The sequence below is a fragment of the Lissotriton helveticus genome, chromosome 6, assembly GCF_964261635.1.
Source record: "Lissotriton helveticus chromosome 6, aLisHel1.1, whole genome shotgun sequence".
Lineage (NCBI taxonomy): Eukaryota > Metazoa > Chordata > Amphibia > Caudata > Salamandridae > Lissotriton > Lissotriton helveticus.
In genome coordinates, this window is record NC_136067.1 from 2,114,592,706 (window position 1) to 2,114,664,794 (window position 72,089).

A 72,089-nucleotide genomic window follows, 5' to 3' on the forward strand; every position below is an offset into this window, starting at 1 on the left:
TCCCTCTAATTTCCTCAACTACACATTTACTGCCATTCACAGCAACTTCAAGAAGTAACTAGGCCCCAAAGAACTCACTAAATACCTCCTGATCTTAATCAAAGAACCAATGCCGCCCACATTTCCCATCATCACCCAAGACGAAACCGCAGCTACCATGAATTCAATCAACCCAGGGACTCCATATGCCCCCTGCCCCACAACTCCTACTATATAGGTCTGCAAACATATGCACCATGCCCACACCCATTCTGTATGCCTCCTTCACTTCCGTGACCTTCCCGGACAGTTGGAAACATGTAACTGTCCTTCCATTGCACGAGAAACTCACTGCAGAGCCTTGAACTCTCGCCATCTACAGACCGATCTTCCTACTATCATTCCCGGTCAAGGTCTTAGAGAAAATCATCAACAGAAGTCTCAGCAAATACCTCAAAGACCAGCAACTCCTTGACACCACTCAGTCTGGCTCCAATGCTCCCAGTAAACCATTTCATGCATTTACTCCAGTTTCTTTGTGGTAGATCAAATTAAAAGGAGGATGATGTCATCATTAGACCTGCTCCTCAACACTACTCAGTCTGGTTCCAACATCTACACAACTTTGAAATCCAAAGACACACACTCCGATGGATGTTCTCCTTCCTGACTGGAATGAGCCAGAGTATCAGCCTGGCACTATACATCTTGGGCGTCCATGACCTCATCTGCAGGGTTCCACAAGGATCCTCCCTGAGCCAGACTGTTTTTAACGCATACTTGATCCCTCTAGTCAACATCCTCTCCTACTTCCAACTCATTCCCTCCCATATGGACAAGACGCCCAGTCCCCCGATCAAGTTCAATGCCTGCATGATTGAAATTGTCCACTGCATAGAGACCATCTGTCTAAAGCCGAACACTGACAAGACCGAAATTGTGATCTTCAGGGAGAGCATTTCCCTGTGGGATTCTACCTGGTAGTCAACAGAGCTAGGACCGACAACGCCAAGCACCTCAGGATCATCAGACTAGACATGACTGACCAAGTCAATGCCGTCAACCCCTCATGCTTCCGTACACCGATGATGCTGGGGAAGATTTTCAAATGGCTCCCAATCAGCACCTGGAAAACTATCATGCACGCCCTCGTCACAGCAAGCTGGACCACAGAAATACCCTCTATGACGGGGTCAACAAACACCTCCATAGAAGGCTCCAGACCATTCAAAACTTAGTGGCCAAAATCATTCTAAACCTCCCATGTTGAACTTGCATCACACAACACCTGAAGGAGTTTTACTGGGTCTCCATACACAAAACAATTCAGTTAACCTCCTCACCCACACTTTCTAGGCACAGCATACCTCCCAAACTTTCCAGACACCTCTGCTTGTATGGACTCCTACTCGTCCACATCCCATGCATATAGAAAACCAGATCCAGTAGTAGAGCATTCTCCTACATCCCTCCTGAAGAGTGGAATGCCCTGCCACTACACATAAGAGCCTCCTCACCTCTTGTATTCTGCAAGAAGCTGAGAACTTTGCCTTTTAAGTAGTTCCACCAGCCTTAGATTAAGCTACACTCGCACCTGCTCAGCACCAGGATATCCTCCTGGGTGATAGTGCACTGTACAATTCTGCATAACATAACAGGGTAAGTTACCAGGTGACACTGTCACCAAGTATACAGTCCTTCAGTTCCTGGCTTTTCATTTAAAAATCATTTTATTTAGGAGTGTTTAAAATAAACAGGACTAGAACTCACAGAATGCATCCCATTGTTAAAATAAACCCCAGAATACAGCACCATGTAATTGGGAAATGAAGTCCCTTGAAATTCATGCCCAATTAGCAAACATTCTTCGGGATTGGCCCACATTTTGTTATCAGATGTAATAGCTGCAGTGCGGTTATTATTGTACTTGTGAGCTGCGGCACGCATGAGCTGTGGCACTTGTGACCATTAACATAAGTGAGCTGTTGTGCCTGTTATTGCAGTCTGCAGTTGTTTTCCACTTTGTGAGTTTAATCTTCTATTGTATTGTATTGCAACATTTATATAGCGGTTATTATCCAGATGTGCCGTGCTGGAGCGCTTTTCTAACTGGGTACCACACTACACCATGTAGGGTGTGTTCTCTCAAATGTTTTGTGTTTGTTTTGATCTACGTGGGAAGACCACTGAGGTGCAGTTATCGTTTTATAGGACTCACCACTTAGCAGTGTGATGGATGAAGAAGTGTGAGAGACAGGCGCACAGTTTATGGTTTTCAATAAGCTCAAAGCTTTGAGCAGCTCTTCAAGTCCCTTTATAGTGTTTCTTCCGATCGTTGTTTACTTTGATGGTTACTTCTGGGTTGTGCATTGTGAACTATTGTGTTTAAATGTTATGGTCCTGAGCAGCTTAAGTAGGAGGGAGAAATGGTGAGAGATCTGTTGGGATAATCTTTGCCAATATCATCCCATATCTAATTATCATTGTGAGATGTCGTGAAGTGGTCACATTATGTAGCTCGTCCGGACCTGCAGAGTTTAACTAAATTAAAGTCCTCCCTTGGCCAGCGGCAGGTGATAGATCTCAATCAGTTATACCATGCCTGTTCGGATGGAGATGGGTGGTTTGATGCTGTTGACTGGTAATCTACTGCACGGTGGACGAGACCTATAGCAGTTTTGTCTTATGTGGATGTAAGAGCACACAATAAAAAAGTTAAGACCAGGGTATGATCTCACTAAGGGATAATAAATGGTGAAGAAGTGAAGAGATGGACAAGACACTTTAGAAACCAGTGTACAATAGGACACTTAAACAATTAGGGTTGGTCAGGCAGTCACAGCAGGGCATGGGAAACAATGAAGTGTAAGACTTCAGATGGTGATGGGGGGGAGGTCAATGTGTTTTTCTGTACACCATTCCTCAATATTTTTCTCGAGAGGCAAGCGTATGATGGAGGGACACCTAGCTGCCAAGATGACATTACAGACTTCGAAAGGAAGGTCAAAAGCTGTCAACTGTCATCCCTCAATTTACATGCAAGAAGGAGGAGAGTGGAAAGGTTCGGGTGAAGAACCATCCCCTGCTGCTGCAACAGAAGATCCTTCCCGAAGGGGCAGCCTGATCGGAGGATTAATGGCCATGCTCAACAGCTCAGGTTATCAAACTCTCTGTGCTCAGTTTAGAGGTACGAGGATGACTCGGGTGTAACTGAACTTCTTGAGAACTCTGGGCAGGAGTGGTATGGGCGGAAAGGTGTACAGGAGGCCCCCTTGCATACTCTAGAGTGCAAAACTGCTGACATTGCACATTTTCCTTGGAGGCAAACAGATATAACCATGGCTTTCCTCATTGCTAAAAGAGATCTTGTGCCACCTACGGATGGAGATGCCATTTGCGATCCACTGGGCATAAGCAGCTGAGTTTGTCTGCCCTGGCGTTCCGATAGCCTACCAGGTGTTGAACCACCAGGGTAATTTCCTGCTGTTCCAGCCATGTCCAGGATCGACAATCCTACACCACCTTGTTTGTTGTAGTACCACATGGTGGTGGTGTTGTCTGTCAACATCTGCACTAGTAATCCCTTGATGCAGGTATTTCAGTGCCAGTTGGATTGCACGGAGCTCCAATATATTGATGTGGAGTCTGTATTCCGACAGAGACCAGAGTTTTCTGATCTTCACCTACTCGAGATGGCTTCTCCATCCCAGAAGTGACGCATCTGTCACTATCGACAGATCTGGTTGGGGAAGGGAGAGTGGTCTGCCTCTAACCCAATCACAGTTCATTATCCACCCCTGCAGATCTTTAGCAGTTCCGTCCAACATCTGGACCATGCCAGAGAGATTCCCCTGATGCTGCGCCAACTAGAACTTCTGGTCCCACTGCAAAGCCTGCATATGCCAACGGGCATGTCACAAGAAGGATGCAGGAGGCCATTGTTGTAAACTTATCTAGGACCCTAATTTAATATTCCTGATTTATGCTCTTATATGGCTATATTAAACCATATCCTTATATAGGCATACTAATCATACCCATATTAAGACATAGCCAATGCAGTCCAAATACGGCAAGGCTACTTCCACAGACTCCTAGAAGGTACAACGCGTTCTTAGAGAAACCAAAACATCCAGCAGCCCGGGACTTTCCCTGCCTCTGCTTCTGTATTGATTTGCCCCAGAACTCCTAGAGTCCTGAAAGAACTGCGAGTTCTTAATGACGTCTTATGTCCAACCTTACGTCAAACTCGGCACCTACCAGGTATAATTATACCAACATCTGCCCTAGCTAAACACACGGTGGTTTGGAGCAGATCGACTATCTACTTGCTTGACGCCCTGCTGATGCAAGCGCCTGAGGAAGCCGACCCCTCCTGCTGACGCACTGGGAAAGACGCTGTCTTTTCTCCTGCCAAGAAATCCAGCTCCAGTGTTTCCCGGCTACCCTTGCGGGTTACTGGAAGATCGAGTCCTGAGAGAGAGATACAAGACCTCCCACATTCTATCACAAGGTACGGAGCTGATTAGAACCTTAGAGAATTCTTGGATAAGATTCTTGGCAAAAACTATTTAACTTTAAACTACTTCTCAGTCACTTCTTCCCTGTACTAGCCTTAGGTTAGGTACACCGGGGTAGGCGTAACTTAGAAGCACCAGTTGAGTACGTTTAGTCATTATTTTATCATTGTATATATTTTAACCGTTTTAATGCATCTTACGGCATAGAAACTATATCATGCTTTTACAGTATTATTTCATAATACTCTTTTTACTGTACGCACTTTATTTTATGACGGTATTGCGATTGTAGCAATTCACTTCTCATCTTTGAGAAAGAGGACTGTTCAATAAATAACATCTTTTATTGAAAACGCCCGTCTCTCTGTTTCTCTGCATTCTCTGGTGAAACTAAGCATGCACGAATGACTGAGTAAAATAGCCATCTATTGTTTCCGCGACTCTGGAGATTCCCTCCTCATTCTTGGAGAAGCAAAATTGTCATGTTTATGCGGTTGTCAGAAACTAATCTCTTCTTGTCTATTCAGGAAGATTAATCTCTTCATGTATATTCGAGAAAGTTTCTAGTGACCTCTGAGGTAGCTGGCATTCATAATTAAGTCTAACATAGTCAATAGAGACCTAGTCGACCTCAGTCCTTCGTCTAAACTATTGTTTGTTATTCCAATGCGCAGAGCCTATTGGGAATATAGGAACTACACTACATGGCGCCCAATGGTTTGGTAAGGCGATCATTTAACGCTAGATACTAGAGTAACTCAGTCGTGCTTTTCACACAGACCCCTTTTCCGTAAACCTCCAATAGACGTCTGGAGTGGGTGAAAGGTTAATATCTGACAGAACTAAGTAGGATGAGAATCCTATGTGGAAGTTTTTGGTTTATTCAACGTTGAAGGATACAGTGTTCCAAAATGTTGTACACCTAATCTTGGTTTCCTTGAAACTTGCCCTGCAAACTTTCAGTCGACAAAATGACAAATAGTGAAGACGAAAGAGAAGAGGAAACAAATGCTCTGGCAGCTCGGCTGCAAGCTGCAGACGCAAGTCTTCAACAAGATGACCTGGAAGCTATAATCATCCTGGTCAATGTAAGAAAGAGTGTAACTTACAAACTTATACATAGCGGAGTATCATCGAGAGGTGGTACAGTTATATTTGTGATAGAGGCACATGAATATCGGCAGACGGAGGTATTCTACTCGTGGTTAACTTTTTCAGCAGCAAATGCTGTAACACACAAATTTCACTACTACAAAGTAGAGGAACATCCAGAGGAATACGTTCCTTTCGAGGAAGTTGAAATTCCATTAACTTACCAGCAGCATCAGCTCTGGTTCAATGGCGCCCTAAAACATCATAATCACATTTCCAGGCTCGGTCCACTAGGTAGACCAGGAGCCACATGGTCGGTATTAGCTGGCTATACACCACATCCTGACATAGAAGATATGTCAGACAGAGATCTGTTAATCCAGCTAAAACAGTTAATTAAAATACATAGGCAACTAGTCCAATATGTCATGAGGACTTTAACAGTCCAACCAACAATAAGAATTCCACGGGAAACATCACTTACAACGAAACTTTTACAACGCAGTACCATTACAACGCAACCATTACAACGCAAACCATTACAACGCATTGCGCTGGGGGGCGCTCTAGGATAGGGAATATATTTAATTTACTATCCAACACCTTCCCTACTATCCACGGGGACTGGAGTTGGAATAGTAAATTAAATAATTCACTATCCAGCGCCTAAAAGCACTATGCGTTGTAATGGTATGCGATGTAAAAACCGCGTTGTAAAGGCAGGCGTAGTAAAAGCCTGCGTTGTAACGTCATACATCTGAATTCCACAGCACACCCCTCACCAGGGGAACACAAACAAAATTACACCACAGACTATACAGCCAGTCATTGGTAAATTACCTGCAAAACGGGAACAAATTCCATTCTGGTTAGCTCAAAAGATTAATCAAATAGAGGCAGTATTCCCTGATACTACACCTCATGAAAAACATAGAAATCTGACAATCTGTTTACCAATGGGGATCGCACTACATGTGGAGGACTGTGACACTTGTGGAACGGTCTTTGCTTCAATCTACACAAAAACACATGGTGTTCCGTCTATTGCGGTAATACCAGACGTTCTGAAACAGATTAAAAATGAATATGGTCCAGAACCTGCTTTAAATCTAGGTATGAAATTACTGAAAGACTTTAAGCAAGTCTCTGCTATACTATTAGCAAACATAAGAGGAGAAGGAGCATCTGTGGCGATCCACCAGAAATTAAAAGAAACAGATATAGCAGACCAACCTTTTGAACTTGCCAGAATAATGGAAAAGTGCTATGAATAATTAGGTAGAGACAGCTTGGGTGGTAAACCACTGAAGCCGCAACTACCTGAAAATTCAGATAAATCTTTTCTCAAAAGTAATATCACTACTCCAAAAAAGAAGTGGGAGGGTAATAAACAGACTACTCCCAGAGAAAAACAGTTTAAGTCTAGAGGAAGGTCTCCCCAAAGGAGAGATAGATCTCCAGAACCGGGGATAGGTCTCCCCAACGAGAGCCCTCTGAAAAAAGATATAACTTAAGGAATAGGGATAATTTGAAGAAACCTGACAGATATCAAGATAATGATACACGTCCCTCTCGATCTTTTCAGACTTCCTCACAGAAATCGGAAAGAAGAGGACAGTCAGAACATAAAGAAGAGCGCGTCCAGTCCAAAGACAAGGAACCTGCTCAACAAACTAAAAAATTAAGATTTTCCAAAAAGAAGGTAGCCAGATTAAAAACAAAACATGCCGAAGATCCTGAGGACACAACTCAAGAACGGAGAATGGGCTCAGACAATGCTAGACAGCGCAGCAGAAGTGAGCATAGCTCGCAAGATCCTGATGAATCTTCTGGAGACAATGGACACGAATGAGTACAACGCGTTCTTAGAGAAACCAAAACATCCAGCAGCCCGGGACTTTCCCCGCCTCTGCTTCTGTATTGATTTGCCCCAGAACTCCTAGAGTCCTGAAAGAACTGCGAGTTCTTAATGACGTCTTATGTCCAACCTTACGACAAACTCGGCACCTACCAGGTATAAATATACCAGCATCTGCCCTAGCTAAACACACAGTGGTTTGGAGCAGATCGACTATCTACTTGCTCGACGCCCTGCTGATGCAAGCGCCTGATGAAGCCGAACCCTCCAGCTGACGCACTGGGAAAGACGCTGTCTTTTCTCCTGCCGAGAAATCCAGCTCCAGTGTTTCCCGGCTACCCTTGCGGGTTTCTGGGAGATCGAGTCCTGAGAGAGAGATACAAGACCTCCCACATTCTATCACAAGGTACAGAGCTGATTAGAACCGTAGAGAATTCTTGGATAAGATTCTTGGCAAAAACTATTTAACTTTAAACTACTTCTCAGTCACTTCTTCCCTGCACTAGCCTTAGGTTAGGTACACCGGGGTAGGCGTAACTTAGAAGCACCAGTTGAGTACGTTTAGTCATTATTTTATCATTGTATATTCTTTAACCGTTTTAATGCATCTTATGGCTTAGAAACTATATCATGCTTTTACAGTATTATTTCATAATACTTTTTTTACTTTACGCACTTTATTTTATGACGGTATTGCGATTGTAGCAATTCACTTCTCATGTTTGAGAAAGAGGACTGTTCAATAAATAACATCTTTTATTGAAAACGCCCGTCTCTCTGTTTCTCTGCATTCTCTGGTGAAACTAAGCATGCACGAATGACTGAGTAAAATAGCAATCTATTTTTTCCGCGACTCAGGAGATTCCCTCCTCATTCTTGGAGAAGCAAAGTTGTCATGTTTATGCGGTTGTCAAAAACTAATCCCTTCTTGTTTATTCAGGAAGATTAATCTCTTCATGTATATTCGAGAAATTTTCTAGTGACCTCTGAGCTAGCTGGCATTCATAATTAAGTCTAACATAGTCAATAGAGACCTAGTGGACCTCAGTCCTTCGTCTAAACTATTGTTTATGTTATTCCAATGCGTAGAGCCTATTGGGAATATAGGAACTACACTACATGGCGCCCAATGGTTTGGTAAGGCGATAATTTAACACTAGATACTAGAGTAACTCAGTCGTGCTTTTCACACAGACCCCTTTTCCGTAAACCTCCAATAGACGTCTGGAGTGGGTGAAAGGTTAATATCTGCCAGAACTAAGTAGGATGAGAATCCTATGTGGAAGTTTTTGGTTTATTCAACGTTGAAGGATACAGTGTTCCAAAATATTGTACACCTAATCTTGGTTTCCTTGAAACTTGCTGTGCAAATTTTCAGTCGACAAAATGACAAATAGTGAAGATGAAAAAGAAGAGGAAACAAATGCACTGGCAGCTCAGCTGCAAGCTGCAGACGCAAGTCTTCAACAAGATGACCCGGAAGCTATAATCATCCTGGTCAATGTAAGAAAGAGTGTAACTTACAAACTTATACATAGCGAAGTATCATCGAGAGGTGGTACAGTTATATTTGTGATAGAGGCACACGAATGTCGGCAGACGGAGGTATTCTACTCGTGGATAACTTTTCCAGCAGCAAATGCTGTAACACACGAATTCCACTACTACAAAGTAGAGGAACATCCAGAGGAATACGTTCCTTTCGAGGAAGTTGAAATTCCATTAACTTACCAGCAGCATCAGCTCTGGTTCAATGGTGCCCTAAAACATAAAAAATCTCATTTCCAGGCTCGGTCCACTAGGTAGACCAGGAGCCACATGGCCGGTATTAACTGGCTATACACCACATCCTGACATAGAAGATATGTCAGACAGAGATCTGTTAATCCAGCTAAAACAGTTAATTAAAATACATAGGCAACTAGTCCAATATGTAATGAGAACATTAACAGTCCAACCAACAATAAGAATTCCCCAGCACACCCCTCACCAGGGGAACACAAACAAAATTACACCACAGACTATACAGTCAGTCATTGGTAAATTACCCGCAAAACGGGAACAAATTCCATTCTGGTTAGCTCAAAAGATTACTCAAATAGATGCAGTATTCCCTGATACTACACCTCACGAAAAACATAGAATTCTGACAATCTGTTTACCAATGGGGATCGCACCACATGTGGAGGACTGTGACACTTGGGGAACGGTCTTTGCTTCAATCTACACAAAAACACATGGTGTTCCATCTATTGCGGTAATACCAGACGTTCTGAAACAGATTCAAAATGAATATGGTCCAGAACCTGCTTTAAATCTAGGTATGAAATTACTGAAAGACTTTAAGCAAGTCTCTGCTATACTATTAGCAAACGTAAGAGGGGAAGCAGCATCTGTGGCGATCCGCCAGAAATTAAAAGAAACAGATATAGCTGACCAACCTTTTGAACTTGCCAGAATAATGGAAAAGTGCTATGAAGAATTAGGTAGAGACAGCTTGGGTGGGAAACCACTGAAGCCGCAACTACCTGAAAATTCAGATAAATCTTTTCTCAAAAGCAATATCACTGCTCCAAAAAAGAAGTGGGAGGGTAATAAACAGACTACTTCCAGAGAAAAACAGTTTAAGTCTAGAGGAAGGTCTCCCCAAAGGAGAGATAGATCTCCAGAAAGGGGGGATAGGTCTCCCCAACGAGAGCCCTCTGAAAAAATATATAACTTAAGCAATAGGGATAATTTGAAGAAACCTGACAGATATCAAGATAATGATACACGTCCCTCTCGATCTTTTCAGAGTTCCTCACAGAAATCGGAAAGAAGAGGACGGTCAGAACATAAAGAAGAGCGCGTCCAGTAAAAAGACAAGGAACCTGCTCAACAAACTAAAAAATTAAAATTTTCGAAAAAGAAGGTAGCCAGCTTAAAAATAAAACATGCCGAAGATCCTGAGGACACAACTCAAGAACGGAGAATGGGCTCAGACAATGCTAGACAGCGCAGCAGAAGTGAGCATAGCTCGCAAGATCCTGATGAATCTTCTGGAGACAGTGGACACGAATGAGTACAACGCGTTCTTAGAGAAACCAAAACATCCAGCAGCCCGGGACTTTCCCCGCCTCTGCTTCTGTATTGATTTGTCCCAGAACTCCTAGAGTCCTGAAAGAACTGCGAGTTCTTAATGACGTCTTATGTCCAACCTTACGTCAAACTAAGCACCTACCAGGTATAAATATACCAGCATCTGCCCTAGCTAAACACACGGTGGTTTGGAGCAGATCGACTATCTACTTGCTCGACGCCCTGCTGATGCAAGCGCCTGAGGAAGCCGACCCCTCCAGCTGACGCACTGGGAAAGACGCTGTCTTTTCTCCTGCCGAGAAATCCAGCTCCAGTGTTTCCCAGCTACCCTTGCGGGTTACTGGGAGATCGAGTCCTGACAGAGAGATACAAGACCTCCCACATTCTATCACAATGTACGGAGCTGATTAGAACCTTACAGAATTCGTGGCAAAAACTATTTAACTTTAAACTACTTCTCAGTCACTTCTTCCCTGTACTAGACCTAGGTTAGGTACACCGGGGTAGGCTTAACTTAGAAGCACCAGTTGAGTACGTTTAGTAATTATTTTATCATTGTATATATTTTAACCGTTTTAATGCATCTTATGGCTTAGAAACTGTATTATGCTTTTACAGTATTATCTCATAATACTCTTTTTACTGTACGCACTTTATTTTATGACAAGTATTGCGATTGTAGCAATTCACTTCTCATGTTTGAGAAAGAGGACTGTTCAATAAATAACATCTTTTATTGAAAACGCCCGTCTCTCTGTTTCTCTGCATTCTCTGGTGAAACTAAGCATGCACGAATGACTGAATAAAATAGTAAAATAGCCATCTATTGTTTCCGCGACTCTGGAGATTCCCTCCTCATTCTTGGAGAAGCAAAGTTGTCATGTTTATGCGGTTGTCAGAAACTAATCCCTTCTTGTCTATTCAGGAAGATTAATCTCTTCATGTATATTCGAGAAAGTTTCTAGTGACCTCTGAGCTAGCTGCCATTCATAATTAAGTCTAACATAGTCAATAGAGACCTAGTCGACCTCAGTCCTTCGTCTAAACTATTGTTTATGTTATTCCAATGCGCAGAGCCTATTGGGAATATAGGAACTACACTACACCATGAGGCCAAGCAGCCTCAGAGTCCGTCTCACCAAAACCCAGGATAGGGGCTGAAACATCAGTGTCATAGCCTGAATATCCTAGCCAGTACCAACTCCACTCAGACAATAGACTATGATGTTTCTGTAACCCATCTTCCTTTGGTTTGTTTACCTGATGGAGTTTCTCCTCATGATCCGGCACAATTCACAATAATATCATAGACTGTCGCTGCGCTTACTAAAAACCTTTTCAGAGTAGGGGCCGTCCATCTTGCTCACCTCCTTCTCATGTCAAGCATCCTAGGACCAGTTTCAGATTTTCAGCACTGTTTTCTTTAGTAAGATGTTCAGTGCGGTCACTTTCCAATAGAGTGTAAGAAAGCAGTCATTCTACTATTGATTAAAAAAACCAAACTGGATCAAAACAGATTCAACAACTATCGGTGGATATCATGGCTCCCATTCCCTGCAAAGATAGTTGAAAAACCATCAATCTAGAACTTACCTCTTATATCAATAAAATAACCTTTTGGAAGCTACCCAGTTTGGCTTTAGGAACTACCATAGTACAGAACTAGCCCTCATTTCGGCCTTTGAGCGAATAAGGCAGATCCTTGATGCTGGAGGAAATGCAGCCCTGATTTTATTAGACCTCTCGGCAGCCTTTGACATGGTCATCCATACTCTGCTTCTGGACCGTCCGGCTTTGTTAGATATCAGGGACGAAGCACTCTCCCTTCTTAAATCGTTTTTACCTGCACAAGTGCAGTTTATGGCATTAGATGGGTTTAGCTCACCCCCTTTCTCTCTGTCATGCGGCGTCCCACAGAGCTCAGCTCTTAGACCTACCTTATTCAATCGTTATGTAACTCCACTGATTGAATTATTTGGTTTTGAGCTGGTGACCTATAGAGACGACACCAAAATTGCGGTGTCGGTCACCAGAGGTGGCTGCTGTCAGATTCCATGACTGTATTCTGCAAACAGGGACATGGATGAGCAAGAACTGTCCAAAATTAAACTCATCCCAAACTGAGGTCTTACTGTTCGGGAGGAACTCGTCCTTCTGGTCTCCGTGTTGGTGGCCTCAGGAGTTTGGCACCCTCCCTATTCCAGGCACTAAAGTTAAAAAAAACATGGAACAATTTTTTATTGCAAAGTGTCCTTCAAGGGCCATATCAATCACATTACACCCGCCTCTTTCTTTATCCTGAAATTACTCCAGAAGGTTCTTCCCTTCATTCCATCAGATTTGCAGAAAACCGTGGTGTCCACACTCTTTGTATCAAACCTAGATTACTGCAATCCCATGTTTATTAACATCCAGAAATGATTTCGTAAAAACCTGCAGACCTTAGAGAATGCGGCACCCTGGCTACTGCTGGGCATTCCTAGAAAGAAATCTGTGTCACAGTCCTTAGCTCAGCTGCGCTGGCTTCCTATTAGGAAACGCATTGACTACAAAGCTTTGTGTATCACCTTCAAGTCTGTGCACAAAATAGGCCTGGAATATCTTTAAAAAAAATGTTTGCGCTAAAATACCAGCTAGGCCTCTCTTATCTGCTGCAGCAAATAATGTAGAGATTCCTAGATTTAAGAGATCTACATAGGGAGGCAGCAGTTCTGTGGTCTGTACTGCTCGACTGTGGAACTCCCTCAGCAATAAAAGAAACACTGATTTGCTGACCTTCAGAAAGTCACTGGAAACATGGCTCTTTAATCAGTAATCTGCACCCGATTCCACTCAGAGAAGCTCCCACTTTCCCTTCCAGGCTCAGCACCTAGACACCTCTGGTTATTAGAGCACTTTATCTTCATTTCATGTGTGTGCAGGGAGTTGATGTTGGCCCTGCACTGCAGTACAGCGCATCTTGGAAGTGGGAGCGTGTTCAGGCAGATGGCACAGATCCTGCACTACCGAACCTCTTGGAAGGTGGGGTGCATAGCGCTATAGTACTTCATGAAAGGTGTGGGAGTGCCTGCACTGCTATCCAGTACCTCTTGGAAGGGTGTGTGTGCACAACGCTATAGTACTTCATGAAACGAGTGCGAGTGCCTGCACTGCTGTCTAGTACCTCTTGGAGGGGGGGTGCACAACTGTTAGAAATGGGTTCCCTGGCTGGCCAGGGCTCGCGCCAAAACCAGTCAGAGATCACCACTCTAAGTTAGGGCAAGGGAGTTACACGCCAAGATAACCCCTGCTCACCCCCTTGGTAACGTGACACGAGCAGTAAGGCTAAGCGTTTGCGCGCGCACCCAGCAACAACACCCAAGGCCCACCACAAAGGAAACTCCAGACAAGGTTATATGTAAAAATAGCCTCTGTATTATACCAAACACATTAGATAAAAACACACACTTTAGAATGTGCCAGAGGAACGGGCAGAATTTACAGGGGATTATATGTACATGGGACAGGGCCACATGGACCACTGCCAGGAATCAGCACTTTTAGAACTAGCACTTACAATATCACTTAGAACATAGCACATATAGGAACTTGTAGCACAAAATAGAAAATGTAGCACACAACCAGTAATCACTGGTAACAGGTAAGTACCACCTACGCAACCCTAACCACCTTAGGAGAATATTACGCAGGGAACCAGGACCTCACTAGCAACACCTGTACTAGGAAGAACAACCACCTAAGTATCACAATACATGCAGGGGTATAGGCATGAAAACGTTACACATGATGCATCACAACATTCAGAGGTGTAGGGAAGGAAAACACATGATGCATAAACATACATTCAGCGGTGTAAGAACACAATTGCGCAGAAATCACCTTAGTCACCACCTGTGACTGTACCCAGGCCAACCGGCCTCTCTGGGGCTAGGATGCCCTGTGTCCCAATGTCGCGGGGGTCTAAACGTAGCAGCTGCCCACTAAGTGCTGGGCAGCTGTAACAACAATGATGGGGCCAACGTGGGAGCCTCCCAGGCTCTGAACAAATGACTGGGCCAGCGTTGGAGCCGCGCAGGCTCTGAACAAATGACTGTCCCCTTGGAGCCTCGCTGGTCTCTGAACAAAGGTAATGTCCCTGAGCCCCCGTGGCTCTGACAACAATGTCGGGCAAGGTGGGAGCAGCCCGCTGCCTTCTGGGGCTGCTCTACCAACTTAAGGAAGGTGCCCCCTGAGCCTCGCTGGGCTATGCAGAATATCGTACCTCGGGTGAGGGGGAGCGGCCCGCTGCTAGCTGGGGCCGCTCGACCCTCCCCTGTGCCTGTGACTCGGTGGGGTCCCTCCCGGGGGACCCGTGAACAATGCGGCACCGCTTGGAGCCTCTCAGGGCTCCTCAACACTTGGGGCGCCTTGAGCCTTTCGGGGCTCCAAAAACAAATGGCCCCACCTTGAGCCTTACTGGGCCCGGAAGCTAACAAATGCCCCTTTAGCTGAAGTCCCTCGTGGACTCGGGGTCAAGGGGGCCAGTGGAGTCCCTCCCTGGGGGACTCAGAATTATGGAAGGCCCTCGCACTGGAAGGGCGGGCACCGGCAATGTGCCCCGACGCCCCCCCTCGTGGGAAACACTCACTGCGTCTCATCTCTGGCTCTGCTCTGGAGCGCGGGGCGGCTCCTGGGTGCTTCCAGCTCCTCCTCTTGGCGGCGGTAGGGGAAGCCTTCTCTCCACACGCAGGAACGCGGGGTAGGTTCCCGCGGCTCCTGCTTCCTGGTCCGCATCCCGTTGCCCCGCCCCTGGCCTGCCTGACTTCCGGCCGGGCGGCGGTTGAGATTCCTTCTTTCTTTGGACACGGGGTGGGCTCCGTGATGCAGTGATCTCGCGGGGCAATGCCGGGTGGGCACCGGCAGTGGACAGTAAGCGCTCCCCAGCGCTAGTGAAAAATAAAGCGCTTCGAAGCGCTAGCAGAGATTACATCGCTCCCAGGCGCTAGCAGGAAATAAAGCGCACCCAAGCGCTAGTAGACAATAAAGCACTCCCAGGCGCTATAAGGCCCACAAGTCCCACCAAAAAGTCCTTCTAGGAATGCAGCAAGATGGAGGGGGGCAAAGGCTGGGCCCAGGGGCCAGCTCACTGGGCCCTCCAGGCAGGAAGGCAGTCCCAAGTGGTGGTTCCTCCTGGCGCCCAGCAGCAGCAGCCCCCCTCAAGTAGGATCAGGAAGAGAACAGAACAACTTGTAAGGGGACACAGCCCCTTTTTATACACCACATTCCGTTGTCTTGGTTCAGGGTGAGGGGAAAAACCAGTCGCAGCTGGTTTGTGAGCACTCTTGATGTGCTCAGCCCCTCACTCTATTCACTGGCAGGGCTAGGGACATTAGACGCACCACAGGGGTGGAGCCAGCATTGTGTGGGGAACGCCCAGCCCTATTCAGGTCCCAGGTGTACTCCTCCCTCACATCAGCATGCTAATCTCACCACTCACCACCGGGGCAGACCCATCCAGATTCCTGGAGCCAGGCTCACCAGCCAGCTCCAGCCAATCACAAGCCAGACACAATTTACACAAATATGCCAACTTCTAGAAGTGGCACTTCCACACTAGACACAATCATGCTGCATACATCATTGCGCAGCATTTGATCACACGAGTCCGCACATACCAAACTCGAGCCAGCACTCCCCACGCATCAGGAACATGGACACATACATTCCCCATGCATTCCTATCGGAGGGCAGGCCATTCTAACACACGCACTCAGAGAGCGCACGCACTTTACACTGCACCACAGTGCTAAAGTGCGCAAAGACCAGAAATCACTACTACTGTGTCAACAATAAAAAGCAAAAAGTTTAAGGGTGAACCTGCCAGAAGGGCCAAGTCCAACAACAGCGCTATAGCATTTCATGAAAGGGGTGCGAGTGCCTGCACTGCTATCCAGTACCTCTTGGAAGGGGGGTGAACAGCGCTATAGCACTTCATGAATGGGGTGCGAGTGCCTGCACTGCTATCCAGTACCTCTGGGAGGGGGGGTGCACAGCGCTATAGCATTTCATGAAAGGGGTGCGAGTGCCTGCACTGCTATCCAGTACCTCTTGGAAGGGGGGTGAACAGCGCTATAGCACTTCATGAAAGTGGTGTGAGTGCCTGCACTGCTATCCAGTACCACTTGAAGGGGGGGTGCACAGCGCTATAGTATTTATTTATTTGTCATTTCTAGAGCACATGAATCACCCCAACCGGGGTATCTCCGCGCTATGATGGCTGTAGACAACTAAGCCCAGTAATTAGAACAGTAAGGTTTTTAATTGCCCTCTGAAAGATAAGTAGCAGGGGGAGAGACAAATGTGTATGGGGAGTTCATTCCAGAGAGATGGTGCAACATAGGAGAAGGATGCACCCCCCAGCTGGATTTGTTTTATGCGAGGTACACAGAGAAGCTCTTTGGACCCAGAGCGTAGGGTCCTGGAGGGGTTGCAGTGGGTCAATTTATCTGTGATATAGTTGGGTCCTAGGTTATTCAGGGCTTTGTATACCATGCTGCAGATCTTAAAATTGATCCTTTTCTGAATCGGTAACCAGTGAAGTTTGCGGAGTAGAGGGAGTGAGGGTGTTCTGGGGGGAGCATTGGTCAGCAGTCGAGCAGCTGTGTTCTGGACCACTTGCAATCTATTAAGGGAGAATTCTTTAGCGGAGATCAGCAGAGCATTGCAGTAGTCCAGACGGCTAGTGACCAATGCTTGAGTCAGAGTTTTCCTAGTGGATAACAGGAGTAAGGGGGAAAACTCTGCGAAGTAAACTTAGTACGTGGAAGCAGGTCTTGGAGGTTGTGGTGGCATGTTCCTCGAGGTTAGGTTTCTGGTAAATTTTTACCCCTAGGTTCTTTACCACCGGTTTAGGGAAGGGAGCTGGGCCCAAGTCTCCCGGCCACCAGTTTGGAGACCAACTTTTTACTGCATCTCTTAAAGGCATTATTTTTTCTGTTTTCTCAACATTCAGATGGAGAAAGTTATTGCTCATCCATTCTGTGATGGATCTCATTCCCTCTGCAAAGGTGTTCTGAACGTTGGTGCAGTTTTTGTCAAACGAGAAGAGCACTTGTGTGTCATCGGCGTAGGAAATTGGGACGAACCCTAAGTTTCTTATTAAGTTAGCAAGTAGGGTGACATATATATTGAACAGGGTACGGCTCAGGCAAGAGCCCTGGGGAACCCCCTTGGTGACCATGGTAGTTTGTGATGTGAAGGGGCCTGGGTTGACTGTTTGTTTTCTTTCAGCTAGAAAGTTTGTCATCCACTTTAAAGCTTTTCCCTCAATGCCTATGTCTCTGAGCCTGCCTAGCAAAATCTGGTGGGAAATGGTGTTGAATGCAGCAGACAGGTCAAGCAGTATGAGGAGTACTGCCTTACTCCTGTCTGCTAGCATTCTGATGTTATCTATGACTGTCACTAGTGCTGATTCCGTATTGTGTCTGGGTCGGATTCCTGACTGTGAAGGATTGAGGCTATTGGAGGATTCAAGGAAACTGGTCAGCTGTTTATTTATGTGTTTCTCCAGTAATTTACTTCGTAGCGGCAGTAGATAGATGGGTCGGTAGTTAGTGACGTCTTTAGGGGGGAGTTTGGCATTTTTCCTGATGGCCAGTATCTGAGCTGCTTTCCATTCCTTCGGGAGTTTGCCTTCCCTTAGTGAGCTGTTAAGGATAGGGCAGATTGGGTCAGCAAGCTGGTCTGCTAGTAGGGTGGAGGTTTTGGCAGGGATTAGGGCTGCAGGAGAGCCGGATTTGGTCATTTTTAACAGGGTATTTGTTTCTTCGGTGGAAAGCAGAGGAAATTCCTCTAGCTTGTGCAAGCAGGGCATGGTGGAGGGGGGTGTGCGGTTTTCGTTTAATTGAGTGCCTTTAGTTCTCATGATCTTATTGTAGATATTGTCAATTTTGGAAGTGAGGTGACTTGCTATGCTATCACATAGTATCTGGGAGGGTTCTTCTTATGCATTGTATACTTTTGGGTTGATGAATGTGTTGAGGACCTGAAATAGTGCTTTGGAGGAGTTGTCTACCTGATCAAGCAGGTTAGTTATATGCATTTTCCTAGCTTTCTTTATGCTGCAATGGTATTTGGAGAGGGCGGATTTGAATCTTTCTCTATCGTGATGGTCGTGAGTGTGCCCCCAGTGTCCTTCTAGTTTCTTGCATTTGCTTTTTTCGGTCCTGAGGTTGGTAGTGTACCAGGGTGCATGTGGGCGTTTAGGGGTCCCCTCTGTGTTTTCAGGGGTACAAGCGTATTTATTGTGGATATTATGGTATCTTGGAATTTACTAAGGCAGGATTCAACACTGTCTAAGTTGGTGTACTGTGGAGAGACAAAAGTGTCTTGGAATAGAGTGGGGGACAGTTTATGCCACTGTCTATTTTTCTTTAGGTTATGACACTTCCGGATATTTTGCTCTCTGGGTCCTGTGATGCAAAATTCCATTTTCAAGTGGTCTGACCAAGTTAGAGGGTAGGTTCTTCCACAGAGGATGTTAGGTGAATGTGAGAGGACTAAGTCTAGTGTATGCCCTGCTATGTGAGTTGCTTCTTTCTTAATGTGGGTCAGTTCAAGCATCTCGAGTTCTGTTAGAAGGGAGGAAGCGTCGGGATCATTGGGGCTTTCACTATGGATGTTTAAGTCTCCAAGGAGCAGGAAGTTTTGAGATGCTATAACATATGGAGTGATTAGGTCCATGAGTTTAGTGACGGAGTCAAGGAGAGGTTCTGGAGGGCGGTATACAAGGGCACCTTTCCAACTGAGTTGTCCGTGTAGATCAATTCTGAAGACAAGGGTTTCCATATTGTCATTACTTAGTTGGTCTAAGATGGTAACCTTAATGGGATCTTTATAAATGATCGCTACCCCGCCCCCTTGTTTTTAGTGGTCTATCAAGTTTTTGGATGTGGTAGCCATTGGGTAGGGCAATGGCTATCGCTAGATTAGAGGTGGGCTTAATCCATGTTTCTGTCAGAAACCCTATGTCTGGGAGGGAGGTGGAAAGCATGTCCCATATATTAATGGCGTGCTTAAGAAGCAACCTCACATTGGCTAGGAAGCAATACCAGCTGCCCATTTTTATGGTAGCATGTGCCTGACATGGTTGGTTATTGTTGGACTTATGCGGGGTGTCATTTATGATGTTCAGACCTCTGGAGTTGCTTTTACGTTGTGATGGTAGCCCACACTGGTGGCCACATTTTATGCAGGAAAAAGGGCCTTCCGCTAAAATAGGAGGTACAGTGGTTAGTTACTTGTAAATCGCTCCCGCAGCTATTATCCCTGATATTTTGTAGGTTGCATCTAGTGTAAGTGTAGTGTTTGCCCGAGCTGGTTACCTGGTTTCCAGCGGGACCGGCAGGGGTTCTGGCTCCTGGCGACGTCCAGGCGCGGACGGGCGCAGACAGGCTTGCCTTAGGCGCGCCTTCGGCGCGGCCGCTGGGCGCCGGTCTACCCTTGCGTTTTATACTCCAGGAAAGGGGAGATGCCAGATAACATGAGAGGTGAGTGAAAAAAGGTCGCACTGTGAGGTTTTTTAAAATGTGACTTTTTTAAAAACAGTAGTGCACATTAACAACTTTCAATTCTTTAAAAGCGGTCGAGAGATTTTTCTCGAGTGTATTGAGTTAAGCAGGCAAGTGCATCTGCATATCACAGGGTATCAGAGGAGCCCTTATCCAGGCTCTCCTTATTCAGCAATAGGTAGACTTACTGAGATTTTTACCGGGTAGGTTCCTTCAAGCGCGTCGTACTTCATGAATGGGGTGTGAGTGCCTGCACTACTATCCAGTACCTCTTGGAAGGGGGGGATGCAGAGCGCTATAGCACTTCATGAAGGGGGTGTGAGTGCCTGCACTGGTATCCAGTACCACTTGGAAGGGGGGGTGCACAGCGCTATAGTACTTCATGAATGGGGTGTGAGTGCCTGCACTGCTATCCAGTACCTCTTGGAAGGGGGGGGTGCACAGTGCTATAGTACTTCATGAAAGGGGTGCGAGTGCCTGCACTGCTATCCAGTACCTCTTGCAAGGGGGGGGTGCACAGCGCTATAGCACTTCATGAATGGGGTGCGAGTGCCTGCACTGCTATCCAGTACCTCTTGGAGGGGGGGTGCACAGCGCTATAGCACTTCATGAATGGAGCGAGTGCCTGCACTGCTATCCAGTACCTCCTGGAAGGGGGGTGCACAGCACTATAGTACTTCATGAATGGGGTGCCAGTGTCTGCACTGCTATCCAGTACCTCTTGGAAGGGAGTGTGCACAGCGCTATAGCACTTCATGAATGGAGCGAGTGCCTGCACTGCTATCCAGTACCTCTTGGAAGGGGTTGTGCACAGCGCTATAGCACTTCATGAATGGGGAGCGAGTGCCTGCACTACTATCCAGTACCTCTTGGAAGGGGGGGATGCAGAGCGCTATAGCACTTCATGAATGGGGTGCCAGTGTCTGCACTGCTATCCAGTACCTCTTGGAAGGGGGGTGCACAGCGCTATAGCACTTCATGAATGGGGTGCGAGTGCCTGCACTGCTATCCAGTACCTCTTGGAGGGGGGGTGCACAGCGCTATAGCACTTCATGAATGGAGCGAGTGCCTGCACTGCTATCCAGTACCTCCTGGAAGGGGGGTGCACAGCACTATAGTACTTCATGAATGGGGTGCCAGTGTCTGCACTGCTATCCAGTACCTCTTGGAAGGGAGTGTGCACAGCGCTATAGCACTTCATGAATGGAGCGAGTGCCTGCACTGCTATCCAGTACCTCTTGGAAGGGGGGTGCACTACATACAGTGCCAGGGGGTCTCATGCATGCACTGCGCTACAGCACCTTATGGAAGGTAGTGCTACAATACGATCCTACTGAGAGTTGGATTAAGTTATGCGCAACGAGTACAGAAAATTATTTTTACCATGTTCCGTGCATTTCAGATGCATCGTTAGCGGACGTCGCTCACTGTAGTCCAATCTCCTTCCATAGGGAGTGACACAAAGTCTTTAAAAGGCCACAAAGCCCTTCCTTCGGAAGTAGACGCTCTCTCACTTTGGTGTAAACCTCTCACATTTCCTTTTGAAGAATTCTGTTTATTCTCCGTCCACCCTCGTTTTGCCCCCTCTGTGCACTTCAGTTTCCCTCCCCTTCACCTCAGCATGCCGAGTAAACATTGACTATTTACAGCAGCGGCTCTTCCGCAAAGGCAGAGGAGCGCCGCCCCACTGCTCTTTGAGCTGTGGAAAAAGGAAAAATAAAATCATAATAATGCAACAGTATTATAATATTTTTCCTTACTGAGGTAGGTTTACTGGGTGGGGTGGCACTGTAGTCCTAATAGCCAGCTGGGGAGGAGGGGTTGGGCATTCAAGTGCGCATGATGATGTAGCCGGCCGTCTTAGGTGACAGATGCATTGTGATTGGCTTAGGGAGTTTGACTGAGGTGGCGGCCGGTAGCCAGATAAGTATTGTTATAGATTTTTCTACACGCGCCTCACCCATACTTTTTGGTGGCAGCTGCCACTACATTTTTACATTAAAAAATCTTTCCCTCTCAAATGCATTATGAATAAAGCTAGATGTGCATTGAGCATGTATACAAGGAGGGGAAGCGTGCATGGGTCGTTCCAGGATGTAAAACAAGAAACAGAACTACTACAAGCATACATACAAAGCGAACATATCCTTTCAAATATAAAAGAGAGAAGAGAGCAAACCCTGTGCCTGTCTGACCTACAGGGAGAGTGGGAGGTCCGCGCCAGGGTTCCTTTACCACAGTGGTGTCAGGACAATGACGTGACCCATGACCATGGAGGCCATAATCACCCAGCTGGCGGGAGAGCAGCGGCATCTGCAGCTTGTCTTGGAGCAGCAGGCCAAACAGGCCCTACAGACAGCCCTAAAAGACCAAGCTGCTCTCATAACCACAAACCAGCAGGTTCAAGATACCGCAGTTTTATGCCTCACAGACGCTATATCAAGCGCCCGAGTTCATCCGAACGTGCCGGGATCCGTCCTTCAAAAATTACAACGGGGGAATGACCCGGACTACTTCTTCGTGAACTCTGAAAGGGGTGCATCCACAGCTACTTGGCCTCCGGAAAGGTGGTGAGAATACATAGCCCCTTTGTTGTTAGGGGAATGCAGGCTGCCTTCCAAGCTGCCAACCCAGCGGGAGTCACCAGCTCTGCAGATATAAAGAAGGCTATATTGGAACGCCTGGGTTGTGACCGAGGGTACTATCGTGCTTGCTTCCGAAGGAGACAATCCAAGGGCACTCTATTACTGAATTCGGGACTTGGGAAACCGTTGGTTGCAACCCACCTCCTCATCGGTCGATGAGCTCACTGAAAAGGTGTGCCTAGAGCAGTATTTGGAGGCATTACCGTTCAATACGAGGGCATGGATTCAACAACACCCCAACCTGGCGGGCACGACGGCGGTGGACCTAGCATGTGCCTACCACCGATCACCCGAGTTCCAGGCCCCTTCTCCTAGGGTTCCGATAGGTCCTCCAAAAACCTTGAGCAAGCCACCCCCAAACCTCGAGGAACACAAAGGCCCAGTCATCCCTCGACCCCAACTCAAACCACTTCCGTCTGGACCACCCCCACAGGGACCACAGTGCTACCATTGTGCGGAGTGGGGCCATATAGCCCGTCACTGTCCTTCCGGCCTTCCCCAGCAGTAACCCATGGAGGTGGGGTACACCCGTGGGCGTATAATGGTAACAGGAACAACCCCAGAGAGAAACAAGAATTTTTGTTTATGTGAATGTGTTCGAGGGAGGTTTTAGGGAGCGTTTTCCTGGGGGGCAGGGGGGCACTTCACTGAGTGATCCAAGGATTGATTTAGGTGCATAAGGGGTACCTTAATTTGAGGCAGGGTGTCTGGGAACGCTTGCACTAAAGATGAAGGAAACAAATGTGTGAGTCATGGAAACCAAGCCAAGAGTTTAACAGATTTATTTAAGAGGCACAGTGTTGAGAAAAAGGCATTATTAATGCAAATACAGAATATTTGTGACTTCACATTTTCTGATAGTCACTTGAACCAGTATGTATTTCTGCATGAACACAGTGAACTGTTTGAGAGAGAGAGACACTAAACCTCAGACACATTACAAATGTACCATGGGAACGATATAACTGAAGGAAATCGTTAACAAAATGCAAATCACATTTGATCCAAAATACTGAGAATACTCACATACCTACCTAAAACCTAAAAGAAAGCAGCCTTGCAGGTGTAATATAAGCTTTAAATTCTCAATAAGAAAACACCAATTTAGAGACAAAATAGCATACATGGTATATACAGCAAATATATTGGCAAGTTAAATTGTATCTTTAAAACAAAAAACAAGAGCTCTTGGGAAGCACCCACACCCGCCTGCCATCGACTAACAGACGGGTGGGGTAGTCCGACGAGAGGCTATGAGAAGCGCCTACCGTAACGTCATCTCACGCCACTTCTACCTACGTCACTTATAGCATGGTTTGCACATTTATCAGCACGTAGACTAGGTGAAAGGTTATATTCACAGGCCAAGCACTTGTCTTAAATTGCATAGGGCAAGCAGAAATATATACATGTATGGATGTCCTGGTTATTCATCACCCCAGCTTGACGTGGCTGCGGTGGGAAACTTCCCTTATTCTCATGAACAGACCCAGGATGTGACGAGCCATATTTCAACACAAAAGTGAGACATTGAACTCTGCGCCAGTGAACTTCGCACACGGGTAGGGTGGGGGCTCTTTAGTTTGGAGCAGGAGGCCTCGCTAAGAGATGCTGGCTGTGATTCTTGGTCAGACAAGCTCAGAGCCTGCTGCTCAGTAAAGATGGGTGCAGAAGTTTGGTCAACTTAACAAAAGGCCTACAAATTAGGCTGGCAGGGCCTTCGTAGGAGCTCATACTTCAGGTGTGGGCAGAACGGGCCTGGGGTACCCCATGATAAAAAATAGACCCTCTGGGCCCGATTCACAGAACTAACTTAAGACAAAATCCTAAATTTACTACCATTTTCAATTCACAGAAGGCACTTAATCATTTCGGTATTCACAGAAGTTAGGAATCCTAACTTTAGGACTCCTAAATGCCTTCTGTAAATACCGAAAGTCGTAAAATTAGTATTTTTCTCAATTTAGTAGTAGTAAAGTTGGGACTCCTAACTTTAGGAGTCCTAAATGCCTTCTGTGAATACCGAAAGTCTTAAAATTAGTATTTTTCTCAATTTAGTAGTAGTAAAGTTGGGACTCCTAACTTTAGGAGTCCTAAATGCCTTCTGTGAATACCGAAAGTCTTAAAATTAGGATTTTTCTCAGTTTAGGAGTAGTAAAGTTAGGACTCCTAACTTTAGGAGTCCTAAATGCCTTCTGTGAATACCGAAAGTCTTAAAATTAGGATTTTTCTCAATTTACTAGTAGTAAAGTTAGGACTCCTAACTTTAGGACGCCTAAATGCCTTCTATGAATACCGAAAGTCTTAAAATTAGGATTGTTCTCAATTTATTAGTAGTAAAGTTAGGACTCCTGTGCATAGGACACAGTGCATAGTAGTTCCTGGCGAATGCTCTGCATAATGCATTTTAGCACATTCGACCTACACTCTATAATGTTACAACAATATTCTTCTAAACTCTGAAGAACCTAGGAACAAAAAACATTAACATACATACACATTATTTCTTTTAGATACACATAACACAACACTTCTCCTTGCGCCATTAAAAATAGTCAAAACCCTTCAAGAACGCAATACACCTAGTGCTATATACATATACATCTGCTTGTGAAGATGGCGGTGTTCCTGTTGCGGCTGCTCACCTGTCCTCTTCCTCTTTGGACTCAGGAATGACTGGGCCCGTCTCCTTCTGCCTGAACACCTGAGTAGAAAGAAATTTCACAGCGCGTGTTAACTTATACAATTACATGTCTTCTTTCATAATTTCAATGCCACTGTGAGGTCTAGTTGTGACTTGTACATATATTAATTGTTCAGGGCAAAGTATATGGGGTGTTAAGTTGTGAGTGAAAACAGAGTGATCCATGGGCAATAAACTATTTTTGCTTTCTTTAAATTATATATATATTTTTTCCTCAATTTTGGCGCTTATTTTGCGCTTATTTACTTCTAGGCATTTCTGTTCTGGCATTGCTGAAAGTTATTGCTGCTTTAATATCATAATGGACACATTGTCTAGCTGTCATCCAAACGTGTGGGAAAATGTAGTAGGCCTGAGCCTGTGGCATGATAAATCTTTCCTATTTGCATTTTATTTCTAACCAGACACGAAGTGATGCATTGAGCCTATGTAAGCAAACATCCCAAACGAAGGAAATCCAATACACTTCTTGGAGACGCAGGGAAAACCCGAATAACAGTAATGTTGCGAAACCTCTAATCATTTATTAAGTAAGAAAGCAAAAGAAGTACCCAAACATTGTACTCTAATAGTTCCCAGGATATAGAAACTTTTAGGGGAGATTAAAAAACTCGCAGTGGTCAAACTGCAATATATATGCAACCACCTCTAAAGTCTGCAGCTCTACTTTTAAAAGGCCTCTTTAAAACCACACATTTTTATTCTGACAATATTGTAATACTGAGCATTGGTTACTCCATGCATACGTCCTTTAACACTGAAATCTACTTTATATCGCACGTATTATGTATTCTTTTGTATTTTCCTAGATCTGGGGCCTGTGTGCCTATGTAATATTGGTGTGGTGTCTACCTGTAGTAATCTATTCCTACGAATCTCTGGTTGTCACATATTTTGAAGGCTGCACACAGCTGTGCATATCCGAAAACGTATTCCTTACCACCTCTCACCCATCTGCACATAAACACATACATATCCCTTCACTAACTGCACAATGTGAAACCTGAAACACTGTATTCAATCTCGGCTTCCCCCGTTACCAAATTGTGTGATCCTAGGCAACTCATTTCTCTTGTTCACTTCCACAGACCAACATATTTTTACACATACATATTTCCTTTCTTCTCAATCTCATTGTTCGCTGCCAACCACAGGAAGTCTGTTTCCTGTCTTGCTCTATGCCCAGAATCTGTGGTAGGTCAGGAATGCTACTGAAGGCAGTCCAAGAAAAAATCTATGCATTTTTCAGCGCCACTTAATATCTAAAAAACATGTGCTGTCTCTAATTGTAATATGCAAAATATATGTATCTTATTATAAAATAAAAATGGCTCTCTTGTAAAGTGCATGGGATGTAACTAGTGTGCATTCCATTCCATCGTTTTATCTCTTGCTACTGCCTGCCTCGGCTGCTACTGAATTCGGGAGGCAGGAGTAAATTATTCTGTACTTAGTTGCTCAGTACTGCAATATTTGGTGTGATCTACAGTGTGAATTATAATTGGTCATCCAAATAGAGAGCTATTCATATGCATTTGAAACTGAAAGTATCGTCCTTTTATGCCAGGAAACTAGATTACTTATATTGATGGCATTTTTAGTCTTTTAACATTGTGGGCCACAGAAAATTGTATGCACAATGTTAAGCCTATGATCCAAAAATATCAAAGGGAATAGCTCCATTTTACCTGGTATTACATCTTCTATCATTGTGCTCTGGGCGGTAAGGGACTGCAGTCCTTGACCTCACCTTATTTTGTCATTTTTTCCTTTATGTGGCTGGTCTATCATTTAACACTGGGCCAAGTCTAGGGTGTAATAGCAACCAGAAAAGGTAAAACAGGTGTCTGTGTGTTGTGGCGAGAAATGCATGCGAAAGCCTTCTCCCCCCTGTTCTTGCCACTTGACTGAATATTGAAGTGGGAGAATCTCATTACTAATAGTCCGAGCATGCCAGAAAGGCGAGGTGTGAAGCGTGAGGTGTGACTGTCAAGGAACGGAATGTACTTCATTCAGGGTATAATGAGTTAAAGTAGGGGAGTCTATTTAAAACAGTGATAAAAAAAGGCGTAATTAAAAGTTGTGAAGGCAGCTACTTGGAAGCTAGACACAGTATTCACTGGATGCACAGCGCACCAATTGCGTGGTCTCTAATTGAACCTGTCTCAGTTAAAGTCTTTGTGCTTGGCACGTACCCAGAAGGCAAACCCTTAAATAAGAAAATTAACCATGCAAGAATTTACTGGGGCACTGCGCCAAGGCAGCTTAATCTAGCCACATGGATGCTGAAGGTCTTCTTGTCCAGTGCTGGGCCATAATGTTAATGGGTGTACTCATGACGATCTCAGCTCGTCATGAGCACAGCTCAACCGTGCCTCTTGACGAGCTGAGCTCGTCATGAGCATCGAAGGTGTTAAGTGGGTGCGGTCTGCAAAATTATGACAAAATAGACGTGTAAACGATAGAGAAAAACAGCTTTCTAATTCATATGAAAGAAGAACCCCTTTTTCTTAAATTCAATATATAGTCTGGGAGTCTTAGCAAAGTCTTGGCATTTAAAGACACATTTCTTGAGTGAAAAACAAACTCATGCAATGCAAATATATTTTAAATCAATGGAAATTCTTCCAAAATGCAACATACATGTGACTGAAATGCTATGAATGCACATGTTAAGTTAGGAGGAACAACCAATATTGCTTTGCAATAATGTTTTAGAATAAGGGCAATGCAGAGGAGAGAGAAAGGGACCATTCCAAAGCACAATAAGAAATCAGAGCTTCAGCCAAAGATGCTTAGATAGAGGGCTGAAGGAGACCACAGAGGCGTCAGCGACAAAGGGGTCACTGCAGCGGGGTAGTCCGTCGAATGGACTGAGGAGCAGATCTTTATACTCTTTCAATGATGAACCATTGACCACAAAAGGACAACAATATCAGGTGCCTCTGACCTATAGGACATGACGCATTTTGGTCACTTCTGGGAAATATTTAAGAAAATAGACGTGCCACCCACGCTACAAAAAGTTTCTCATAAAGGTCACAGGATGTTTGACCATGAATCATGATCAAATTGAACATCTATTGAACAGTATTTGCATCATTTGAGGGGGAAAGGCTTATAAGCCAGGTAAGAGAGGGAGAAACGCTAAATGCAAATTGAGAGAAGGTGACAGACAATATTTCTACTAAAGTACACCGCATGTAGTTAAAAGAGGCGGAGAACAAAGGACACTTTTTACCATGAAGAGAAAGAGGTTGAAAGGCGTTGGCTGCTGCCAGGCCCGAGATAGGAACCCACAAGGTGATGTGATGAAGGTAAAATAGTCCCCCTTTTGAAAGCACGCAGTTAAAAAAAAGACACTGTGAATCTCAATGCGATCAGATGCCGCCCATTCCTTGCAGAAATAAGTGTTCAAACAATACAATTTACACCAAATAGTTAATCAAATTCAGAACAAATGTGAGCTGCCAGACGCAGTCCCATAAACACGTATTTGTGGCACAAAGTGGGAGACGCCAAAAGCAACCTCCTGTCACCAAGTGCATACGTCAAAATATAAATGTGAATAACTAATTCAACAAATCAGTGTTAATTGTTGTGCATTACGTGGTCAGTTATCTGAAAGTGACTTGTGCTGATGAAATGTGGTGCTGCGCCACATGGGTCAAACAGGGGCTGGGCGGGGGCAAGGGGTAACTATATAATACTATTTATTCATAAAAAGGCAAAACCTTTCCTATACAGTTACAAGTCTAGTTATTGTTGGTCTCACTAAATACATGAAAGGTCGGTGCGCCAGGCGTAGACGCTTAAAAAGAAAACCACAATGCATGCTAAAAGGCCACAATAAAAAGATATTTGACCATGAAATATTCGCACTACAATTATACAAAATGTGAAGCATGTTATGTACACGTCTATCTATATATATATAAACCCACAGAACTATTTGCGCATTCTCTTCTGTTGGCCTATATGCGTACAGAAGGATGTCTTAAAATAACATAGAAAAATAAATAAACGTCTTTAAGTTTCATTTTAACACAGGAAGAGAACAGAAAACCACATTGGAAAGCCTTTTGTTCACAAACCATAATCACACAATACTTATGTTGACTGTCTTTGGAAATAAAAATATATACCGACAGTCCCTTGCAAAAGCCAAGGAAGTCTGATAATTGTTTATCATAAATCCTCATGTGCCAGTCACAAGACCTAGAGTGGCACATCTTATCTGGGACTCGGAACCGCTCCTGAGCCCGCAAGGAGCTGATATTTGCCTTAAGCAAAATCCTTGCCTTTCTGCACAGAGTAAACTCTTAAACACAAGAGGAAATCATGAACCTGTTGGCCAGACAGATACGGTATTCCTAATTCTTCCTCAGGACTACTGACTGAGAGATATCCCTTCCCTATCAAACCTTCTAAGTAGACAGAGGTATACCTTAAATAAATGTTATAACCAACCCAAAATTGAACACTGAAAGACGCCAGACGCAATCTTCCCTTTCCTGTCAGTCCCTACAAGTATACAGAGGCCCCTCCCTTACTCTCAGAGAGGCACCGAAACAGCAGTTATAACAATAATGAAACAAAATGATCACTGAAAGACGCCAGACGCAATCTTCCCTTTCCTGTCAGTCCCTACAAGTATACGGAGGCCCCTCCCTGACTCTCAGAGAGGCACTGAAACAGCAGTTATAACAATAATGAAACAAAATGATCACTGAAAGACGCCAGGCGCAATCTTTCCTTTCCTGTCAGTCCCTACAAGTATACGGAGGCCCCTCCCTGACTCTCAGAGAGGCACCAAAACAGCAGTTATAACAATAATGAAACAAAATGATCACTGAAAGACGCCAGGCGCAATCTTTCCTTTCCTGTCAGTCCCTACAAGTATACGGAGGCCCCTCCCTGACTCTCAGAGAGGCACTGAAACAGCAGTTATAACAATAATGAAACAAAATGATCACTGAAAGACGCCAGGCGCAATCTTTCCTTTCCTGTCAGTCCCTACAAGTATACAGAGGCCCCTCCCTGACTCTCAGAGAGGCACCGAAACAGCAGTTATAACAATAATGAAACAAAATGATCACTGAAAGACGCCAGACGCAATCTTCCCTTTCCTGTCAGTCCCTACAAGTATACAGAGGCCCCTCCCTGACTCTCAGAGAGGCACCGAAACAGCAGTTATAACAATAATGAAACAAAATGATCACTGAAAGACGCCAGACGCAATCTTCCCTTTCCTGTCAGTCCCTACAAGTATACAGAGGCCCCTCCCTGACTCTCAGAGAGGCACCGAAACAGCAGTTATAACAATAATGAAACAAAATGATCACTGAAAGACGCCAGACGCAATCTTTCCTCGGACTCTACGAGAAGCACAGTAATAACGTATGTCTATTTATAAAAAGATAAACACATAATTCAAAGAACTTATTAACATCACCCTTTTGGCTCAGAGGTCCACTTCGCACACACGTTTCCTCAGCTTGGGAATGTTCTTTATAAGCGAGACCAGCTAGGCAGGGAAGAGGACAGAGAGGGGCGTAGATGTCTCACAAGTGCTCCTCCAAAACCGTTCCCAAAAAGACACAAGCACATCAGGCTGTCATCATAACATACCCTAGCGCTGTTCTCCGTGGTTCAATCAGAAAAGAAGCACGAGTGTTTAGTCTGTGCCCTCGCCCGGTCCCAGCCGTTTCCTGTCAGCTGGTGCTGCATACCCGAGTCACACTGCACCAAATGTTTGAGGGAGGTTTTAGGGAGCGTTTTCCTGGGGGGCAGGGGGGCACTTCACAGTGATCGAAGGAGTGATTTAGGGACATAAGGAGTACCTTAATTTGAGGCGTGGTGTCTTGGAACGCTCGCACTAAAAATGAAGGAGACAGATGTGTGAGTCATGGAAACCAAGCCAAGAGGTTAACAGATTTATTTAAGAGGCACAGTGTTGAGAAAAAGGCATTATTAATGCAAATACAGAATATTTGTGACTTCGCATTCTCTGATAGTCACTTGAACCAGTATGTATTTCTGCATGAACACAGTAAACTGTTTGAGAGAGAGAGACACTAAACCTCAGACACATTACAAATGTACCATGGGAACGATATAACTGAAGGAAAACGTTCACAAAATGCAAATCACATTTGATCCAAAATACTGAGAATACTCACGTACCTACCTAAAACCTAAAAGAAAGCAGCCTTGCAGGTGTAATATAAGCTTTAAATTCTCAATAAGAAAACACACATTTAGAGACAAAATAGCATACATGGTATATACAGCAAATATATTGACAAGTTAAATTGTATCTTCAAAACAAAAAACAAGAGCACTTGGGAAGCACCCACACCCGCCTGCCATCTACTAACAGACGGGTGGGGTAGTCCGACGAGAGGCTATGAGAAGCGCCTACCGTAACGTCATCTCACGCCACTTCTACCTACGTCACTTATAGCATGGTCTGCACATTTATCAGCACGTAGACTAGGTGAAAGGTTATATTCACAGGCCAAGCACTTGTCGTAAATTGCATAGGGAAAGCAGAAATATATACATATATGGATGTCCTGGTTATTCATCACCCCAGCTTGACGTGGCTGAGGTGGGAAACTTCCCTTATTCTCATGAACAGACCCAGGATGTGACGAGTCATATTTCAACACAAAAGTGAGACATTGAACTCTGCGCCAGTGAACTTCGCACACAGGTAGGGTGGGGGCTCTTTAGTTTGGAGCAGGAGGCCTCGCTAAGAGATGCTGGCTGTGATTCTTGGTCAGTCAAGTCAGAGCCTGCTGCTCAGTAAAGATGGTTGCAGAAGTTTGGTCAACTTAACAAAAGGCCTACAAATTAGTCTGGCAGGGCCTTCGTAGGGGCTCATACTTCAGGTGTGGGCAGAACGGGCCTGGGGTACCCCATGATAAAAATTAGACCCTCTGTCAAATGGGAAACCGGTTATAGCGTTACTAGACACAGGGTGTCATCATACAGTAGTTGATAGGGCTCTGGTACGAGAGTCCCGGATAGTCAAGGGTGAATGCATACAGGTAACTTGTGTCCACGGGGAGAAAAAGTATCCTCTTGCAGAGGTTCTGTTTGATATAGAGGGGGAGTCACTATTGAGGAGAGTGGGGGTAGTGCCATCCCTTCCTGAGTCAGTTGGGGACAGACCTTGCCAGATTCCACAAGTATTTGCAAGTACACAACCCATCCCCCCCTCCAGTAGCTTGGCTTGATAGTGCCCCTTTCTATAGTGCAGACATAGAAGAAACAGTACCCAAACTTCCTAAAATCCATAGAGAGAAAATGAAGGAATGGGCTATGTATCAGCAAACTGAGCCTGCCTTATCTACTCATGTCTTTGCCTCCTCAGAGATGCCTCAAGCATCAGATCGGAGTTTCCGAGCAGCCCAAGGAGACGATACCACACTACAAAACGCCTGGGAGCAAACACAAGCAGATCAACCGGAGAAGGCAGGCCCTTTCTTTTGTGTAAAAAATGGCCTTCTGTATAGGATAAGCCAGAAAGGGGGCCATAGGATGAAACAGTTGTTAGTTCCCCGAGCCTTCAGGGAACAAGTCCTGTGTCTAGCCGATAGCCAATCCGGGGGTGGGCACTCCGGCAAATATATACCCTAAAGTATCTGCTGCATAAATTCTACTGGCCGGGAGTGTACCAAGAAGTAGCCTGGTTTTGTGCCTCTTGCTCCCGATGTGAATTAGTAAACACTCCATCCCAGCCAAGTCACCCTTGCAATCCTTACCCATCATAGACGTACCGTTTAAAAGAGTAGGGATGGATATAGTGGGACCAGTACATATTAGTTCTCGATGACTATGCAACACGTTACCCCGAAGTAATAGCCTTGTCCTCTACAACCACCACAGCAGTGGCCCATGCAATGGTCACTTTCTTTTCCCGTGTAGGGTTTCCACATGAACTATTATCAGACCAAGGTACCCTGTTCATGTCCAAACTGATGAGGCAGATATGTGACATCCTCAAGGTCAAACAAATACGCACCTCAGCCTACCATCCCCAAACGGACGGGTTAGTGGAGCGATACAACCGGACAATTAAGACCATACTAAAGAAAAGTATAGACAAAGCAGGGAGGGATTGGGATCGACAACTACCCCTCCTCATGTTTGGTATCAGGACACACAAACAGAAATCTACGGGTTTCTTACCTTTTATATTACTATTCGGAAGGAGACTCCTTACGCTCCTAGACATGGCAGTAGAACAATGGACGAAGGAAGACGAAGGCAAACCTCTATTACAATATAGCGCTTCCCTGAAAGATATCTTATCCTGTCCGTGGGAGGAAGTACATGCTAATATGGAGAATGCACAAAACAGGCAGAAACACCTGTATGATCGTCATACCAAGTTGCGGGAGTTCACTGTAGGGGATCAAGTGCTAATACTTCTACCCAGTTCTGAGAAAAAACTCCTATCAACCTGGCAAGGCCCCTAAGAGATCCTGGATAAAGTAACACCAATAATTTACAGAGTAGACATCCCCCATAAATGAGCTTCTGGACAGATATACCATGTAAACTTACTTAAAGCCTGGGAAGAACCGTGCCTACGACCCCAAAGGCAGGGACTTGCGTACACCATATCACAGTAGCCAAAACTATTGAGGTGTCCTTAACCCCTCAGTCCCACAAAGCAGAGACAAACATCCAATTAGGCCCGCAAGTTACTGAGGATCAGAGACAACAAATGTTATCCCACTGTAAAACACACTCCTCTGTTTTATCCGGAACACCAGGACAAACTACTTTAGTAGAACACACTATTGTCACAAACACAGCACAACCCATCAAACTAAAACCATACCGCATCCCAGAAGCCAGAAGACAGGCAGTAGATCAAGAAATGCAGGCCATGTTAGAGGCTGATATAATCGAACCATCCCATAGTGCTTGGTCGATCTGGGTAGTCCTGGTACCAAAACCGGATGGAAGCATAAGATTTTTCATAGACTTCCGGCAGGTAAATTAGGTGTCAAAATTCAATGCATATCCTATGTCAAGGGTGTATGAATTTATTGAACACCTAGGAGAGGCTAGAATCATGTCCACCATAGACCTAACAAAAGGCTATTGGCAAATCCCATTAACCCAGACAGCCAAAGAGAAAATAGCTTTTTCAACTGCATCAGGCCTTTATCAATTTAAAGTCTTGCCCTTCGGCCTTCAAGGTGCCCCACCACATTTCAATGATTGATGGATGTCCTTCTAGCCAAACACCAGAATTTCTCTGTCGCATATCTAGACTATATAGTTGTATACAGCCCTGACTGGAACACCCACCTAACCCACCTAGGAGCAGTCCTAAAAACCTTAGAACAAGCTGGCCTTACACTCAATCCATAAAAGACCACCTTTGGAACAACGCACATGGAGTATCTAGGATACGATATTCAGGAAGGGTGCATTAGACCAAGTGCCAACAAAATAGAGGCCATCTCCAAGATACCCCGACCCACCTGTAGGAAGGACATCCGTTCCTTCTTGGGGTTGGTTGGTTGGTTATTCTAGAAGATTCATCCCGCGACACTCCGACATTGCCAGTACGTAGGGATCGCCAAGAGATGTTGTAGGTCTCAAAAGCTAGGGCTGTGGACCAACATGCCGGTCTGCATGGCAGCGGTCCCTACAGCCGTCTTGCACAGTATGGGTTCACATGCTCTGTCAAATAGTAACTCCCTAAACATTTTGAGAGAGACGTATACTGGGTCTTTCTGCGGAAATCTGGAGCCTGTTGAAAACAGCACACAGCTGTCAAAGGTAAAACCTACTTAATGGTAAAGTGTGGTTTTCCGTGTTTCTTGTGGGCCGATTTTCTTTTGCTCTTTGTTGTATACATTTCCAGGTGCTTCCTTTGCTCTGCCGTAGGACCGCTGGACACGGCAATGAATGGTAAAGTGAGACTGATTTGTGGCATGAAGGGACATTGAGTTTCACCGAGTGCATTTCAGCGGAGGTATTTCCGTGAATAGCTTCAAAAGCTCTTTCGTGATTGAAACTTCTATTGCTATGACGGTAATGGGAAACCTGGGCGCCTATTAGGATGGCGGACGGACCTGCGTCCGTCCGCCACCCCCGAGGTGGAGGGACCGTCCGCAGGGGCCGCGGCGTTCCCTTCATCTCAATTAGGATGTGACTGCCACCCTGGCGGTCACATCCCGTATCTTTAACATTGCGGCGGGTGCTTAAGGCATGTCCTGAGGCACATCCCAATATGGCTGGCGGTGTCTGATAGACACCGCCAGCCATATTAAAGCTTTTCCACCACGGTCGGAAGGCGACCGCGCCGGAAAAGCGGCAGACGGTCTACCCGTCCGCCGATGACCCCCCAGTCATCCTGATGTGGCGGGGGTCTTTTTATTCACCGCAGCGGTGAATCCGCATCCTCCGGGCCGGCGGTGGCTTCCGCCGGCCTGGAGGATGCAGATTCACCGCAAACATAATTGACCCCCTGATTGGGAGTCCCCGGTGAGGTGACCAGGATGCCGTTCTCAGTTTGTTTTGGTTGAGGGATGTCCAGTTGCGGGGTGAATGGCGCTGACTTTGGGCCCTAGGGGGCACATGTTTTGCCCCGGGCTGTGCCCTGTTGGACTGATTGCTCATGCCCTTCGTGCCTTTGGTTGATCTGCACGTTTCCCTTGTGTGGGGGCAGACACCAGGGCCAGAGGGTACATTGCAGCTTGCACAGACATCTGGGAGCTGTTGGAGACAGCGTGCGCTTGTTGGGTGGGTTTGCAGCTCGGTCAGCGGCCCAGGCACCAACTAGTATTTTGGGGAGAGGATGTGGCCCAGGCATTTGGGCCAGGTGGAGATCGGGAGCGGGTGGAACTACTCTCATCGTCTACTCCTGAATGACTAGCCATGGCATGGCTAGTGCACTATGCATGGATCGATGCAAAAACAACAGTTGATGGACAGAATACAGAACAATGTCATACATTCACCCCAGTACAGAGATCTGGGCCTAAATCCATCGTTTTTTTGCACTCCACACCACCCCAGTTCAGACATGGCCATATGCAAATCAGCCTTGACCCTGTGCCTCGTGGGAACAGTCCAGCCCGAACTGCCAAGCCATGTCTTTCCTGGACTGGAATCAAGCATCCAAGGACCGGTTACTGGCTATCAGCCGTCATTGATCGGGCATCCCAACAGCAGTGCCAGTGAGCTGGCACACCAGTGTAGGTCTCCAAGTGCCTTTCTTGTTTTCTACCAGAGACGGGCCTCTCGTTTTGGGTATTTGAAGCAGTAGAGCAGAGTTGGATCTGAGTGGTAGGGGCCCTGGCGCCTAGGGTGCATTCAGAGTTGGTAGGTTATGGTGGTGCCCTGGTCGCCTTCACGCATGCGGGCTTAGTCCATAGGCACACTTAGGAGAGGAGCGCTCTCTGTGAGGCTCATTTTCAGCGGTGCATTACGGATGCAGGTTTTCATTCGTGTTTGGGAACCATTCCCCCGGTTGTCCCACTTTCCATTCAAGGAGCCTTTAGGTGATATGGCGTGTGTGTATTTTGAAAGTGGTGCATTCTTGGGGAGCAACGCTTAATCTAGACTCACAAGGGTTTCATTTAAAGTACAGTCCGTCAAGCTGGCTGCTCCGTAGAGATTGATGGTGGCCAACGTCAAGAATGGGACCTCTCAGGAGGTGTATAAGTGGCCCGCGGTTCGAGCTGTCATGATGGATGGGGACCATGTTCGAGTCTCGATGCAGGTTAACCACTTTTAGGGCACACAACTGCAGGTTCCTTTTGCCCAAAGTCAGTCTGGCCTTGAGCCCTGTTGATGCATGCATTGGTTTGTTGCAGCACAGGATGTGTTGCGGCATTGGGCGCAGTAGATTGTCCTCGCTGGCTTCGCCGTTCTAGCATGGAATGCTAGACACAAGGTTACAGTTGTGATTCAGTAAAGAATGTGGTAGGCTGAATTCAGTTTGGTGAATGTGGAGCCCTGTTTTTTTTCCCTCCCGTTCTATCAAGATAGTGGGAAACCACAAAGCCCCTAGGGGTTGCCCTTCCTAATAATTCCCTGGCGGTGGTCCTGGTAAGAACTGTGTGGCAGCCACCAGACACGGAGGGAAGTCTGGTCATTATTAAGCCATGAGCTAGATAGGGTGCTGTGACCACTCAGCCCATGATTCATTGCGTTTTGGAGGGACACACCTGGATCGGTGAGCGTAGTGCATTTCCAATGAAGGCCATGCTTTTGGGCTGTGAGCATGAGGATAGCTGTGCTGAATATTAAGTATGGGCGAAATGCGCGAATTTGCGTTCTGCGAAATCGCGCAAATGCGAATTCACGATCTGCATAATCCGCGAATTCGTGCGAATTTGTGGATTTTTTTTGCGTGTTTGCGGGGCTTTTTGCGTGTTCGTGGGCCGCTTGCAGCGCATCGACCGCGAAGTTACTCATGCGGTCTTACATGGGCGCGGCCATCTCGTTCGCGTTCGTATTTCCGTTTCCGGGCGCTAGCTGCATGCTCGCGTTGTGCGCGTGGCGCGATTACGTGTTTGCGGGCGTTTTTGCGTGCTCGCGGGGGAAATATCACGCAAACTTACCCACGCGGTCCTCTATGGGTGCGGCCATCTTCTTTTTCATTCATTGCTATGGTTCTGGGCATGCTATCCTCTCAATCCTTCTCCAATCTTTGCAATCCTTTGTTTCTCTGAACTTTTTTTTGCTCTTTTTTGCTTTTTATCTATCTCTCTATTTTCATAAATCTATATTTTGTGTTTTTTTCAACTTTTTGTTACTTTAATAACTACTTTATTTGTATAGCTCTCTCTTCTATTTTATTTCATTTTTTTCCACCTTTTCTTTTCTTCTTTTGCCCAGGACTATGGCAAAGGGAGCCGGCAAGACGAAGGGGAAGGGGCCAGCACCCCGTAGCCGGCTCCCTTGCGGGCGCTTGAGGGGGGAAGATGTCCAGGCCAGGGAGATCTTCTCTGTGGTGGAGGTGGCCGCACTGATCTTTTATGTTCAGCGCCACCTCCCTAAGACCGTGGCAGCAGGAGGCCGGCTTGCTTCTGGGTATGGCCTCCGGGAGCGTCACCAGCTGTGGGACAAGGTATGCCGGGACATGCATATGGAGTCTGGGGTCCGGAGCACCTACCAGCAAGCGACGCACCGGTGGTCGGACTTCCTCGACCGGGAGCAGGACCTGCTCCACCTGCTAGCTGTGGAGATCCCTGGCCTTGGTGAGTAGCTATTTCATAACTACTTTGTTTTCTTCTGCTCTGTGTTATATTGCTAATATATTTTTTTCCTGAAGAGTACGAATGCTGCCGATTCGATTACATTGCAGGTAAATTAATGTTTAAATAGCTTCTGTCATTGCAGGTGCTCGCCTGGTAAGTGCTGTTGCTACTATGCTTACTTGTTTGCAACTTTGTGCTCATATGAGAGCATTACTGCGCAATGCTAGAGACTCAAGTCTAGTACTTCTTTGTACTCCTGCTGCCACTAAGAAGAGATAGTGGTGGATTGATACGTTGAGTATATTATTTATTACTTGTTATAGGACATTTGCTGGCAGTCGTAGTAGAACCTTTTTGTTGTTGGTGTAGTTAGTGAATTACATAACTTTCCTATTAGACGGTCTGCGAATCCTGAAATACTGTACTATCTTCCTAGTTGACCAGATCAGATAGGTCAATACATGTAGTGCAATTGTTGTTAATTTGTTTCCCGAGATAATTTTAGATTGTGGTCAAAGAAATCAAATATTTCAAAAAAACAATCATCCATGTTGTGTTTCTTTATTTCATGATCATCAGCACCTCCCAGGGGCAAGGCGACTAGCACCACTAGTGAGACTCCGGTGGAACAAGGTGGACAGGATCGGTCCTCTGCAGACTCTTCTGCTGGCCCCAGTAAGTTGTTCTATTGTTATATTAATACTTATACTTCCCTAACTTTTACAGCTCCTATACATTACAAACTGTTTCCTAATTCTATTTTTTACAAAATAGTCTTTGATCTTCTTCTAATCTAGACTACTTTCTACATTCTTATCCTGCCTTTACCATCACTCTCTGTGCTACTACTATTTACGATTATGAGTCGGTCTGTGTACGTAGCTAAGCTTGCCCAGTCGGCAAACGGTGTTAAACAACACTCTGATCCAGCAATAGCTCTAGGCACTGAGTGCAGTCCCCTGGGTTGCCCTTTCTGTCTATTCTGGTCTTCTTAATGTAAGTGCTTTGACAATTTCCAACAACAAAATGTCAATGTTTACACCAAGAAAAAGCTAGCAGTTGGGTTTTTGATTTGATAGGAGCACATACCATACCGCTAGTGTTTCAGGGACTATTCTGCACATAAGGAAGTATGGAAAAGATAAATAGGACATTGTTGATGATAGGTGCAGTTCGACTTTCCACATACCTCAGTCCGAACAGAAGTTGAACCTCCAATCCCCTGACCGACTATCTAGTGTGTCTGACCAATGATTTTACGACCCAGAAGAACAGAAGAAGACTACCACCGAGTCCCAGCCTATCTGACTCACGGAAACATGACTGCCAAGTGCAGTAGTTCAAACCCTTCCGCTCACTCACTCGTGAACAAAAACCACACAGTGTTTGTTAGTTTTAAAGTTTTATTTTCAATTAAGAATTGAAAAAACATTTTCTTTATTTTTAATACCCTAGTATTCGGAGCGAGCACTGGTGATAGATGACGTTAAAGTTTAAACAGCATTCCCATGAATCAATATACTTCAACTTAAGAGTTAACACATGAAATTATTAGAATAACTGTGCGGGAGCCCCCACCTTCTTTAAAGTACTTAATGTACTGCTGGTGATGACTTACTAGTAGTTGGTGAATCGTCCTGTTGGCAGAACGGCAATGGAATCTTCTTTCTGTAATTAGAAAAATGGTGCACGTTAAGCAAGCATTCATCAGTTGTCCTAAGAAGTGTAGCATTTAATGGCTAAGCATATAAAAGGTTAACACCCTCCCCAAAACCGTTACTTTGTTTCAATCCCAGTAATAAAAAATGTGTTATGTAACATTTTCTTCCATTACGAGACGAAATAGGGTGTTGTGTATGGCATCTGAAAATATGACATGTTTTTTCTAGACGTCACAACATCTGATGCGGCACAGATGACCACCAGTGTCAGGGCCAGCAGTGCGGAGGGTCCACTCCAGGGGCGGATGCAACGGCGCCACCAGGAGGAGCTGGGGGGGAAGGCTCAGCGGTGGCGGACGGTGGGAAGTTATTATACACCTTACTTATTGAAATGTTTGAGTAGGCTCGCAAAGGAGTGTATGATGTACTGTACAGTAGACAGTACACTAGTACAAGTACACTGTACTGTTAAGAACAGTTACTAATTTAGAACTACATTTTTGGCTATCATGGAGAAGACAGTCAACCTTGACTTGTAATAGCATTAGCGGCGGTACTTCTAGGGTAAGCAATGGCCCCCTCTATTTGACTTCAACTTAGCTGGGAAACTTTTATCATGAAGCCAAGTCATATCAGATGAACTTTAGGGATGTGAAGAATGAAAAGTGAAAGAAGGGTGAAAGGAAGGACAAGCGAGTCGTAACATTTATGACTGTAAAGAATGGTGTTTTTGAATGCAAGTCAAGAGAAGACGGTGGTTTCCAAAATATTATGAAAAGGCTGTTAGTTGGTTGTTGAGAAAAAGTAAATTTGGTACAATTGAGACATTAAGAAGAAGGATAGACGTACTTTGGAAGCCTGGATGTTATCTTCTTTTTCCTCTTAGATAGCAGAGGTGTATGTAGTAGAGCAGACGCTGAGTGGATGAAGAGTGTTACTTTGAACAGCATGTCCGTGGCAGAGTAGCAAAGCTGAGGAAATCCAAATACTAGAATTTGTGATAGTTCACAAATACTCCCTGCCTTGACTAACAGTACAGTACTTTACTTTGCAAGCACAGCATCTATTGTGTATGTATTGTATAGTTGACATTATATCAAGTCAATTCCCTTCCTCCGGCAATTATGGGTACCACACTCACTCCCTATGTTAATAATTTTATTTCAGCTGTGTCATGGGTGGACTATCGCTGTAGTTAACTCAATCTATCAAAACAAAGCACCTAAAGTCATCCATCATACAACCAAAGATCATGTGATCGGCAGGATATATGATCAGAATTGAATAATCTTCATTTTCCTTTTGTAGTAGTCAAGGCCCGGGGGGGCAGTGCGAAATATATCATTACATTGAGCAGTAGCCCTTGATGTAACCGAGTATGGCCAGTACCACCCCTATAGGAGCTTCCTATCCCCACCTGCATGTACTGCTTAAAGTACTGCGAGTCTGCGTCATCATGGCTTGTGTCTGTTTTTCTTGGCTGCAAGCTGAGTGAGCTGGCATTATGCCAGCTACCACAAGTTCACGTACCAGTAATTTCTTTTGCAAAACAAGAGAAAAAAAAGTGGACTTTTTTTAGTACTCTCTGACTATGTAGTAGTGAGTCCATAGTGCTGCTAGTCGAATTCCTGAAACTCCCAGTAATGTCACAGGCCTACAAAGACGGCGGAAAGATACATGCCAAAATGTTATACTGTGTTTGCTAGTTGCTGGTGTTACTGAGAGTCAACTTTCCGTTGAATTATTTTGACTTTATGTTAAAGACTATTGGCTACAGTATTTTTCTTTCTTTCTTCAGATAGATGCTCCTCCAAAAAGCTCACCAGAAAGGAGTCGGCTATTTGTGCCGAGTATCGGCGGCTGTGGGCTCGGGTTCTGTCGGAGGAGACAACAACCACTGCATCCTCCTCCCGTGCCCCCGGGTCCACCAGCCAGCAGCCTCCAGCCAAACTGAGCCGTGGCCCGACAGCCTCCCACCGCCGCCGCACAGCAGCAATACAATCAGCTGCCCCCTCCAGAGCCTGGATGGTACGTCTGCACCGCCTCCGAAAGAGAGTGTACTATATGGAGCGGTTGGGCGAAAAACATCAGCACCAGCTCTGGGACCTCCGCAAAGAGCTGCGGGAGCTGCAGGACCACCTGTCCACAGGACACCACCGGAGGAAGTGACTTTCCCTTGCCCCTTTTTTAAAGACTGTTGGGGGGTGGGAATTGGGTGTTTAGGAAAGGGGACTTTTGGACTTTTGGACATTGGTTGGGGTTAGGGAGGGGGGTGAGTTGAGGTAATTAATTTTATTTTTTGTAAAGATCAATATATTTATTTATTTTACATACAAAAACATAGTATACACGTTCATATTATTTTGTGTGTTGGTGTGGGCGGTGGTTACTGGACGTTTGGTTTCTTCCAACTCACCAGCATGAATGATCTAAACCTCTAGTTCTGAAATGTACCAAAGTGCCTGTAACCGAGTTAGTGAATTCAGTAGCCCTACTAGTACTTTACTAGTAGTACTGGCAGTCTCTGCTCTGCTCCCAGTCCTAGCCCATTATTCTACCTCTCCAAAATGCTTATCTTACCTTTAATTCGTGTTTGAGAATAGGGGTAGCCACAGTGCTGCCTGCATGGAAAATGGTGATTAAGGTTGGTTGTTGACTTGAATCCTTGACGGATGAAATATCATTGTTGTGCTGGTAGTAGTAGTGGTACACACTGACAGTAGCAGCATATGAAAAAAAAGGAAATGAAACATTGAGTGTAAGCATGGGCGGATCTAGCGGATCTCGCGTACGCGAAATTGCGGATTTACGGATTCGCAATCCGCGAAGATCCGCGAACTCTAGCGGATTTGCGGATTTTTCCGTTTTTTGTGTTGGCGCGTGTTCGCCCCGATTTTGGGACAAGTTCGCAATTGCGAACTTACTTTTCGGCTTGCAACGGCCGCGACTATGTTGTTTCTACGTCTGGTTTATCATCACAGGTTCACAGCACCCTCTGTTTCACCACTGCCACCCTCTGGGACACCCATGCCACCCTCTAGTACATCCTCACTGGCACCTATTAGGTTTATTTATCACTGTAGATTATGGTGGTTGAAAAAAGCAAGCACACCTGCCCTTCTTCAACTGCCATCAATTAATTTGTGTTTCATTAATGTGTCAGTAATTTTGAAAGTTCCAGTCTGGCTGGCACCTGCTTCCTTCCTTATCTGTAATTTGCTTTTTGTTGCAGTGAAATTTTTTTTTTACAGGACCTTTATGGTGCTATTCTATGAGCCTGCTGTTTGGGTCATAGCAGGGTCATAGAATTGTTGCAAACTCTGGAGGGGCCCATCAGGAAGCACTACCTTGAATGTTACTAATGTTAAGTTTGAACTTTTGCACCTGCTCATTGCTTTCATTTTAGCTAAAATCGTTTTTTTTGCAATTTCGCGCTTTATTTGGGGCGCGAATCCGTGCGAGATCGATTTCGGAAGCCGCGAATACGTGCGAATACAAAATTGTTTTTGTTGCGACGTGTATGTTCGCGTGATCTTGCGCGTGTTCGCGAGGCGCTTCTAGCTATTCGTTTGCCAAGTTACCCTATCGGTCGTACACGGGCGCGGCCATCTTGTTGGCGTGACGTAATTCCGTTTCCGCCCGCTATGTGTAATCTCGCAAAGTGTGCTGCTCGCTAGTACAATTTCGCGCGTACTCGCAAGGAAAATCTCGCGCGAACTTACCCACGCGGTCGTGAACGAGCGCGGCCATCTTGTTTCTCATTCATTGCTATGGTTCTGGGCATGCTTTCTGTATCCTCTCTCAATCTCTGCCATCCTTTGCTTGTTTGAAGTTTTTTTGATCTAATTTTACTTATTATCTAACCCTCTATTTTTCTAGCTCTATATTTTTGTGTTTTCTGCAGCTTTTATTTACTTTTAAACTACTTTTTTAAACTCTTTTCTTTTCTTCTTCACTATTCTATTTCTTCTTTATCATTTAAGTTTATTTCTGCCCAGACCATGGTAAAGGGAGCCGGGAAGCACCCTGAGAAGGGGAAGGGTCCCGCACCCCGTGCCCGGCTCCCGTGCGGGCGTTTAAGGGGGGAGCAAGTGGTCCCGAGGGAGATCTTCAGCGCGGAGGAAGTGGCGGCACTGATCTTCCACGTCCAGCGCCGCCTCCCCAAGACGATCCTGGGAGGCGGCAAGATCGCGACCGGCTATGGCATCCGGGAGCGCCGCCAGCGGTGGGAGAAGGTGTGCCGGGCCATGTACAAGATCTCTGGGGTCCGGCGCACATATAACCAGGCCACCCACCGCTGGACCGATGTCATGGACCGGGAGCGGGACTTGCTGGACGCGCTCGGCGTAGAGGTCCCCGGGCTTGGTGAGTAGTAGTAGTAGTACATTTACTACTCTGTTTTATCCTGCTCTGTTATTTGCAAATCTTTGTTCTTTACCAAGAGCAATAATGCTGCCGATTACATTGAGGTAAATTATATTTCAAAATCTTCTATGCATTTCATTTTCAGGTGCACTGCTCTCCTTCTCAGTAGCCTTGCTTGCTACTATGCTTCTTTGTTTTGTATGTTGTGTTCAGAAGCATTTCATTGGCCTGAGAAATTATGTATGAGTGTACTGTAAAGAAAAGAACTGCGTAATGCTAGACAGTAAGGGTCATATTTTCAATTACCGGCGCATCCCTGCAAAGTAGCAGGGATGCGGCAGTAATTGTGTGCCATGCCACCACCACCCATTGGCCCAAAACGTCACAGAAGCCTTACGCATCTGTGCCGTAAAGGCAGCGCATTGCTGGAGTTGCGTGCCAACGATGGCGCAGCTCCAGCAATGCTCTGGGGTACCCTATCTCCCCAATGCTGCATCAAGCCGTACGTCGGCTTCAAGCGCGCAGGGTTTGAGTCATGCATCATTGTCCTAAAAATGACTGATTGACATCTTGTAGATTTCCCTCAGCCACTTTTAGGATTCGTTCCTGCGCAGGTACGCCCTCCCTTGCGCCGGAACGCCCCCTGATGGCGCAGGGCTTTACAACGTGATGCATCGCCCATATGCCCATATGTGTTTTTTTTTTTAATATATACGCCGCACCAACACCATGGCGAGTCTTTTGTTCTGCCGCTGCGTCAGAAAAGGCACGCAACAATGGAGGAAAATCAGCCGCAACTTCCGCAAGGGACTTATAAATCAGCCCCAACAGACTGAAGTCCAGTCCTTCCTTTAGACAGTCACATGGCTATCAGAAGAAATAGTGGCGGTGGTGGCGGGTGGATTGATAGTTTGAGTATTCACTGATCTGCAAGCAGGATGGACTTTGTCTGTCACGTGTTGCGCACTGCTGCCTGCAGTGCCAGGCCTAGGCAAACCTCTTTAGTAGTCTGTTTATTGAGTTACATAGGAACTTTCTAAGTCAACGTTCCGCAAATCAGGCAATACGAATAACGTAGTATACCACATGAGATAGATCCCGTGGAATAGTTGTCTATCAATTTGCTATTTTTCCAAAATATGTTGTTATTGTTCTTTTGAAATGTTTGATTTGGTTGAAAAATCTCATCCATGTTTTCTGGTTTTTCTTTCTTTCATGTTGTACATCAGCTCCCCCCAAGGGCAAGAGGACACAGGAGGAGGGTGCTGAGGATGCAGGCCAGGATCGGGCAGGCGAGGGCTCCTTTGCTGGCCCCAGTAAGTTTACATTTTAATAAACAGTACCTATTTTTTCCTAGCGTTCCTCATTCGATTTTTTCTAAATCGTCTTTGATCTTCTTGTAGACTGGATATAAATTCTTATCCTGCCTCGAATATGACTCCCTGTGGTATTACTAGACTATTCTTATTAGTCTGTCTGTGTAGCTAACTAAGATTGGACATTTGGCAATTCCATTGGACTCCCATTATATTCAGCAATACCTCTATGCACTGTCTCCTTACTGACTAGATAGTGTGGCAGAGTCATTCAGCTCCCGAAGTCACCGATTATAGATCCCCAATGATCTCTAGATTATCGTACGCAGGACAAGAGAGTAGTACGGAGTCACAGCACAGTCAAGAAGTGTCAGAGGCACTCATGCTTGCAAAAATTCCAAAACCTTTAGCTCATCCACTCTAGTCTAGAGGAACAAAAACCACAGAGTCTATTTAAGTGTAAAAGCTTTATTAAAAGTAAACACATTTATTAAAATCTACTTTGTCATAAAACTATTTAACTGTAAACGGAAAAGTGGTTAGTGCTGACGATTAATTGGACACATTTCTTGTGGTCGAGCCGAACTCTCACCTAGTTTGAACTTGATCCTGGTCGTGTTCTTAGGACTCAGGAGTCAAGCTTCTGTCTGTTAGGAGAAAAAGTGGTGCGTGTTAAAAATCAAAAGCAAGCATTCATCAGTTGTGCATAAAAGTGCAGCAAGACAACAGCCTTCCCTGGAAAATGGGACATTTTTACTATGGAGTAGACAGTCACAAATTATTACATTGTATTCTGTTTTTTTAACATTTCTCCTAGACCAAATATTATATAGTAGTGAGTGGTGTATTCTAACATTCTTAAATGTACTTTGTAGGTGTAACATCTGGTGACGGGGCCAGCGCGGAGGTGGCTGTGTTGGACTTGGACTCGGAGGCCTCTGGGGAGGAGGCGGCGTTAGAAGAGCTTGTGGCCGTTCCTGTGGGGGATCAAACGGTGGTGGCGGAAACAGGTAAGCTATATATTCCTTACTTATTGAGATTGAAGACTGCATAGTGTGCTTTCTGCACGGGTGTATTACAATTACAAATCAACCAGGTAGTAGCCTCCTCGAAATGTACTTCGACTTAGCTGTGAAGTTTTTGGTGAGAAGAATCCCAATAAGTTCTTAGACGAACGTGATGGATGGGATGAACGAAAAGCGAAAGAAGGGTGTAAGTAAGTGGGACGCGAACTTGTATGATGGCTGGCAAAGAAGAACGATATGTGTTTGCTTGGACCCAGAGGTGGCTGGGAAGGAAAGAATATGGTATGGTGCATGGCTGGGTCAATGATGAAGCAAGGATGGGTGGAAGGACAGCAGCCTGGGTGGGTGAAACAGAAACTGTATGTGTGCGTATACTTTGACTGAATGGATGCCTGGAGCATGGTATTCTCTGACTCTTACATAGCACATGTGTATCTAGAGAGAGTAGATGGTCGCCAGGTGAAGTAAGTGTTACCTTGAAGAGCATGTACCACCGCACCCGCACGTCCGTCCCAGTGCAGGGAAGGCAAGGAAAAGAAATTGTAAATGTGTCCAATACTACCATGAATAGTAGCAGTACTTTGTATTGCGTTTGCATTCACAGCATATATCTGGTTATTACGGTGGACACTCCGTACCTCTCTTAATAACTTTAGTTTACTTGTAGTACGTCATTCATGTGTGGGTGTATCACTGTTCACTCAATATTAAGCAAAGCACCTAAAGTCATCTCATCTGTCATTAAATACGTCCCATGTGAAGTGATAGATAATCAAATTAGTTAGCTTCTTCAGTTTCCTTTTCTAGTACTCATTTGCACTGTAGGGTGAAAGGTAAATTAATTAAGCAGTAGCCCTTGTAACAGAGTATTCTCAGTGCCACCCGTAATAGAAAAGTAATAGCTTCACCACCTGCATGTACTGGACCGGTACAGTAACGCAAGTCTGTCTCCATCATCATGGTGTGCAACTTTTTTTCTCGGGTGCAACTTCACTGTGCTGTGTCCATGTCATTCTGCCGGCTTGCATAAGATAACGTACCCATTTCCCTAAACAAGAGAGAAGAAGAAGAATAAGACTGGTGTACTGTCATAGTCGACTGTAATGGAAGTCCATAGTGGTCGTAGAATTAGTTCATTAAACTACCACTACTGTTAGAGCAAGGATGCAGAAGTGGGAGGTTACATAGATACTGTCCTCAATAGTTATGTACTGTGCTTTCAATTTGCTACTTGTACTCTGTGACCCAACTTTCGGCTCAATCACTTTGTGTTATTAATAAGGAGCATTGGTTACAGACTATGTCTTTCTTTCTTCATATAGTTGCTCCTTCCAAATCAACAACAAGGAGGGAGCAGGCTAGATTGGCCCGGCAACGGAGGCTGGAGGCCACAGTCGCCGAGTATCGGCGGCTGGTGGCCCTGGAGGAGGAGGAGGACACGCAGTCGAGCGGGGCAACATCTTCGACTGTGACCACTGCATCCTCCTCCGTGACTAAGCCAGCGGGACCGAGCCGGGCTAAGAAAGCCGACCGCCACCGCCAAGCAACCGAAATACCAGCTGCCCCCCACAGGAGCTGCAAGGAACGCCAACGCCGCCTACGAGTCCGCATGTCCAACCTGGAGCAGGAGGTCCTGAGGTATAAGACCTTGGTTAAGGGCCTCCGCTCCGAGCTTGCCACCCTCCGCAAGGAGTATGATGCCCATGCCGCATCATGCACCAGCACCAGCACCCTCCAGTAGTGGAGTGTCCCTTGCCCTTTTTTTATAGACTTTTGGGGGGTGGGATTTGGGAGTTGGGATCGTTTTGGGACGTTTCAGAGACAATCGTTGGGGTTAGGGTGGGTGAGGGAGATTATTTTGTTAGGGATAAATAAATATATTTTTCAACTTTATCTGACCATACCTGTTTTTTACTGCTTTTCAGTCTGGTGGGTGGGGGGCGGGGGTGTAACAGTAACTTTGTTTTCCTGAACAGTCGTAGGACTTTAGTAGTACAACCGTCAATCTCTTGTCTACTCCGAAATAATACTCCATTATACTACCTCCCACCAAACGCTTATCTTACCTGTAATTTGTGTTAGAAATTAGGGCTAGGCCCAGGGCTGGCTCCAGGTGAAATGGGGATTAACGTTGTCATTCCTGGGCGGGTGACATTTCCTCATTGCGGTGGTACTAGTGGTGTGACACAGTGGCAGTTGCATGCCTATGGAAAAAAAGAAAACGAAACCTTGTTTGTACTCCTTACTGTAGCATTACAACGGTTACGGTACGATCGAGAAAATAGCAGGTGACAGTACACTAGAACAGTGCCATAATGTAGCCTAACAAATGGTAAAGTATTGCAAGTATAACTAGTACTTGCGTTGAATTTATTTGACATTGGCTACTACTACTAGAAGATATAGTACTGAAGCTGAGTAAGTCTAGAAGATATCCTCGTATTCCTTCACCAGCCTGTTGCTGCTATCACCTTATCCTCCCCAGCAAGTGTGTGGAATTATTGATGTCATTTTAGTCAGACATCAAGCAAAACAACACAGCCCGGGGGAAGAGGGTTAGGGTTTGTAAAATGGATGGGAATGGGGGTTTCTTTTTGGGTAGGTTTTGTTGAGAGAAGAAAAAAAAAGCAGAGCATGGACAAACAATAATTGAAGATACAGAGTTTACAGACAATCTTTGGTTACAAACTAAAGGTAAGCACATGCAGTCACACTCATAGAATAAAAGACAACAATGGATACTGTATCTGTATTGCGTATGTTGTTGGAGTTGTCCTGTTGAAATTGGTAAGTAAGTTGCATGCAGCAAACAATTCCTCTTATTGGCGGCACTCCTCCATTCCAGCTGACGCTTCGTCCATCAATGTGGTGGTGACCACTGACAGAAGAGACACCCTGTCCACTGCCTGCCTGGCGGATGTTGACTGAAACCCGGCCTGTAATTATTGAACGGAAAACAGGAAGTGCTATTACAATACCACTGATAAATAAATAAAAGGTATGTACGCTGTGTGGTTCAAAAAGTGACACTTTGATTTCCCTAATAGACAGTACAATATTTTTGAAATTGCGTGCTCTGTCTGAGTCACCTTTTTAAGGATCAATAAGTATGGCCAAAATATTATAGCGGATCTTTCCCCTCAAGGTGGGTGTACTACTGTGTTTTAGAACAAAATTTGACCTTCCCAGCAATGCTCCCACCAAGACCCTTACTAAAGCCAGTCGCAAAAATGTAGAAGAACCCAATCATATCTCCAAAAACGATGCCTAGCAGAAAAATGGTTACAAAACGTACTTTGAAAGTAACAGTAGACCCAAATACAGACCGTGGATTGTATTCAAACCACTTGCCTGCAAGCAAAAGTATCCATAGCCAGCATCGCTCCAACAGTGCTCTACAACAACAGAACCGCGTTGCAATAGAACCCCCCTAAACACATGCAATCCTGCTGCTAGGGCTAACCCTAACGAACCCTAACTTACAAAAAGTGCCAAAACTGGTGTTTCCTTATGGATTTTGTCCAACAAACTTCTAGCCGGTATTAGACCTTCCCAGGAATGCCCCAGGCAAGACCCGCCAACCCACCCGCAAAAAAACACGCGACAACACCCCCAAACAGCGAAAAAGCTAAATCTCATACTTACAATATCTCTCGGCCTTCGGTCCAAAGTAACGCGCTGTGCAGCTAGGTCATCATCAATCATCATAACTCCTGTTTTCCACCACGGATTTCCTGAAAAGCAAATGCAATCAAGATTAGACTGTCGCAGCAGTGCTTCGACAGAGACCCCGGCCGCAACCCACCCACGAACAGCAGGAAGCCCCCCAAAACGCTACATTGAGCAAGATGTCTGAAGAAATGGCAAAAAAAAGGCTGTTCCTTATGGATTTTGTCCAAAACACTTGTATCCGGTATTAGACCTTCCCAGGAATGCCCCAGGCAAGACCCGCCAACCCACCCGCAAAAAAACACCCGACACAACACCCCCAAACAGCGGAAAAGCTAAATCTCATACTTACAATGTCTCTCGGCCTTCGGTCCAAACGCGGCGCTGTGCAGCTAGGTCGTCATCATCATCAATCATCATAACTCCTGTTTTCCACCACGGATTTCCTGAAAAGCAAATGCAATCAAGATTAGACTGTCGCAGCAGTGCTTCGACAGACACCAAAAATTACACACAAACCCCCGGAACCCCGCCAAAGAGCACCTCAAAGGCAAGCAAGTCAGCAAAAACGGCAAGAAATTTCCACCTCATATTTGGTCCAAAACACTTTTGTCCATTATTAGAGCTTCACAGCAATGGGCCCAAAACCGTCAACTCACCCGCAAAGAAGTACAACACCCCCACAAGTGCTGAGTCTTTCTTCATTGTGCGTAATCCAGCACTCTGCTTGGAGGGAAATCGCAGTCTGGAGGAGGAGGATAGAGGAGCATGTTCTTCAGAACTTGTGAACCTGAGGAATGTAGACTGCGGCACCTTCAAATCAATAAGCAAACAAGTGAAGACAGTTCTGATGATGGTCTTGTTTTTGGGATTAGGTGATTAAAGTTTGAATTAAATTAACTGTGCAAAACAAAGAAAGAGAGACACAAAGCACACAGGAATAAAAGTGAATAAGGACGAAAAAGAAAGTTCTTGATTGATTGTCTCATTTTCAGGGCTCGGTGTCAGGGAATAAGAACAAGATTTCGTCATCATACTCTGCGAATTCAGGCTGGATGAGGTCAGTGGCACCGAACAGAGAAAAAATCCCCTCATCTACGTTGCTGTCCTCCTCGTCTTCATGCGGCGTGCTTTCTCGTACTTTGTAATCTGGTGGTATGAGGTGCTGATTCATCTTGATCATTGTCAGCCGCTCCACATTTTTGGGCGAGAGGCGGCTCCGTTTGGGAGTTACAATGCCACCAGCAGCACTGAAAACACGTTCAGAAGACACACTTGCGAGTGGGCAAGACAAATAGTTTATAGCCAGGTTGTAGAGCTGTGGCCACAATTGTTTTTTGCCATGCCAATACTGCAATGGCTCCTCATTAAGAAAGACCACTGTTGAGTCACTCAGATAGTCCTGCACCATCGACTCAAGGTCATCAACTGTTCCTCCACTTTGCTTACTTTTTGCTGTGCTGGCTGTGACATTTTTTCGAGAACCATACCCCATCAAACTTAGCCAATCCTCCTCCCCAGCCACTGTTAGTGTTGTCATTGTGTGTGGTGCAGATGATCCAGTTGCCGGTGTCTTTAACGGCTGAGAGGTCACTTGTGCCCCAGCCACAGGTGCAGAAGTGGATTCTTGTGACTGCGGATGGCCTGCTGATGCTGATGCTGATGTACTGGCTTCTCCTTCAATAACCTGCCGTTCTTTTTCAAACCTCTTGGCTGACCAGGCTAACCAATGTTTGTACTTTTGAACATCTGCATCAGCGAAAGGAAAGAATGCGTTGTCTGCCAGCGCCTTTTTGTAGCGTGGATCCAGAATAGTAGCACAAATGTAATGCTGATCTGAGTTGATGTTTTTAAGACGTTCATCACCACGTAGGCGATGTAATAATTTCTCAGACAAAATGAAATGGGTTTTTTTTTTTTCATCTTTTTGAAACTCAGAAGAAACCGCCATCAGTTGGTGCTCCAGTATGCACAACAATGGGATAGCTTTTCCCAAATTACAGTCCTCCTGGCTGACTGCACGCGTGAAGAACTCAAAAGGACGAAGCATGTCTGTCAGGCTTTTAACTATGGCCCATTGCGCCTTACTCATCCGCAGGTCCTCCTTCTGAGATGTAGCCTCTGTCAAGAAATAGTGATCGAGTACCGTATACTGCTCATACAGACGCTCAAGCATGTAGAAGGTTGAGTTCCAACGTGTTGCCACCTCCTGGATGAGTGCTTTCACTGGCATTCCACGTTCAAGTAGCAGTCTCCGCAGATGCTTCCGGGCCTTAAAAGAATGGCTGAAATGGTTGCACATTTTGCGGCAGGTGGCCATTACCTCGAACGCTGGACTCTCTTTATCACTCAAGAATTTTTGAACTACCAGGTTGATACAGTGCGCCAAACACGGCACTCTAACATGGTCACCCTTCGACATGGCCTTAACTACATTGGCGCCATTATCCGTGGAAACATAACCAATCTTGCGTTTTAGGGGGGATAGCATTGTCAAGACCTTTTTGTCAAACTCTTCCAAAAGGTTTTCTGCTGTGTGACTTTTCTCCAAGCCAAACATGGCTAGTGTTGCATGTTTCCGAGCAGCTTTGAAAACTTGGTCCGGGTCAACACCTGCGTTTAGCTTTGCTATAACACCTGAAAAAGAGACCCAGTGTGCAGTGATGCACATGTAATCATCGCCTGGGCCACTGGTCCACATGTCTGTTGTCAGATGTATTGTGTGAACAGCACTCTTCTGCAAAGCTGCCCCAATCGCCTGCAGCACATCTTCATGTAGTGCTGGAACCGCAACTCTGGCAAAATAGAACCGGCTCGGAACCTTCCATTTAGGGCAGAGCGTTGCCACTAATTCAAGAAAACCTACCGCTTCTACAAAAGAAAAAGGTAGAAGGTCCACAGCTAGCATTTTAGCCAGCTTAGTGTTATACAGACGCGTCAGTGGGTGGTTGCGTTCATATGGCACGTCTGAAGTAAGCATTGTTCTAATGTTGCCCTGGACCAAGCATTTACGGGCTGATAATGACTTCGTTGACCCAATTTTGCTCGCTGGTGAACTTTTGTGCGTTGGTGTCTCACTCGCTCCAACACTCTTAGTGTGCCTCACATTGGGTGTGCTGCTGACAGGGGTACTGGGTGTAAGGGAAGTGTTTGACACGTCTTCTTCCTGCTCGTCATCATCAGATGAAACATCAACGTTTCCTTGAATTTGGCCTTTCTTGATCGCATCTAGGTGCGCAAACCATTTGACAGTGTGCTGTCTCCTAAGATGACCTCTCTGGCCTCCGGTACCATAGTTGGTACCTGGCTTACCACGACTAACTGCTTGCTTACAAATGGTACAAATGGCAAACTTTGGATTTTTTGGACAAACAGTAAAGAAGTCCCAAACTGGGGACTTGAAGTGTCTGTGGGACATGGAGGAGGCGGCGATACTGGTGGTGGTGGTCATGAAGCTAATGCCAGATGAAGTGGAGGATGTGGATTGCCCAACTTTTGTACGTTTTGCACTTTCACCGCCACTAATTAAGGTCGAGATTGACGGAGGTCTCTTCTTGCCAGAAAGAAATATGGAAGCGGGACGAGTTGGTGTACTACTTAACTCCAATGATTGTGGTGTTTCCACTGCCTCCTCATCGACAACATCATCATCACGCTCAGCAGCTCTTCGGGCTAGGGTCAAAATGTCTGTTTGCTGCATGCCCGCTGGGGCTGCAGTGACCTTTATGATGACTGGGTCGTCGTTGGCAGAGTCTTCATCAGCAGCAGTATCCGCCACTTCTTGTTGAGACTCATCACACTCCATAACTCTGAGACTTTGGACGAGCTTCCTTTTACGCTTAACTACCTTTGTTTGTTCCCAAGTTTGATCCGTATCATCAGAAGGAGGTGTGCTTGAAGAGGATGTAGACACCACCCTTGATCTCTTCCTTGCTAGGGGTGTGGAAGACAATGAAGGATCATCAGGAGGAGTGGCTTCCTCAAATGATACCTCGCCTTGATTGTCGATTTCCTGATGTGCCCCTACTTCGGGAGGAACAACTATTGTGGGCACTTGTTGTGACCCTCCATGCACCTCTGCTTGCGCATCTCCTTGCGCTGCCTCTCCTTCCACATGTACTTGGGCTTGTACTTGCACATGTGATTGTTGTTGCCGCTGTGGTTGTTCAACACTCGTCAGATGAGCTACAACAACCTGTGTTGATTGAGGGACATTGCTGCTGCTTTCTTGCGATGAGCCAACATCACTGGTCGATGGTGATTGAAGAAGTATACTGGCTGCCTCTGCAGCACTCAAGGGCTTGGACTTAAGTTGGCGTGGTGGTGGTGGTGGCACTGAGCCCAATGGAGCGGGGGTGCTGCTGCCAGCTTGGTCCCCAGCAGATCCCGCTGCAGCTGCTGCAGGCATACTTTTTTTTTTACTCACAAAAAAAGGGGCGGGCGGCACACCAGTGTCCTTGGTAACTTGCTTCTTCTGCTCCTTACTGGCACCTTTCTTGCTAGAGGAGCTACGGGTTACTTTTTTGGGGGCCATCTTCTTCAGAGCAGGTCAGCAGGCAGCAGTTGCACGAGTTGCAGAGGGTTCTGTGTCCAGACGTGACGTCGCGTGACGTTATGCTGCACACACCGCTGCAGGACTTCTTCCTGGCACTGGTGGTTCTATTGAGTCTTCTTGTGCACCTAAAAGCAATGGAAGACAGAGGAACATCAGTTCAGTTATACACCCCAAAAAATCGATAAAACACAGAAAAATGAGCACAATCCCATGCCATCCATGATGTTTACATTGAAGACACCCCACAGAAAGACTAGGGACATGCAAGTATGCAACACTCACTACCCCTGGGCATAAGGGATGAAAAGTAGGCAAAATAAGTGCAGGCCTCAGACACTGCCTCTCCTCAAAATGGCCCCCTTACACCCCAAGCACATGTTGCCTGTACCAGCCAGCACTCAAGATGGCCACCACCACCACCCACATGGCCAGTCCACATCAACAGTACACCCCCAAAAAACAGAAAAACAGCCAGAAATCACCACAATCCAATGCCATCCATGATGTTTACATCAAAGAGAGTGAGACAACACCACAGGCACACTCAGTCCATGCACCACCACCACCCCTGGGCAAGCAAAAGGCCACACCAGCAGCCCCCCAAAAACGACAAAAAACAATAAAATAAGCACAATCCCAGCCCATCCATGGCCTCAATTATGTTTAAATTCAAGAAGACATCCCACAGAAAGACTAGGCCCATGCAACACTCACCACCCCTGGGCAAAGGGCCACACCAGCAGGCCCAAAAAAACGACAAAAACCAATAAAATCTGCACAATCCCAGCCCATCCATGGCCTCAATGGTGTTTAAATTCAAGAAGACACCCCACAGAAAGACTAGGCCCATGCAACACTCACCACCCCTGGGCAAAGGGCCACACCAGCAGGCCCAAAAAAACGACAAAAACCAATAAAATCTGCACAATCCCAGCCCATCCATGGCCTCAATGGTGTTTAAATTCAAGAAGACACCCCTCAGAAACACTAGGCCCATGCAACACTCACTACCCCTGGGCATAAGGGATGAAAAGTAGGCAAAATAAGTGCAGGCCTCAGACACTGCCTCTCCTCAAAATGGCCCCCTTACACCCCAAGCACATGTTGCCTGTACCAGCCAGCACTCAAGATGGCCACCACCACCACCCACATGGCCAGTCCACATCAACAGTACACCCCCAAAAAACAGAAAAACAGCCAGAAATCACCACAATCCAATGCCATCCATGATGTTTACATCAAAGAGAGTGAGACCACACCACAGGCACACTCAGTCCATGCACCCCACCCCTGGGCAAGCAAAAGGCCACACCAGCAGCCCCCCAAAAACGACAAAAAACAATAAAATAAGCACAATCCCAACCCATCCATGGCCTCAATTATGTTTAAATTCAAGAAGACACCCCACAGAAAGACTAGGCCCATGCAACACTCACCACCCCTGGGCAAAGGGCCACACCAGCAAGCCCAGAAAAACGACTAAAAACAATAAAATCTGCACAATCCCAGCCCATCCATGGCCTCAATGGTGTTTAAATTCAAGAAGACACCCCTCAGAAACACTAGGCCCATGCAACACTCACTACCCCTGGGCATAAGGGATGAAAAGTAGGCAAAATAAGTGCAGGCCTCAGACACTGCCTCTCCTCAAAATGGCCCCCTTACACCCCAAGCACATGTTGCCTGTACCAGCCAGCACTCAAGATGGCCACCACCACCACCCACATGGCCAGTCCACATCAACAGTACACCCCCAAAAAACAGAAAAACAGCCAGAAATCACCACAATCCAATGCCATCCATGATGTTTACATCAAAGAGAGTGAGACCACACCACAGGCACACTCAGTCCATGCACCACCACCACCCCTGGGCAAGCAAAAGGCCACACCAACAGCCCCCCAAAAACGACAAAAAACAATAAAATAAGCACAATCCCAGCCCATCCATGGCCTCAATTATGTTTAAATTCAAGAAGACATCCCACAGAAAGACTAGGCCCATGCAACACTCACCACCCCTGGGCAAAGGGCCACACCAGCAGGCCCAAAAAAATGACAAAAACCAATAAAATCTGCACAATCCCAGCCCATCCATGGCCTCAATGGTGTTTAAATTCAAGAAGACACCCCACCGAAAGACTAGGCCCATGCAACACTCACCACCCCTGGGCAAAGGGCCACACCAGCAGGCCCAAAAAAAACGACAAAAAACAATAAAATCTGCACAATCCCAGCCCATCCATGGCCTCAATGGTGTTTAAATTCAAGAAGACACCCCTCAGAAACACTAGGCCCATGCAACACTCACTACCCCTGGGCATAAGGGATGAAAAGTAGGCAAAATAAGTGCAGGCCTCAGACACTGCCTCTCCTCAAAATGGCCCCCTTACACCCCAAGCACATGTTGCCTGTACCAGCCAGCACTCAAGATGGCCACCACCACCACCCACATGGCCAGACCACATCAACAGTACACCCCCAAAAAACAGAAAAACAGCCAGAAATCACCACAATCCAATGCCATCCATGATGTTTACATCAAAGAGAGTGAGACAACACCACAGGCACACTCAGTCCATGCACCACCACCACCCCTGGGCAAGCAAAAGGCCACACCAGCAGCCCCCCAAAAACGACAAAAAACAATAAAATAAGCACAATCCCAGCCCATCCATGGCCTCAATTATGTTTAAATTTAAGAAGACACCCCACAGAAAGACTAGGCCCATGCAACACTCACCACCCCTGGGCAAAGGGCCACACCAGCAGGCCCAAAAAAACGACAAAAAACAATAAAATCTGCACAATCCCAGCCCATCCATGGCCTCAATGGTGTTTAAATTCAACAAAACAGTTGTATCATGCACCCATAACCAACCCTGGTCCTACTGGATACTGTGGCTACCCACAATATAATTTATTTAATTTTCTGAAAAAGTTCCAAAATTGTACTTGCAGCAACTGTAATGCCCCAAACAAACTTACTTGTGAAAGTTGATTTCTAATCCAAAAGTGATCCAAAGACAGTCAAAAAGGCCTCAAATCCAAATATCCAGCAGCACCCACAAAAAGTAATCCTTCCAGCTCCAGATCCAAATGAAAGTGACCAGGAGATGGACAAAGCACTGGGAGGAGCCTGCTGGACAGGAACAGGAAGTTGGAGACTGTGGGGCACTTCCTTCCTCCCCCCCCCCCAAAATGGACTCCTTGCAAAAAAAAAGGCCATGCAAATGTCAACCTGAGGAGTGATTCTGATAAAAATCATAATTTTCTGAAGGTTTATCCTGTTTGCTGGTGATTTTCTTGTGCGAAATTGCAAAATCTCTATTTCGCAAGTGCGAGATTGTTCCTTTCCGCCGCAACTACGTGTTCGCAATTGCGAACTCTCGCGAGGTGTGCTGTGCAAGGTGGCAAGCCGCGAGTACGTATTCGCGGGCGACAAACTCCCGCGGGAACACGCAGCAAGATCTAAAATGGCGCGTCACTCGCAAAGAAAAACAACTCGGCAAACGCTAAAATGACGGAAAGTGAACGCCGTGCACCACGCCGCGCGCCGCAACCAAGCAAAAAATCCGCCGCGAGCGGATTCACGGATTTTCGACAAATTCGCGAGAGTTCGCGGATTGCGAATTTGCCGAAAATCCGAAAAATCCGCGATCGGAGCGGATTTTACGCCCATGCTTAATTGAGTGGCCTAAGCGTAGCATTAGAAGCAGTACGATAGATAGTACGCTACAGAACAGTGCCATAAATTGTAGCCTAAGCAGTGCTAAAGTGTTCTAAATATAAGTACTAGTTTCGTGGACTATGGCTACTATAAGAAATATTATGAAGGCAAAGGATACTTAAACATAAGCATTAACCATTTTATTCGTCACATGTACGAGGACGATGTTTGATGCTCATGCCACGATGTCGCACATGAAATTCCATTTTCAAACATTTTTCTGTTGCTTAGACCTTATCCTCCCCTGCAAGTGTGTGGAATTTATTGTTGTCATTTAGTCACACCTCAATGAAAAACCACACAGCCCGGGGGAAGAGGGTTAGGGTTTTTGCAGATTGGATGGGAATGGGGGTTTTTGGGAAAGTTTTGTGGAGAGAAGAAAAAAAACACAGCATGGACAGACAACAAATGAAGAGAAACAAATGTTTGGATTCAAAGATATCCATAAATCTTTTAAGGGACATAAAGGAAGTGCACTACTGCATGCATGAAGTTGTTTGTTAAATGGATGGTTAGGTTACTGAAAAGTTGTACTTACTACATCTTATTATAAGTATGAGGAAACAATTTGACATTGACACTAGTACAGGGCTGCATTAATTACGCAATTTCACTTGCCTTTCTGCCCTCAGAGAGAATAAACACTTATTATTAGTACATTAAGTTAGTTATAAAAATAGCAAAGAAACGTATGAAATACCTGGAGAGATGAATTTGAAGCAGAGAACAAAGAAACGCACATAGTCACATTCGTAGAAGTTCAAGTTTACAACAATAACATTTAAAAGATAAGGAGAAGTTAAGAGAGGATACTGTAACTGTATGTTGTAGTTGTCCTGTTGAATGGGTGAAGTTGCATGCATGCAGCCATTCCTCTTATTCGCGGTACTCCTCCATTCCATCTTGCGCTCCGTCGATCAATATTGTTGACCAGACACACTGTCCACTGCCTGCCTGATGAGTAATTGCGGATCGCTAATGGTAAGTCTGAGTTCATCGTATGTTCCATGGCACAGGGTAAAAGCCAGCCTGTACTTTTTGATGGAAAAAACAGGAAGTGATAAAAACACCATTTAAAAATATCTAAGGTACGCTGTGTAGTGCAAAAATAACACTTTCAGAGGTGACATTATTATTATATACAATCATCATTTCAAAAGTGCGTAGCCTGGTTCACCTTTACAAGGATAATAATAGTAACTATGGTTTTGCGGATCCACCATGGATTTTCTTCAAAACACCTGCAATCAAAATTAGACATTCACAGGAGTGCTCACAGACCCCTGAACCCAGTCACCAAATTGTAGAACACCCCCAAGTAGCCCCCTGACAAAATGTGAAACTGCTACCAGGTTGATCCCTAACTTAAAATCGTGCCACAACGCACTCTGCAACTAGGCCCAAACCCCCCTTTTCCACCATGGATTTTTTTCAAACCAATTGCATTAAAAATTAGACATTCCCAGGAGTGCTCCCGGACCCCTGAACCCATTCTCAGAAATCTAGAACACCCCCAAATAGACCCCTAAAAACATGCGATACTGCTACCAGGTTGAACCCTAACTTCAAATCGTGCCAAAACGCACTCTGCAACTAGTCCAAAACCACCCTTTTCCACCATGGATTTTCTTCAAAACACTTGCAATAAAAATTATAAATTCCCAGGGGTGCTCCCAGACCCCTGAACCCTGTTGCAAACATGTAGAGCCCCCCAAGTACCCCCCCAAAAACATGCGATAGTGCTACATGCCTAAGATCAAACCATGCCAAAACGCACTCTGCAAGTCGTCCCAAACCCCCCTTTTCCACCATGGATGTTCTTCAAACCACTTGCAATCAACATTAGACATTCCCAGGAGTGCTCCCAGACCCCTCAACCCAGTCGCAAAAATCTAGAACCCCCCCAAGTAGCCCCCCCAAAACATGCAATACTGCTATGGGGATGAGTCCTAAGTGAAAATCAAGCAAAAATGCACTTTGAAAGTAGGCCCAAAACACCCCTTTTGCACCATGGATTTTCGTCAAAACACTTGCAATGATTATTAGACATTCCCATGAGTGCTCCCAGACCCCTAAACCCAGTCGCACAAATCTAGAACCCCCCCAAGTAGCCCCCCGCAGAAATGCAATCTTGAAAAAAAAAACATTTTTCACCTCGGATTTTCTTCAAACCACTTGCAATCAAAATTAGATATTCCCAGGAGTGCTCTCAGACCTCTGAACCCAGTCGCAAAGATGTAGAACCCCCCCAAAAACTGCTACAGGTATGAGGCCTAAGTGAAAATCAAGCAAAAACGCACTTTGAAAGTAGGCCCAAAACACCCCTTTTTCACCATGGATTTTTTTCAAAACACTTGCAATGATTATTAGACATTCCCATGAGTCCTCCCAGGCCCCTAAACCCAGTCGCAAAAGTCTAGAACCCCCTCAAGTAACCCCCGCAGAAATGCAATCATGAAAAAAAAACATTTTTCACCTCGGATTTTCTTCAAACCACTTGCAATCAAAATTAGACATTCCCAGGAGTGCTCCCAGACCACTGAACCCAGTCGCAAAAATGTAGAACACCCCCAAGTAGCCCCCCAAAAACATGCAATACTGCTACAGGGCTAAGTTAAAATTGTGCCACAACGCACTCTGCAAGTAGGCCCGAACCCCCCTTTTCCATCATGGATTTTCTTCAAACCACTTGCATTCAAAATTAGACATTCCCAAGAGTGCTCCCAGACACCTGCACCCATTCGCAGAAATCTACAACACCCCCAAGTAGCCCCCTAAAAACATGCAATACTGCTCCCAAGTTGAACCCTAACTTCAAATTGTGCCAAAACGCACTCTGCAACTAGGCCAAAAACCCCCTTTTCCACCATGGATTTTCTTCAAAACACTTGCAATCACAATTAGACATTCCCAGGAGTGCTCCCAGACCCCTGAACCCAGTTGCAAACATGTAGAACCCCCCAAGTAGCCCCCCAAAAACATGCGATAGTGCTACAGGCCTAAGTTCAAACCGTGCCAAAACGCAATCTGCAAGTCGTCCCAAACCCCCCTTTTCCACCATGGATTTTCTTCAAAACACTTGCAATCAAAATTAGACATTCCCAGGAGTGCTCCCAGACCCCTAAACCCAGTCGCAAAAATCTAGAACCCCCCCAAGTAGCCCCCAAAATCATGCAATACTGCTACGGGGATGAGGCCTAAGTGAAAATCAAGCAAAAACGCACTCTGAAAGTAGGCCCAAAACACCCCTTTTCCATCATGGATTTTCTTCAAAACACTTGCAATGATTATTAGACATTCCCATGAGTCCTCCCAGACCCCTAAACCCAGTCCCAAAAATCTAGAAACCCCCCAAGTAGCCCCCCGCAGAAATGCAATCTTGAAAAAAAGAAAAAAAATGTCACCTCGGATTTTCTTCAGACCACTTGCAATCAAAATTAGACATTCCCAGGAGTGCTCCCAGACCCTGGAACCCAGTCGGAAAAATGTAGAACACCCCCAAGTAGCCCCCCAAAAACATGGAATACTGCTAACTCACAGAGGCCTGCACTTCCAGCCTCTAGCAGGCTGTGATTATTTATTAATTTTTCATCCTTGCAGCATATGGAGTTGTTAGCAGCAAGGCACATAGCCCCAAGTTTTTACATGAACTGCTGTCTGGACTCTTCCGGGCATAACTAACAACACTACAGTGGCTAGACCAACACTCCATACCACGACTAAACAGACATGTACTTCTTCTGTAGAAGTTGTTGTTGACTGGTTTACCTGTTTGCCACTCACGAATTGGACATAGGTCTTCTGTAGACCGACGATGACGATCCATCCATCACAGTGAGGGACTGCTAAGAAAAAAGACATATTATTTAACTTTGATCCTCAACACTCATCATCATTAATCATCATGGTATATTGGCAAACAGTGATTCCAAGGACATTTTGCATATTTTAAAATGCAATGTAGTGGCCCTGCAGTTTAAGTACAATTTGAATTAAACAAGTTAAAAAACAGCCGATTAGACTTGACTTACATTTAGTGTTTAGTAAAATATTAAATAATAATATAAGACATATCATTAATTTCCTGCACAACAAACAAACAGCAATTGCTTTCATCAGAGCCAGACAGCCATTGATGTCCACTGCATGCCACCTTCGCATTATTCATTCATTACCTGCACCATTTTTTTCCGCATCTTCTTCTGAGAGTGAAGGCCCACAACCATAGGGCAGCATCTCCTGTCAATTTCAAAAGTAATTGTCAGCAATCAGCAATGTGTAGTCGGTACTCCAGTCCCACTTGAGGGGACTCGTCTTACAAGACAAAGTTTCTTCATTCTGGCAATCCAGCCATCTGCTTTGAGGGAAATGGATAGGGGGGAGTCTGCAGGAGGAGGATAGAGGAGCATGACTGAGTAGTGAACTTGTGAACCTCAGGAATGCAGAATGCGGCACCTTCAAATCAATAAGGTAGTAACATAAAGACAGTGCTGCTGATGGACTTGTTATGATTAGGTGATTAGACTTTTGTTGTGGACGGTACAAGTTGCAAACCAAAGACAGACAGTGACACACAGTAATAAAAGTGAATAAGGAAGGAGAGAAAAAAATGGAGCCATTTTCAGGCCTCGGTGTCAGGGAAGTAGAGCTCGTCCTCAAACTCTGTGAATTGAGGCGGGAGTAGGTCAGCTAACAGAGAAGAACTTCCGTCTGGTGGTATGAAGTGCTGATTCATCTTGATCATTGTAAACCTCTCAACATTAATGGTCGAGAGGCGGGTCCTTTTTGAAGTTACAATGGCGCCAGCAGCACTGAAAACACGTTCAGAAGACACGCTTGCGAGTGGGCAAGACAAATAATTTAGAGCCAGATTGGTGAGCAGTGGCCATTGAGCCCTTTTTCCTATACCAAAACAGCACTGAGTTATGATTAAGGAAAACCTCTGTTGTGTCATCAAGATAGGCCTGCACCATCCACTCAAGGTTCTCCATGAGTGATCCAATTTGCGTACCATCTGTGGCCTTTGCATCACTGGAACGACCAAACCCTTGATGAGTTAGTCAATCCGCTTCCGACAATATTATGGCTGGGCCTGGTGCAGGTGAGGAGGATGATAATACGGTTGCTGGTGTCGTTAATGGCTGTAAGGGAAAGTGACTGCCTTCGGCCACAGATTCAGAAGTGGACCTTGACACCTGATGGCCTGCTGATTCAGTACTACTTCTGCCGGTTCCTTCAATTTTCTGCCGCTCTTTTTCAAACCAAGTGGCTGACACAGCTATCCAATGTTTGAACTTTGTAACATCTGCTTTAAGCATGGGCGAAATTTGCGAATTCTCGAATTTTTTATTTTTGCGTGTTCGCGAGGCGCTTTGCGTGTTCATGGGGCTCTTTGCGGGTTCGCGGGTTTTTTTTCAGCGCGGCGACCGCGATGCGTGATCGCGGGCCTTTATGACGTCGTTGCATTCTCAAACTCTCGCAGTGCAGGATGGCGGGCCGCTATGACGTACTCGCGGTCGAAAAGTCTCGCGCGATCACGCATCCAGATCCAAAATGGCGCAGCGCACGTAAACTGGGAGGAAAAACAACTCGGCGAACGCAGAATCACGGTAAGTCAATGCCGCACGCACGAGATTGTATTTTTGAAGCGCAACAAACTTACTTGTGTGGTAGCAACGGTCGCAACCATGTTGTTTCCACGTGTCCAGCCTGTTTGCTACCCTGTGGTTCATCACTGCCACCCTCCGTTTCATCACTGTCACCCTCTGGTTCATCTCAGCACCCTCTGGTTCACCACTGCCACCCTCTACTTCATCACTGTCGCCCTCTGGTTCATCACTGTCACCCTCTGGTTCATCACTGCACCCTCTGGTTCATCACTACCACCCTCTGGTTCACCACTGCCACCCTCTGGCTCATCAATGCCACCCTCTGGTTCACCACTGTCACCCTCTGGTTCACCACTGTCAACCTCTGGTCCATCACTGCCACCCTCTGGTCCATCACAGCACCCTCTGGTTCACCACTGCCATCCTCTGGTTCACCACTGTCACCCTCTGGTTCATCACTGCCACCGTCCGGTTCATCACAGCACCCTCTGGATCACCACTGCCACCCTCTGGTTCACCACTGTCACCCTCTGGTTCATCACTGCCACCCTCTGGTTCCTCACAGCACCCTCTGGTTCACCACTGCCACCCTCTGGTTCACCACTGTCACCCTCTGGTTCACCACTGTCACCCTCTGGTTCACCACTGTCACCCTCTGGTTCATCACTGCCACCGTCCGGTTCATCACAGCACCCTCTGGATCACCACTGCCACACTCTGGTTCACCACTGTCACGCTCTGGTTCATCACTGTCACTTTCTGGTTCATCACTGCAACACTCTGGTACACCACTTCCACCCTCTGGTTCACCACTGTCACCCTCTGGTTCACCACTGTCACCCTCTGGTTCACCACTGTCACCCTCTGGTTCATCACTGTCACCCTCTGGTTCACCACTGCCACCATCTGGTTAACCACTGCCACCCTCTGGTTCATCATGTCACCCTCTGGTTCACCACTGCTTCATCGCTGTCACCCTCTGGTTCATCACTGTCACCCTCTGGTTCACCACTGCCACCCTCTGGTTCACCACTGTAGATTATGAGGAGAAAGCACACCTGCCTAGCCAGCCTCAACCGAGACAAATTAATTTGGGGCTGGTTAATGTGTTACTGAATTTGAGCTTCAAGTCCGGCACCTGCTTCCTTATCTGTAAGTGCCTCCTGTGGCAGTTTAATTTTTGTGACAGGAGCCATATTTGTAACTATTCTCTGACCCTGCTTCGAGGGTCAGAGCAGGGCCAGAGAATAGTTGCAACAACTCTGGAGGCGCCTCAGGAAGCACTTACAGGGTTACAGCAGGTTCACAAGTTGAAGTTAATTTCTTTGTAACCATTTTGTAAATGGTTACAAAGAAAGTAGCTTCAACTTGGGCACCTGCTGTAACCCTGTAAGTGCTTCCTGGGGAAACATTTTGTCCCGCTTGCGAATTCGTGGATTTTTCTGCGATTTCGCGCGATTCGCGGATCGTGAAATCGCAGAAAATCTGCAAAGTCCGCGAGCGGAACAAATTTTAGGCCCATGCTTAATCTGCTTCAACAAAAGGAATTAATTTTTTGCTGGCCACTGCCTTTTTGTACCGTGGATCCAGAATCATGGCACAAATGTAATGTTGTAGCCCTTCATTGTTAAGTAGGCAGCTTAATAAGCTCTCCGCCAAGTGATATGCGTCTTGTTTTCAATCATCTTCTCTGAACGTTGAAGACACCGCATTCAGATGGTGCTGTAGCATGCGCAACAATGAGATAGCTTTGCCCAAACTACAGTCCTTCCTGCTGACTTCACGCGTGAAGACCTCAAAAGGACGAAGCATGTCTGTCAGGCTTTTAACTAGCTCTCATTCCTCCACCTCTAGCCTCATGTCTTTCATAGTAGAACCCATTGCATAGACATACTCATTGATTACCGTCCACTGCTCAGACAGACGCTCAAGCATGTAGAAGGTTGAGTTCCAACGTGTTACCACCTCCTGGATGAGTCCTCTGACTGGCAGTCCATGTTCACGTTGCATGGTACTCAACTTCTTCCATGCCTTAAAAGAATGGCTGAAATGTGTGCAGATTCTTCAGCAGGTGGTCAGTAACTAACTGACTGTGTTTTCTTTTTTCAGGAAGTCTTGCACGACAATATTCATACTGTTCGCCAAACACGACACTCTGAAATAGCTACCATCACTCATGGCCCTAACTATATTACTGCCATTATCCGAAACATAACCAATCATGCGCTTTCTTGGATGCAGCCATTCATTGACCCTACTGTTAAACTCCTCCAAAATGTTTACGGCAGTATGAGATTTCCCCATTGCAAACATGGCTACTGTTGCATGTTTCCGAGTAGCTTGAAAAACTGTGTCCATGTCAACACCTGCAGCTATCTTCTCTCTAACCCCCGCAAAAGAGATCCAGTGTGCAGTGATGCACATGTAATCAACGGCTTGGCAACTGGTCCACATGTCTGTTGTCAGGTGGATAGTGTGAACAGCACTCTTCTGCAAAGCTGCCCAAATCACCTCCAGCACATCTTGATGTAGTGCTAGAACCGCAACTCTGGCAAAATAGGACCGGCTAGGAACCTTCCATTTAGGGCAGATAGTTGCCACAAATGATCGAAAACCCACCCCTTCCACGAAAGAAAAAGGAAGACGGTCCAGCGCTAACATTTTAGCCAGCATAGCATTATAAAGGCGTGCCGTTGGGTGGTTGCGTTCAAATGGCGCCTCTGGCCAAAACATGCTTTTAATGGTGGTCTGGAACATTCTACGGGATGATGATGCAGACTTCTTCAACCCAGTTAGGCTCAATGATTTACTTTTTCGCATTGGTGTTTCTGCCAGACTCTTACTGTGCCTCATACATGTTGCAGGGGTAGAGGGTGTGCTGCTGCCAGGGGTACTGGGTCTACCAAATAAAATGTCTGTTGATTCTTCACTTCCCCCCCTGCATGATAAGGCCCTCATCATCATCATCATCATCATCATCATCAGATGCAATATCAATGGATACATTTGGATTTGTTGTACTTTTGGCTCCCTGGGTCTTCCTTAGGTGCGCATCCCAAACAATAGTGTGGTGCTTTTTGAGATGACCTCTCTGGCCTCCGGTACCATAGTTGGTCCCAAGCTTACCACGACTAACTGCCATCATACAAATCGAACAAATGACCATGTTTTCCGCCTTTTTGCTAACACTAAAGAAGTCCCAAACTGGGGACTGGAGATGTTTGCTGGTGGCGGAGGTACTACTTTCAGTTCCAATGCCAGATGAAGTGGAGGATGGGCGTTGCTGAAATTTAGTCTGTTGTGCACTTACAGCACCACTACTAGAGGTAATGGAGATCGAGCTGGATGGAGGTCCCTGCGGGCCCTTCTGACGAGAAAATATGGAAACTGTAGCTGGTGTTGGTGTACTAGTTAACTGCGTTGGTGATGGTACCAGTGCCACGCCGCCCACATCCCGGTCAGCTGCAATTCGGGATAGGGTAAAAATGTCTGTCTGCTGCATGCCCACTGGGGCTGGAGTGACGACTGTGATGACCGGGTCATCGTCAGACTGTTCATCAGCATGAGAATACACCACTTTTTGTTCGTCGTCATCACCCATAATTGAAAGCCTTACGGGAACCTTCCTTTTAGGCTTAGCTACCTTTGTCGGCTCATGGCGTGCCTCACTCTCAGACTCAGAATGCATTGTTGTTGGTGGTGGTGGGTTCCAATCAACATCAAGATCATCAGAAGGAAGGGGGCTTGAAGAAGAACTCGTAGTAGCCCTCCTTGATCTTTTTCTTGCTGGGGATCTGGAAGACAATGAGTCATCAGGAGGAGTGGCTTCCTCGGATGATAACTCTGCTTGAATTTTGATTTCCTCATGTGCCCCTACTTCTGGAGGAACAAGCATTGTGGGCAGTTGTGCCGCTCCATGCGCCTCTAGTTGCGCCTCTCCATGCACCTCTCCATGCGCCTCTCCTTGCGCCTCTCCTTGCGCCTGTCCTTGCGCCTGTCCTTGCGCCTGTCCTTGCGCCTCTACTTGCGCCTCTACTTGTGCCTCTACTTGCACATGTACTTGGGCTTGTACTACTTGCACCTGTGGTTGTTGCGGCAGTGGTTGTTGAACACTCATCAGATGAGTTCCTCCCTGCGTTGATTGGATGGTACTTTCTTGCGATGAGCCAACATCACTGCTCAATGGTGATTGAGCAATTAAAGTGGCTGCCTCTGCAGCACTCAAGGACTTGGACCTAAGTTGGCTTGGTGGCACTGAGCCCAATCAAGTGGAGGTGCTGCTCCCAGCTTGGTCCCCGGCGGACCCCGCTGCTGCAGGCGTATTTTTTTTTTACCCCAAGACATGTGCTGGTCGGCACACCAGTCTCCTTGGTAAGTGGCGCAACTTGCTTCCTCTGCTCCTTCTTACTGGCAACTTTCTTGGTAGAGGAGCTACAGCCACCTTTTTTTGAGCCCATCTTATTCAGATGTCAGAACAGCAGGCCGCAGTTGCACGAGTTGCAGAGTTGACTGTCTGTGGCTACACGTGACGTTGTGCTGCAAACACAGCAGCAGGACTTCTTCCTGGCACTGATGATGACCGATTAGTCCGATTCGTCTTTGTGCACCTAAGGAAACGAAGGAAGAGGAACATTAGTTAAATAAATGGTGCATATGTCGTGCTTCAATTAATACTTTGAAACTAGGCAATTATAGTGTTACAACACACAACAAAACGGAAAGACCAAAAATTTAAAATTGCAAACATATTTGCAATAAAAAATGGATGTTTACATTAATAGACGAGAGACCACACAGAGAGAGTTGTTTCATGCACCAATGAGTACCCCTGGGCATAATGGGTGAAAGCAAGGCAAAGTGGGTGCAGGCCTGAGCACACTGCATGGCTTCAAAATGGCCCCTTGACCCCCAGCCACTTGGCCAGGCCCTGCCTGGACCAGGCCTCAAAATGGCCCCCACCCACATGGCCAGGCCCCAACACCACCCCAAAAAAGTCGAAAAGCACACAAAAATCACCATAATCCAATGCCATCCATGCCCTCAATGATGTTTAAATTAAAGAAACCACGCAGAAAGACTTGGTCCATGCACCACTGAGTACCCCTAGGCATAATGGGTGAAAACAAGGCAAACTGGGTGCAGGCCTCAGCACACTGCATGGCTTCAAAATGGCCCTTTGACCCCCAGCCACATGGCCAGGCCCTGCCTGGACCAGGCCTCAAAATGGCCCCCACACACATGGCCAGGCCCCAACACCACCCCAAAAAGTCGAAAACCACACAAAAATCACCACAATCCAATGTCATCCATGCCCTCAATGATGTTTAAATTAAAGACACCACACAGAAAGACTTGGTCCATGCAGGACTGAGTACCCCTGGGCATAATGGGTGAAAACAAGGCAAACTGGGTGCAGGCCTCAGCACACTGCGTGGCTTCAAAATGGCCCCTTGCCCCCAGCCACATGGCCAGGCCCTGCCTGGACCAGGCCTCAAAATGGCCCCCACCCACATGGCCAGGCCCCAACACCACCCCAAAAAGTTGAAAAACACTCAAACATCAACACAATCCAATGCCATCCATGCCCTCAATGATGTTTAAATTCAAGACACCCCACAGAAAGACTTGGTCCATGCACCACTGAGTACCCCTGGGCATAATGGGTGAAAGCAAGGCAAACTGGGTGCAGGCCTGAGCACACTGCATGGCTTCAAAATGACCCCTTGACCCCCAGCCACTTGGCCAGGCCCTGCCTGGACCAGGCCTCAAAATAGCCCCCAGCCACATGTCCAGGCCCCAACACCACCCCAAAAAGTTGAAAAACACTCAAAAATCAACACAATCCAATGCCATCCATGCCCTCAATGATGTTTAAATTCAAGACACCCCACAGAAAGACTTGGTCCATGCACCACTGAGTACCCCTGGGCATAATGGGAGAAAGCAAGGCAAACTGGGTGCAGGCCTCAGCACACTTCATGGCTTCAAAATGGCCCCTTGACCCCCAGCCACATGGCTAGGCCCTGCTTGGGCCAGGCCTCAAAATGGCCCCCACCCACATGGCCAGGCCCCAACACCACCCCAAAAAGTCGAAAACACACAAACATCACCACAATCCAATGCCATCCATGCCCTCAATTATGTTTAAATTCAAGACACCACACAGAAAGACTTGGTCCATGCACCACTCACTACCCCTGGGCCTACTGGCTAGTGTGGCTTTACAGGCACCCCAAAATAAAAAATAGAAATACCACATATAACAGTGAGCAAAAATTCCATGACATAAATGAGATTTAAGTTCAACAAAACTCACAGAAACAGTTGTATCATGCACCCATGACTAACCCTGGTCCTACTATATACTCTGTCTACCCACAATATATATTTTTTAAAGCTGTGAAAAAGCTTTAAAATTGTACTTACAGCAACTGCAATGCCCCAAACAAACAACAGAAACTTACTTGTAAAATCTCAAATCCAAAAGGTAATTCAAAAGTGATCCAAACAAAAAGTCCTCAAATCCAAATATCCAGCAGCAGCCACAAAAAGTAATCCTTCCAGCTCCAGATCCAAATGAAAAGTGACCAGGACATGGACAAAGCAGTGGGAGGAGCCTGGTGGACAGGAACAGGAAGTTGGAGAGTCTGGGGCACTTCCTTCCTCCTACCTACCCAATAATGGACTCCTTGCACAAAAAAGTGCAGACAAAGTTCAATCTGAGGACTTATTCTGATCAAATTCATCAATTTCAGAAGGTTTATGCTGCCTGCGGTGGATTTCTTGTGCAGAAGGGCAATTTCTGCAAGTTCGGAAACGCGAGCTGAATAAATCTCCCACCGGAAGTCATCTGCGCGCCGCATCTACGTGTTCGCAATTGTTTAGTCCTGCGATGCGTGATCGCGGGCCCTTATGACGTACTCGCGTTGTGAAACTCTCACTGTGTCAGATGGCGAGCCGCGATGACGTACTCGGGGTTGAAAAGCTCTCTCGCATTCATGCAGCACATGCAAACAGGGACAAAAACAACTCTTCGAACTCAGAATCAAGGTAAGTCAACGCCGTGCGCCGCGATATTGTATTTGTCAAGCGCGACCAAGCTAAATATCCGCGAGCTTGCGGATTGCAAATTTTTTTTTACAATTTCGCGTGATTCGTGGATCGCGAAATTGCACAAAATTCGCAAATTCCGCGAACGAAACAAATTTTACGCCCATGCTTACTGAATATTTAATGTAACGTGCTCATGTATCGCGTTTCTATACCTTTGCGTAGCTTCATTGCGCAGCTTCATTGCTCACAGTTTACATGAGTGCGGTGCCAAACCAGTGCAAGGATCTTGCGCGGGTTGTCTACAGCCTCTTCTTCATAAAGGGGCCCCTACCCCCACAGGTTTGTTATGTGTAAAGCCCGTATCGATACGGTCGCGAGATTGAGCCATGCAGGCCTCGAAGCGTGTGGTCAAATCTGAGCCCACACAGGGCTAACACCTGAG